At 40.6% G+C, this 72,089-nt stretch overlaps 1 non-coding gene across 1 annotated transcript; it reads right to left on the reverse strand.

Moving 5' to 3' along the window:
- Positions 1-24,234: 24,234 nt before the first annotated feature.
- On the reverse strand, positions 24,235-24,341 carry LOC148564925 (small nucleolar RNA R71). The gene has a single exon (XR_015884714.1). It is a non-coding gene; the product is annotated as a small nucleolar RNA R71 (small nucleolar RNA).
- Between the last annotated feature and the right edge of the window lie 47,748 nt (positions 24,342-72,089).

Consider the following 72,089-nt stretch of genomic DNA (forward strand, 5'->3'; position numbering starts at 1 on the left):
CTTCAAATTGCCTCAACTACAAGATGATCCAGAATCCTTTAATAGGAGAATGGTGAGAGTAGATAAGGGGTTGGATCATGTTCTAGAGGACATATGCCTCCTTGAAACTAAGTGGATAACCAATTCAAAAGGTGTCCCAAACCAACTCAAGAGGGGAGATCTCAAACCAGTTGTAAGAGGCTGGTTGGACTTCATTGGGCGTTCTATATTGCCCACTAGCAACCGCTCTGAGGTCACAGTCAAAAGAGTAGTGATGATTCATTGTATTATGCTTGGAAAAGAAGTGGAGATTCATCATCTGATTTCTTATGAGATTTACACAATTGCAAACAAAAACTCCACTGAAGCCAAACTGGCCTACCCAAGCTTAATTTCTCTGCTATGTAAAGATGCTGGGGTGAGGATGGGAGTAGATTAATTCATCCCAATCGAACACCCAATCACCAAGAAGTCAATGGAAGGACAAGTGCAAGACAACTCCATCAAAAGGAGGGCGTAGGAGTTCCTCCTAGAAATTCCTGAAATTGACTACTGGACCCGCCTAGAAGCATCTGTTACCAAGCTGTAAGAAGCTATGGAACAACTTAAGGAAGAACAGCAGAATCAAAACTGCATGCTCTGTAAACTGCTGAAGGAACGGGAGAAGCAGGGGTGTGAGCTACAGGAGCTGAAACGCCAGAAGCTCTCCCATGAAGGACCAAGCACCCCACAGATTGAGGGAGCATCCACTCCTCAAAATCAAGGTTGTTGAGTCCTAACTCTGTGATAACCTTTATTATTAAGAGTCTATTTTAAGAGTCATTTATTCTTCTACTTTTAATTTTCTGTCTTCTACTATTATGGGTCTGCGCTTATATTTATTTTTGAGTCTTATTTTTATTCCATAATCAATAAAGATTTAAAGTTTATGTCTTAAAGCTATGAATGTCCTATGAATCCATCACCTTTCTTAAATAACAAGTATTTTTAGTTGAAAAAGAAAAAGAAGTACATGAATTTTGAATTTTAAAACAGTTTAATTATTTTGATGTGGTGGCAATACTATTGTTTTCTGAATGAATGCTTGAACAGTGCATATTTTTTAAGTTGATTGTTTATGAATGTTAAAATTGTTGCCTCTTGAAAGAATGATGGGAAAAGGAGAAATGTTATCTGATGACCTGAAAAATCATAAAATTGATTCTTGAAGCAAGAAAAAATAGTGAAAAGCTTGCAGAAAAAAAAAAGAGAAAAGAAAAAGAAAGAAAAAGAAAAGCAAGCAGAAAAAGCCAATACCCCTTTAAACCAAAAGGCAAGGGTGATAAAAAGGATCCAAGGCTTTGAGCATCAGTGGATAGGAGGGCCCACAGGAATAAAATCCTGGCCTAAGCGGCTAAACCAAGCTGTCCTTAACCATGTGCTTGTGGCGTGAAGGTGTCAAGTGAAAACTTGAGATTGAGGGGTTAAAGTCGAGGTCCAAAGAAAAAAGAAGAGTGTGTTTAAGAACCCTGGACACCTCTAATTGGGAACTCTAGCAAAGCTAAGTCACAATCTGAAAAGGTTCACCCAGTTATGTGTCTGTGGCATTTATGTATCCGGTGTATCCGGTGGTAATACTGGAAAACAAAGTGCTTAGGACCACAGCCAAGACTCATAAAGTAGCTGTGTTCAAGACTCAACATACTTAACTTGGGGAATCAATAACACTATCGGGATTCTGAGTTCCTATAGATGCCAATCATTCTGAACTTCAAGGAATAAAGTGAGATGCAAAAACTGTTCAGAAGCAAAAAGCTAAAAGCCCCGCTCATCTAATTAATACTGATCTTCGTAGATGTTTTTGGAATTTATTGTATATTCTCTTCTTTTTATCCTATTTGATTTTCAGTTTCTTGGGGACAAGCAACAATTTAAGGGGTGTTGTGATGAGCGGATAATTTATATGCTTTTTGGCATTATTTTTAGTATGTTTTTAGTATATTTTAATTAGTTTTATTATATTTTTATTAGTTTTTATTTAAAATTCACTTTTCTGGACTTTACTATGAGTTTGTGTGTTTTTCTATGATTTCAGGTATTTTCTGGCTGAAATTGAGGGACCTGAGCGAAAATCTGATTCAGAGGCTGAAAAAGGACTGCAGATGCTGTTGGATTCTGACCTCCCTGCACTCAAAGTGGATTTTCTGGAGCTAAAGAATCCCAATTGGCCCGTTCTCAATTGTCTTGGAAAGTAGACATCCTGGGCTTTCCAGTAATATATAATAGTCCATACTTTGCCCGAGATTTGAGGGCCCAAACAGGTGTTCCAAATCAGCTCAAGAATTTTGGCGTTTAACACCGGAACTGGCATAAAAACTGGAGTTAAACGCCCAAACTAGCACAAAAGCTGGCGTTTAACTCCAAGAAAAGTCTCTACACATGAAAGCTTCAATGCTCAGCCCAAGCACACACCAAGTGGGCCCTGGAAGTGGATTTTTACACTAAACACCCTAGCTTACTCATTTTCTGTAACCCTAGGTCACCAGTTCACTATAAAAACTACTTTTAGTGATTCATCTTGTACCTCATGACACTTTACACGTTTCATATTGTATCCTCTATGGCATGAGTCTCTAAACCTCATTGTTGGGGGTGAGGAGCTCTGCTGTTCTTCATGAATTAATGCAATTACTACTGTTTTCCATTCTATCACGCCTGCTTCTATTCTATGATATTCATTCGCACTTCAACCTGATGAATGTGATGATCCATGACAATCATCATCATTCTCACCTATGAACGCGTGCCTAACAGCCACATCTGTTCTACATGCAATCAAGCTTGAATGTGTATCTCTTGGGTTTCTAATCTAAGATTGGAACCTTCGTGGTATAAGCTAGAATTATTGGTGGCCATTCCTGAGATCCAAAACATCTAAACCTTGTCTGTGGTATTCTGAGTAGGATCTGGGAAGGGATGACTGTGACGAGCTTTAAACTCGCGAGTGTTGGGCGTAGTGATAGACACAAAAGGATTAATGGATCCTATTCCGACATGATCAAGAACCGACAGATGATTAGCTGTGCGGTGACAGCGTATTTGGAACATTTTCACTAAGAGGATGGGAAGTAGCCATTGACAACGGTGATACCCAACATAAAGCTTGCCATGGAAGGAGCCTTGCGTGCTTGAAGAAGAAGATAGTAGGAAAGCAGAGATTCAGAAGACAAAGCATCTCCAAAGCCTCAACCAGTTCTTCATTACTGCATAACAAGTATTTATTTCATGTTCTTTTACTTTTTACAATTAAATCTGAGAATTATTGATATCCTGACTAAGAGTTACAAGATAACCATAGCTTGCTTCAAGCCGACAATCTCCGTGGGATCGACCCCTACTCACGTAAGGTATTACTTGGACGACCCAGTGCACTTGCTGGTTAGTTGTACGGAGTTGTAAAAGTGTTATTGTAATTTCGTGCACCATTGCCCAATTTGCCTTTCCAGGTTCCTCATAGATACTTCATAGTTCTTGCTGGAAACCTCCTGATTCTTCATGAGTTTTTCTATCATCATCTCCAAGTTGGAGATTCTTTGGGATTCTTGATGTGGCTATGGTTGACTGAGGGATATTTATGGTTAGTGGAAGTTGGTAGGGGTGTTTGAAGGGTTATTTTATGGGTAGTATATGGATGTGGGGTTATTGTTTTGTGGTTTTCTGTATAGGTTGTTGTTAGTGGGATGGTGGTTTTGATTGCTTGTGTTGCGAAAATTGTTGTGGTTAGAGTTCCTCTGCCATTGGTTCTGGTTTTTCTCCTATCTCAGGTTGGGATGGTTCTTCCTTGAGGGGTTCTATGTGTCTCCATGGAAGTCATTTTGGCCAGAACATGGATTGTGCATGTAGTGGACTTGTTCAGGCTATTGCTCATTGTTGCACAACTCATAGCTTTCTTCATGTTATCCCCAAACAGTTGGGGGTTGGCTGGTTGTGCTCACTGCAGCTAATTCCAGTCCATCCATCCTCTTTGACATCATCTCTATGTGTTGTTGAAGTTGCTGGTGCATTAGCTTATTCTGGGCTAAGTTGGCATCCATACCTTCAAGCTCATAGACATCTCTCTTTAGGGCTGCTTGTCTCTCTGAGGAATAGAAATACTGATTGTTGGCCACCAAGTCTATGAGATTATGTGCCTCTTGTGAAGTTTTCATCATTTGGGGTAACCCTCCTGAAGAGTAATCCAAAGCTTCTCTTGCTTTCAAAGAGAGGCCCTCATAGAAGTTTTAGAGCTTCACCCATTCACTATACATGTCTGGAGGACATCTTCTGATTAGTGCTTTATACCTCTCCCAAGCTTCATAGAATGACTCTCCTTCCAGTTGTCTGAAAGTTTGCCCATCAGTCTTGAGCTTTATGATTCTTTGAGGAGGGTAGAATTTGGCTAAAAACTTGCTAACCAAGTCATTCCAATTGGTGATGCTTTCTTTTGGGAATGTTTCCAACCATTGAGTAGCCTTGTCCTTTAGAGAGAAGGGAAACAGCAGCAGCTTGTAGATGTCTGGATGTACCCCATTGGTCTTGACAGTGTCACATATCCTTAAGAAAACAGAGAGATGTTGATTTGGGTCTTCAGCAACACTTCCTCCATATTGGCAGTTCTTCTGAACTAGAGTAATGAGCTGTGGTTTAAGCTCAAAGTTATTGGCATTCACATTTGGAGTAAGAATGCTACTCCCACAGTTTTTAGGGTCAGGGATGGTGTAAGAGGCTAGCACTCTCCTGGCAGGTTGACCATGGTTGTTGGCAACCTCCTCAGGTGGATTGTGCATGTTGTCCTTCATGACTTGATCAAGATCCTCCTTTGAATCTTCTTCTCCAATCACACCCTTCCCTCTTGCTTCTCTTCTAAGTCTTAGGAAGGTTCTTTCAGGTTCAGAATAAAAGGAAGTAGAAGCACCTCTTCTTCCCCCTGGCATATATTACACAAAACAAACAAAAAATGAGAAACGAACACTCTATTGCTAGAGTGAATGTTAGAGTTAGCAGACTGACGAACGAATTTCTGCCAGTAAAGAATTTTCACAAATAAATTCCCGTTGTAAGTATAGTTTCTAAACCAACAAAGAATCCTTTCGTACAAAATTTTGGTTGTCACAAGTAACAAAACCCAATAAAATTTATAACCGAAGTATTTAAACCTCAGGTCGTCTCTAAAGAAATTGCAGGAAGGTATGATTTATTATTGGTTATGAGAAAAAAGTGTATTTTTGGGGGTTTTTGAATTAAAGAACATGTAAATTAAATGACAAGAAAAATAAATGAATAGTTAAGAAAACTCTTGGCAAGGTATGTGAACTGGAAATCTCATCCTAATTATCCTTATCAGGTGTGATGAGAATTATTTATTGCTCCCACTTAGTAAACCCTTACTAAATAAAGGAACGTCAAGTGGACTAATCAATTTGATTCCTCAAGTCCTAGTCAACTCCTGTGGAAAGACTAGCTTTAGAGGGATCTAAATCAATCAGCAAATTCCAATTTTCAATCAACTGCTGAGTTTGATAACTCAATTGTCACCAATTACTCAACCAAAGCAAAGGAGGGAAAATCTAAATTATTTATATCATAAATAGAAGAAAGCAATCATAAATCTGAATTACCTCAAATTGTATTTAAACAGAAATTCAAATATAACATGAAGAGTTCATAAGCCAATTTTGGCAACATAAATAATTACCAAGAGAAATAGAGCAACTAAAGTAATAGAGTAAATAAAAGTAGAAGAGAAATTAAATTAAAGGAACATTGAACCTGGAATTGAGAAGAAACAATCCTAAAACTAAGAGAAATCCTAAATCCTAAAATCTAAGAGAGAGGAGAGAGCCTCTCTCTCTATAAAACTACATCTAAAACCTAAAATTTTGAATAATGAATGTTGAATGAATGAATGAATGAATCTCTCTTGATTCCCCCATTCTCCAGCCTCTATTCTGTGTTTCTGGGCTTGGATTTTGTCCAAAAAAGGGCCCAGAAATCGCTGGGGGCGACTTCTGCAATTTTCTGCACGTGGCATCCGTCACGCGTGCGCGTGGGTCACGCATGCGCGTCATTTGGAGATTTTCTTTGCCACTCGTACGCGTCAGTCCCGCGTACGCGTCGTTTGTGCTCTGCACCAGGCACGCGTCTGTGTCGTCCATGCGTGCGCATCGCTGCCATTTTCTTCAAAACTCCATTTTGTGCGTTCCTTCCATTTTTGCATGTTTCCCTTATGTCCTCTAAGCCATTCCTACCCTATGAAGCCTGAAAATACTTAACACACAGATCACGGTATCGAATGGTAATAAAGGATAATTAAAATTAATATTTTTAAGGCATAGGAAACATGTTTTCACATTTATCATAGAATAAGGAAGGAATTGTAAAACCATGCAAATCTTATGAATAAGTGGGTGAATAATTGATAAAAATACTCAATTGAGCACAAGATAAATCATAAAATAATGGTTTATCAACCTCCCCACACTTAAACAATAGCATGTCCTCATGCTAAATCCAAGAGAAAAGAGTGAAGGTAGAATGGTGGAATCTTTTGTAATGCAATCTATTCTAAATGTAAGCTACCTAAATGAATCATGCAATTCTAATTACTATCCACTTATATATAAAGCTTACATGTGGTTAAATTGATTCATATTTTCAAGGAATCATATATGCACAGCCAAGGCTAAATTATGTTAAAACACATTCACAATTGAGTTGAGTTAATCAAAAGATTTCACAAACTTGCAAGATAATCAATAATTAAATATGGATATATGGAATTGAGCTATTGAACACTCACTGGATTTGTGTATACACTCTAATCACTCAGTGTTTGGGGTTAATCACTCTATTCTTCTCTGGTCATGCTTTCTAAAACTTTGTTCTTCATCTAACCAATCAACAAATATTTAATGTACACATGCAAACATCATGAGGTCTTTTTCAAGGTTGTAATAGGGCTAAGGTAAAGGTGAGGGCATATATAAGGCTAAGTGAGCTATAAATTAAATCCTTGATTAGTCTAAGATCTCACCTAACATATACATACTCTATACAATTTTAAAATTATGCCTAGCTTCCCATGATTTTCCCGCTTTCTTGTCACATATTCATGCATCAAATTATTTTTAATTTATCCTATGTTCATTGATCTTTTTACTAAACTTATTATTGGGGTAATTTTGTCCCCTTATTTATTTATTTACTTAAAAGGTTTTTTTTTTAAAGAAAATATAACATTATCAATGCACATGGGTTCTTTCAATTATTTAAGTTTCACATGAGCATGCTCCCAAATTCTGATTAATTTATCTATTTAATCATTTCCTATCAACCCATGTTACCACAGTTCCCCACACTTAATTGTTACACAATCTCTATCTTAAGCTAACCAAAGATTCAATTTGGGATATTTGATTTGTTTTTCTGCTTAAGGCTGGTGATGTGGTTATAGAACAGAAGGGGATTTAAAAGGCTCAAGGGGGCTAACAAGGGTGACATAAAAAGGTAGGTTTATCTGGGATAAGTGAGTAAAGAACAAGTAATGGCCTCAATCATATGCAAGAATGTAAATACATTGAATATTGGACATATAGAATGAAACAAAGTAAAGTCTGCAATTATAGTGAAGAAGCAAAAAACACACAGGAATGAAAACTATGGTTATATAATGTAACCATGCAATTAAGCTCAAAATCTCACAGGCTGTGTGTTCTTTGGCTCAAAAACCATATATCAGTTCAATGTGAATCTTTGAGTAGCTCATATAAAAATAAGTGTATTCTTTGAAAAATGTTATCAATTTACTAACATATATATATATAGTAGGTGGATTGTTGTGATTCTGAAAAACTAAAAATTTCTAGTTTACTTTTTTATTTTCAATTAAACCAAATTATGATATGCTAAAAGGGTAAACTAAACTAAATAATCCATATTTTCGATATCATAACTAATAAGCTAAGAGTGCAAATTAAGCTAAATATCTAAGATATATATATACACAGCCCAAAATGCAAAATATAATAAAGTCAAAATAAACAGAAATACAGCAAAAGAAAATGTGCAAGTACTGAAAAAGGGAAATAAGATAGAATAAAATAAATATAAAAATACAGAAAAAGAAATAAAATAGGATAAAGAGTCTGAAAGTTGTTCACCAAAATAAAGTTTGCCGAAGATGGCGACCTCCCCACACTTATATAATAGCATCGTCCTCGATGCTTAATCAGGCTGGGTGTGAAGAAGTGGCATCTCCGGAACGATGCTCTGCTGGTGGCGCTATAGCGGCCTGAGGTGTTGCAGTCTGTGGGAGTGTTTGGGGATCTGCCTGCTGATGTGGCGCAGCCTGCTCAGCCTCTGCTCATGCATCCTCCTCATGCTCATCCGCCTCCTCCTTAGAAGGCTTTGATGGCGTGTCAGGCTCGGAGGGGATGTCAGCGTGGCCCGACCGGATCATCAACTTCAAATGCTCATAGCGTCGCTTGCTGCGATGCTCTAACTGTTCATATTGCCGCTGGTTGCGGCGCTCCATCTGGTCTAGCTGCTCAAAGAGGCGGTGCACTAAGTGGTAAATGGGCTGGGAGGCAGGTGGGGGTGCTGTGGCTGTGGGTGGTGCAGCAGGTGCTGAAGGAGCATCAGAGGATGTGGCTGCATCAGTGGAGGCAGTGAGAAAGGGCGGTCTATAGCCCAGAGCTATGAACTTTCTTTCATGTGGAATGATCTTCTTGCAGTCTGCGGCTGGTGGCTTCTCATCCGCAAGCTCCTAGGGTACCTCAGTTCGGCGGCCCAGCTGAGTAATCAAATAGGGGAAGGGCAGAGTGCCTTGGACGTGGACCCTGGACATGGAATACCGGATAAATCTGGGAAGGTATAGGTCCTTGCCCTCCATCATGCACCAGATAAGAGTAATCATGGCTGCTGGTACCTCAGTCTCGTGAGTGCTCGGCATCACATAATTGCTTAGGATTTGTTGCCATAGCCGAGCCTCATCATTCAGGTAATTGATCTTGATGCCTTTAGGGTGCACTGTTGACTTTCCCATAACCCATGGGACAGCAGGATCAATAGCTATAGTGCGTTTGACGGCTTCCCAATCAAAACGCATAAACCTCATATCCTCTTCAGCCTTCTAGTAACCATCTGGTTCATCTGATTTAGGCTGGAGTTGGAGGATATCTTCAATTGCCTCCTTAGTAACTAGAATCTGCTTCTGTTCCGAGGGTTACCTGAAACTGTAGGTCGATCTCAGACGAGATCTTCTGTACAGGTCAGAGATGACGTGTCCGGCTGGTGGGTGGCGGCCGGAGCTGTCGTGTCTGACTTGTTGGACTGGCTATGCTTCTGATCCTTTGTCATCGGAGGGTGGTGGTACCTGCAAGGGATTCCGATGCTTAAGTTAGCAAGCGTATTAAGCAGGTTTTTAGTAGAATCAGAGTATGAGTTATACCTGGGTGCTCCAGTGTATTTATAATGGTGAGGAGTGACCTTTCTGGAGATAAGATAGTTATCTTATCTTATCTTATCTTATCTTATCTTTGAGTGAGGTCATCTTATCTTCAAAGGAACCGCCCTCCTCTCTGTAGGCTTGGGCTGCCTTAGGATTTGGGGTGTGGTCCTCCATCTGGGCCCTTTTTGGGCTTTCCTGGTGATTTGGCCGAGCTCTCTGAGAAGAGGTCGGGTAGTCCTGACCTGAAGAGATCGGTCGACTTGTCAGTAGATCATCCCAGGTCGGACAGCTCGACCCAGGGTATGAATAATGCCCCTACCCGAGCTCGGTCTTCCTTTTGAGGTCAAGTCTTCAGTGTTAGGACTTCGATCCTTTTATGGTGAAGCCGAACTCGAGCATTTTGTAGACTTCGCTGAAGCTTTCGAATGTGAAGCGTTTTCTCCTTCGTTTTCTTCTAAAAGCATGCGCTTAGCATTCTTGTCTTGGAAATGTGCGAGGGTTTAATACCCTCATTAATTGATTTTAATGCCCCGTTTCTCTTGCCTCTTTTATTTTGAACTTTATACACAAAAACGATTTTCTCTTCTCTATAACTTCCCCCCTTTTCTCTCTGTCTTTCTGTTTTGCCTGAGACTTGCATTTTCTCTGCAATGCTTGTTTGGTGCTTGTTGGTGCTTTGCTTGAAAAGCGATTCCGGATTTTATTTGCACCATCCTCCAACTTCTTCAGAGCTTTCTCCTTTCTCTTCAGGTTGGCTCTCGTTTCTTTTACTTCTTTCGTCGTTCCTTTTATTTCTTTGGTAAAGTTTATATATTTGCTTGAGTGCATTGTTGGAAAGCTTGAACCTTTTCGTGTTTTTGCGCCTGTCTGTCATAGCGATGTATCTTTCTGGCTTTCTTTTGACCTTATGTATACTTTAGTATTTCTTCTGATGATTAGGGCTTATCTCAGGGCTTTGCATGTTTGTTGCATTGCTGTTTGATTTTGTAGTTTCTGTGGGATAATGGCTTGTTCGTTTCTGGGAAAGGTTGCGTCTTTGATGATTTTTTCCTTAATATATTTTGTTGCTTGGTAGTTCTTGTAGACTAAAACTGTAGTTGCGAGGTGGCTTTAACAATCCATTTTTCTCTTCGGAGTGTTGATTGGAAGAAAGTTTTTCTCTGTTGTAATAGCTTTGTAGAGAACGATGGTCTTCTTGGTGATCTTACTCTGATTTGCATTTTTTTCTTAGAGTCTTTTTCTAGGTTGTTTTAGTTTCTGTAGGTTTTCCTGAGTCTTTTGCTCTGTGTCACTGCCCCCAAAGGATGCCCCTGGACCTTGGTGTGTGTCTTGGGGCTTTCCTTTTACTGTTTCTATTGCTCTGGATCATGTCGCCCGAGTTGTTTTGATATCGCCCGAGCTATTTTTTGGTTAGTAATCCATTTTCCTTTCTTGTTTGTAGGATTAGTTGGCCATGTCTTCTCACAAAAATATTGTCAAGGCGTCTTTTAGGGTTCCTGAGGGGATGTCCGACTAGTTGGACTCCCTTCTGTTGCTGTGTGTTTCTCTAGCTAATTCAAAATTCTGTGTGGAGCTTAGGAGACATCATCGAATCTGTAGTAGTAGGGACCAAGAAAACAACTATGAATTGGTAGCACCTGATTCTGACGAGAGGGTCTGCTTCCCTGTTCTGACCCAGGGGGAGCGTCCCTTTTTTTATGCATACGGCTTCTTCTTTAGCCAGATGAACATCACCCTTCCCTTCACTTCTTTTGAGACCGACCTGTTATGGTCTTGTAACGTAGCTCTATCTCAGCTTCACCCGAATTCTTGGGGTTTCATTAAGATTTTTCAGTTGGTTTGTCAAGAATTTGATGTTAAACCTTCTCAAACTCTTTTTCTGTATCTCTTTGTGTTGACCAAGCCTGGGACTACCAAAAAGAAAGCTTCTTGGATTTCTTTTAGGTCCACCCAGAGACATAAAGTTTTTTTTCCATGTATGATGAGTCTTTCAGGGATTTTAAAAATTACTTTTTTAATATCCGAGCTGTTGAAGGAGCTCGTCCTTTCTTTTTGGATGAGAATGGCGAGCCCCGTTTTCCCTTAGAATGGCAGAAGAACGTAGTGGTGTCTAGGTATACTTGGGAAATGTTGGACGAGGTTGAACAGGCTTTTGTAACTGTCTTGGAGGATATTTGGGGGGAACCTCCCCATCTTGATACCAAGAAATTTTTGGAGAATCCATCCCTTGTCTGAACTGTGCTGGGTATTCATTATATTTTGCTCCTCTTTACTTTGCTTTCTTCATTTTCTAGTTGTTAATCTGCTTCTATTGTTGATTTCATTTTTCAGAGATGTTTAAAAATAATGACTCCATGAGGGCCTTCAAAAAGGCGAGGAAGGCTACTGCTGCCCAGAACATCTCGGCCAAGGTGGCTGGGGAGGGATCCTCTCATGTCCTGCCAAAGCCGTCAGTACCGAGCTCTCCTGGACCGAGGAGAATGATTCCTGCCCCTCGAGTCCATGTGCTCGATCCTCCCCAGTCTTCCGTTGCCGTTTCTTCTCTTTCGGCCGTTCCTCCTTCAAAAAGACCTCGGACCGTTGAGCCCTTCAATCTGGACGCTCCTGATTTTGATGCCATTGGGTTTGTCGACCAGCAGATTGGTCCCTATGGTGCCCTTCCTATGGATGATGTTTCTCTTCTCCGTCACTTGGATTTCATAACTCGGAGTAGCATCAAGATGGCTCATATGGGGGCAGCTCTATATCGAACTGCCCAAGATCTTCCTATCCACGCAACGAAGGCCTTTATGGAGGAGGCCAAATCAGATTTTGACCAGATTAAGGGTCTAAAGGAGGAGCTTGAGGTGAAGGTTGCGAGGTTGGAGAAGGAGTTAGAGGGTGAGAAAACTCGGGCTGTAGCTTTGGCTGCTTCTGCCAAGTTGTCTGAAGATATGCCGCCGAAGCACAAGGAGAGTTATGTCACGACTTATAGGGAGATGATGGGTCTTAGGGAGGATTTGGAGTCCACCTGAGCAAATTATGCTGAGCTCTAGGGTCACCTTGTAGGCAGTGTAAATGCTGCTTATGAGAACCTGAAGGAGCAAGTTCGAGTTCTTGCACCCGAGCTCGACCTTACTCTCTTCAGCTTGGACAACGTTGTGAAGGATGGTAAAATTGTCCCTGATGACCCTGACGATGATGATGTCGAACCTCCCCCTGTACCTGTTGCCAAAGCTTCTGTTGCGCCGACTTCTTCAACTCCTTCAACTGAGGTTGCTCATCCCGAGTCGGATTCCGTTTGTCAGGTCTTGGGGCTGACTTTTGGTGCCTCTTGAGCTTTTGTTATTGTTATAACTTGTGCCTTTCACAATATGTTCGTCTGTACTTGTCTAATACCTTTTAGGTTTTTGGGAGTGTTGGAGCCTTGTTGTCCGACCTCATTTGATTACCTTCGTATTTTCATACTTGTGGCTTGATTCTTTTAAGGTTGTGGATTTTTGGGTCCAACTGGTATTTATCTTGTATGCCTTCTTTCGGCCGACTTCTTTACTTCGACCTGAAATTATTTCTAGTAATCCTCTTTCTTGGACCTTTGTCAGGTCTCTTTTAGGGTTTACTTTTATAACTCTTTTGGTTTTGGGCCAACCTTTTTACACCGGTCCTTTCTAAGTTATTTCTAGTAATCCTCTTTCTTGGACCTTTGTCAGGTCTTTCTTAGGGATTACTTTTTATAACTTGTTTGTGGGAGGCCGACTTCATCATGTCGGTCTCTTCTAAGTTATTTCTAGCAATCCTCTTTTTGGACCTTTGTCAAGTCTCTTTAGGGATTACTTTTTATAACTTGTTTGTGGGAGGCCGACTTCATCATGTCGGTCTCTTCTAAGTTATTTCTAGTAATCCTCTTTTTGGACCTTTGTCATATCTCTTTTACGGATTACTTGTTTGTGGGAGGCCGATTTCATCATGTCGGTCTCTTCTAAGTTATTTCTAGTAATCCTCTTTTCTAGGGCTGGGCAAGCCTCTTTCCAGGGATTGACTTTTTATAACTTTGGTTATTGTGGTCGACTGGTCCGACTTCTTTATGTCGGCCTGTCTTTTAAGTTATTTTTAGTAACCCATTTTATTAAGACCTCGTCAGGTCCTTTCTATGGATCACTTTCTATAACTTCTTGCATTATTCTATTTTTGTCGCTTTTTCATCTTTGCCGATTTTGTTGAAGTTAGGTTTGATCCTTGTTTGGTCGGCCTTTTGATGAATTTGGTTTTCATCTTCTTTGGTCTTTATTGTGATTGGACAGTGAATTTGATCTTCACTTTCTGCCGATCTTGTAGCTTTATAATTGGGCGATGAATTTTTTTTTAGCGTTTTAAATTAATGTGTCTTGAGAGTTTGTAGAAAATCTAAAAATCTTTATTCAAAGGAGAATGCAGATATATACATGTGGGAGTTTTATCCCTCTAAGTCGGGCAATTTGTGGATCTTGACTTGGCACCTCATTAAAAAACCTTTTCAGGAAAAAGAGTGCGCCTTAAGATCTTTATTACCTCTAACTATAATACCTTCTTAGGTTGCAGGCGTGCCATGACCTAGGAAGCTCTCGCCCTTCGAGTTCGGACAACCTGTAGTAGCCCTTTCCAAGTACTTCTATAACTCGGTAGGGTCCTTTCTAATTTGTTGCCAGCTTTCCTTCTCCAGGTCGAGTTGTTCCGAAATCATTTTGGATTAGGATGAGGTCGTTCTCGGAAAAACCTCGCGACACTACCCTTTGGTTGTATCTTGAAGCCATTCGACGTTTTAATGCTTCTTCCCTGATCCGAGCTCTTTCTCGGATTTCTGGAAGTAAGTCGAGTTCTTCCCTTTGAAGTTGGGAGTTGGCCTCTTCAATATAGTGGAACACTCTGGCCGACCCTTCTTCGACCTCCACTGGGATCGTTGCCTCCATCCCGTAAGCTAATCTGAAAGGTGATTCCTTTGTGGTGGAGTGTGGAGTTGTCCAATATGCCCATAGGACTTGTGGGAGCTCTTCGGCCCAGGCTCCCTTTGCCTCCTGTAATCTCCGTTTTAGCCCAGCCAATATGACTTTGTTGGCAGCTTCGGCTTGTCCATTGGCCTGGGGATGTTCTACAGAAGTGAATTGGTCTTTTATGTTTAGATCAGCCACTAACTTTCTGAAACCTGCATCGGTGAACTGGGTGCCATTGTCTGTGGTGATGGAGTATGGAACCCCAAACCTTGTGACAATATTTCTATATAGGAATTTTCGACTTCTTTGAGCAATGGCGTTAGCTAGGGGTTCTGCCTTGATCCATTTTGTGAAATAGTTTACCCCCACAATGAGGAATTTGACCTGTCCTGATCCCTGAGGGAAAGGTCCGAGAAGGTCGAGTCCCCATTTTGCGAATGGCCAAGGTGAGCTTACGTTGATGAGTTCCTCTAGCAGGGCGTTGTGAAAGTTGGCATATTTCTGACATGGTGGATATGTCTTTACAAATTTTGTGGCTTCTTCTTGTAGTGTTGGCCAATAAAATCCGGCCCAGAGTATTTTTTTGGTAAGTGCCTGTGCTCCGAGATGATTGCCACAGATGCCACTGTGTACTTCTTCTAAAACATCCTTTGTGTTGGAGGTCGGCACACATTTTAACAATGGTATTGAAATCCCTCTTTTGTATAGAGTATTGTTTATGATAGTGTAGTATTGTGCCTCTCATTTTAACCTCTTTGCCTCCTTCTTATCTGTAGGAAGTGTTTTTGTTTTGAGGTAGTTAATTATGAGAGTTATCCATCCTTGATCCAGACCTGTTATGGCTAGGATTTGTTCTTTTTCCGAGATTGACAGGTTTTGCAGCATTTTCTGGATGAGGCTTCTATTGTTGCCCCCTGGTTTGGTGCTGGCTAGTTTTGAGAGTGCATCAGCTCGAGCATTCTGTTCCCGAGGTATGTGACGGACTTCATATTCCCCGAGTTGTCTGAGCTATTCCCTGGTTTTGTCCAAATACTTTTTCATGGTGGGATCCTTGGCTTGGTAGCTCCCTGATATTTATGAGGTGATTACTTATGAGTCACTGAAGATGATAAGCTTTTGAGCTCCAACCTCCTGAGCCAGCTTTAAACCAGCTAGTAGTGCCTCATATTCGGCATGATTGTTTGAAGCGGGGAACCCGAATTTCAGGGAAAGTTCGATTTGGGTTCCTGATCGCTTTTTATTATGATGCCTGCGCCACTTCCGGTTTTGTTTAAAGAACCGTCTATGTAGAGATTCCATTTTGTAGGGATTTCTAGAGTCTCCGTAAACTCTGCAATAAAATTGGTCAGATACTGTAATTTATTGGCTGTCCAAGCTTCATACTGAAGGTCGAATTCAGACAACTCGACTGTCCATTGCAAGATACTGCCTGCTAGGTCTGTTTTTTGCAAAATCCATTTTATGGGCTGGTTGGTCCGAACCCTAATGGTGTGAGCTTGGAAATATGGGCGAAGTCATCGAGATATTACTACGAGAGCATAGGCGAATTTTTCTATTTTTTGGTAGTTCAGTTCGGACCCTTGTAGTGCTTTGCTGATGAAGTATATAGGTTGTTGTCCACTGTCATCTTCTCGGACCAGTGCTGAGGCTACTGCCTGATTTCCTACTGCGAGGTACAATATAAGTGGTTCTCCTTCCCGTGGCTAAGTTAGAATAGGTGGTTGTCCCAGGAATCTTTTGAAATCTTGGAATGCTTGTTCGCACTCCGTTGTCTATTCGAACTTTTTTCCCTTCCTTAGAGTGGTGTAGAAGGGGAAAGATCTTATTGCCGATCCAGCTAGAAATCTGGACAAGGCTGCCAACCTTCCATTGAGTTGTTGTACCTCTTTGACACAAGTCGGGCTCTTTCATTGAGTTGTTGTACTTGGGTGAGGTCGGACAATAATGTCTCTTTACTTTATGTCTTTGTTAACAAGTCGTCCACATAGACCTCCATTATTTTCCCGATGTGGTATGTAAAGACCTTTTTCATTAATCTCTGATACGTAGCTCCCGCGTTTTTGAGTCCAAAAGGCATGATGATGTAGCAGTAGTTTGCTTTTGGGGTTAGGAATGAAGTTTTTTCTTGGTCGGGTGGGTACATCGGGATTTGATTGTATCCCGAGTAGGCATCCATAAACAAGAGGTATTTATATCCAGAGGAGGCATCCACCAGAGCGTCGACACTTGGGAGTGGATAGGGATCCTTCGGGCAGGCTTTGTTGAGATCAGTGTAGTCGGTGCACATCCGCCATTTCCCGTTTGATTTTTTCACCAAGACGACGTTAGCTAGCCATAGTGGGTACTTGACTTCTCTTATGAATCCTGCCTCCAGTAGAGCTTGTACCTACACTTCCACAGCTTCGAATCATTCTGGTCCGAGCTTTCTACGTCTCTGTTGCACTGGCCGAGATCCTGGGTAGACTGCTAGCTTGTGGCACATTAACTTAGGGTCTATGCTTGGCATGTCTGCAGCTTTCCATGCAAAGAGGTCGACGTTGTCTCGTAAGAACTGTACGAGTGATTCTTTTAGGCCTCCTTTTAGGATTGTACCGATATTGGTTATTTTGTCCAGAATATCTCCGATTTGGACTTTTTCTACTTCACCTTCAGGTTGTAGACGGGGTTCTTCCCGCTTCTGAACTCCTCTGAGTTTGATGGTGTGGAATTCTTCTCCTCTGCCTCTGAGGTTTAGACTTTCGTTATAACAGTGAGGCGTCGTCTTCTGGTCTGCTTTTATTGTAGCTATCCCTTCTGGAGTTGGAAACTTCATTCATAGATGTGGAGTCTATCTTGAGCATTCTTGACTGGTTTCCTTTTCCAAAGGTCGAATGTAGTGAGATGTATCCAAGTGGTTGAATTAGAGTGTCTCCCAGCCCAAACAGGCTGTTCGGATATGGTCTGAGTTCTTTTTCTTCCAGGCCAAGTTTGTCGAAGGCAGCTTTGAACAAGATATCGGCGGAGCATCCCTAGTCTACTAGTGTGCGGTGGAGATTTGCGTTTGCCAATATGATAGTGATGACCATGGGATCGTCGTGTCCTGAGATGATGCCGGATGCGTCCTCTTTGGTAAAAGTAATTGTAGGGATGTTGGGTGTTTCCTCTCTTCCCTCGACATGATATACTTCTTTAAGATATCTTTTGCGAGATTATTTGGAGATCCCTCCTCCCGCAAATCCTCCGTGTATCATGTGGACATGTCTCTCGGGCGTACGAGGTGGTCGTTCAGCCCGTCCGACATCTTCGTCCCTTCTTCTTTTTCTGGGATCGTCTGTTCGGCTCGCTAAATACCGATCTAACTTTCCTTCTCTTACCAGTTTTTCTATGATATTTTTAGATCAAAACATTCGTTGGTGGCATGTCCATAGATTCGATGATATTCACAATATTCAGCCTGATTTCCTCCTCTTTTTTTGCTTTTGAGTGGTCGAGCTGGAGGTATCTTTTTAGTATGGCATACTTCTCTGTAGACATCCACAAGGGACACCCGAAGAGGGGTGTAATTATGGTATTTTTTGATCTTTTCCCAGTGTTGATCTACCTTTTTCTTGGATTCTTCGTCTTTATCTCGGGAGGAGTAGGAGAACCCGGATTTTGAGGTCTCTCATAGTCGAGAGTTTTCCTCCATGTTGATATACTTCTCTGCTCGTTCTTGTACTTTATTCAGAGATGTGGGATGTTCTTCGATATAGAGTGGCTAAAAGGCCCTTCTCGTAAGCCATTGATGAGGCCCATGATGGCCGCTTCTGTGGGCAGATTTTGTATGTCTAGACATGCCTTGTTGAATCCTTCCATGTAGCTGCGGAGACTTTCCCGATCTCCTTGTTTGATCCTAAATAGACTTGGGGCGTGCTTGGTTTTGTCTTTCTGGATAGAAAATCTGGCTAGAAACTTCTTGGCTAGGTCGTCGAAGCTTGAGATGGACCTAGGGGGTAGATTGTCGAACCACTTAATCGCCGTTTTTGTTAAGGTAGTCGGGAAGGCTTTGCAGCAGACTACGTCTGAGGCGTCAGTGAGGTACATTCGATTTCTGAAATTACTGAGGTGATGGCTGGAATCTGCCGTGCCATCGTATAAAGTCATATCTGGGAGTTTAAAGTCTTTTGGGATTTTGGTCTTCATGATCTCCTTGGTGAACGGATCTTGGTCCTTGCGGGAGCTATCCTCATGAGTGGATTGAGTAGCTTTGGTCTTGAGATCGGCTTCGAGTTTTAGGAGTTTGTCCTCCAATTCTCGGCGTCGCCTTACTTCCCTTCGTAGGTCTTTCCCAGCTTCTCGTTGATGTTGGGCTTCTTTTTCAAGTTGCTTTAAATGGTCTTGATGCGCCTCCAGGGGTTTCGGGTTTGGTGAATTCTTATCTCCATTGGGTTGCAGGATATCTTTTTGTGTAGTGTCCGCGTTTTTGTGTGGTGTTCTGTCTTCTAGATTTGAGTCGTGGTCATTGTCATGGTCGTCCGCCATGGTGATGGGATGACTTCCAAGTTCCCCAGCAACAGCGCCAATGTTCCGAGGGTTACCTGAAACTGTAGGTCGATCTTGGACAAGATCTTCTGTACTGGTCGGAGATGAGGTGTCCGACTGGTGGGTGGCAGCCGGAGCTGTCGTGTCTGACTTGTTGGACTGGCTATGCTTCTGATCCTTTGTCACATGAGGGTGGTGGTAACTGCAAGGGACTCCGATGCTTAAGTTAGCAAGGGTATTAAGCAGGTTTTTAGTAGAATCAGAGTATGAGTTATACCTGGGTGCTCCAGTGTATTTATAATGGTAAGGAGTGACCTTTCTGGAGATAAGATAGTTATCTTATCTTATCTTATCTTATCTTTGAGTGAGGTCATCTTATCTTCAAGGGAACCGCCCTCCTCTCTGTAAGCTTGGGCTGCCTTAGGATTTAGGGCGTGGTCCTCTATTTGGGCCTTTTTTGGGCTTTTCTGGTGATTTGGTCGAGCTCTCTGAGAAGAGGTTGGGTAGTCCTGACCTGAAGAGGTCAGTCGACTTGTCAGTAGAACATCCCGGGTCAGACAGCTCGACCCAGGGTATGAACAGCTTCCCTCTGAGCTGTACTGCATCCAGGGTCGTTTTAAAGTAGTTGCAGTAAAATTCTCTGACCCAGGATGCATTAACTTCAATCAAGTTCCTTTCTAGAAAGTACCAACCTCTCTGTTTGTTTTGTTCTGTGGTATACTGTTTTTATTTGGCTGGAATTCGGAGGGTCTTTTCTAGATATAGGTTCCTTGAAGTTGCAAAGACCGGGTACTTCAATTCACAGTATCAGTTTGCAAAATTGACTGGGTCGGTTGCAGGCACTAACTGATAAGCTTTTCCTAAGGAGTAAAATTCTTCTCACGTGAGGAATCATCATGTAGTATATCCAGGATAGCCATAGAGGACTCTCCTCTTTTCCTTTTTCCCGTGATTGCTTTAGTTTTTCCTTTGCCTTTTGGGTCAGACATCCTGCAAGACAGAGGTTCCAAAAATAGTTTATTAAACTAAAGCAGGAAAACAGGTAAGCAAATTGTATTGTAGCAATATAAACATAAATGGGCAAAAGAGGTATAAAATAGCAATATAAGCATGAAGTGGGTTAGATAGATGTAGAATTTTAAACTGTATGCAGGCTGAAAGTCAAAAAATGTAAATAAGAATCACAATCCAAGATCTATGATGTGCGGAGTGCTTGTTTATCAGGAACAATAATAATCATGCCTTGAAATGGGATGAAAGTAGTTTGTTAAAAACTAAGAGAGAAGTTAGAAAGTTACTGCAGTTAAAAGTTAAAAAGTGAAGTTAAAGTTAGTGGCATGGTATTGTAGTTCCTAGTTAACAAAAATTGCACAAACTTAAAGAACCAGCAACTCACATTCAAGCAGAGAATGCAGATTAATGATTATAAATCAAATAAATAAAAGAAGGGCAAAATGAATAAAATCATCAATAATGCGATTTAACTAAGAAGGAAACCAGAATGAGTAGGAATGCTAGCCCATTCATCCATGAATCGGCTTGGTTGAAACCAATTAGTGCAGAATTCAAAAGTAGCAAACCCAATTTATGAATGAGAGTTAAGTAAAACAATTTTCAGAAAAATTGGGTAGCTTTTTGGCTATAAACCATTCAGTTCATATGACATTAAAGTGGTGCATAAAAGAGTAGCAAATAGCAAGTCACATGAATTTAGAAAAAAATGAATTCAATCTGCAGGAAGAATTGCAATTTAAATGGAAAAATATCAAATCAGCATTAAACAGTAATGAACAGTATATGAGCAGCATCAACAGCACAGCAATTTCAAAATTACGAAACAGATAAGCAGGCAGCAAGAACGGCGCAATTATCAGACCTAAATCCACTAACCACATCCTAGCTACCTAACCACCTAAAATCCACTACGAACATGCATCTTTAACTATCCTAATTAGAAAAGAATTGAAAAAATGCAAACTAACTAATTGGAATGGGAAGGGAATCGGAGTGCAGTGGAACCTGGTGTGCGCAGTGACAGAAATTGAACGAATAAGGAGGGTGGTGGTGTGGTGGCACTGGTGGGCGGCACGGTGGTGCTGGGAAGTGGCACGGCGGCGTTGGGAGTCCTGCGGTGGTGGCAGGGGGTGTATGAGGGAGGGGAAGAGAAGGGAGGAAAGGAAGGAGGGGAAGGGGGGTGGTACGGCGGCAGGGCTCATCGATGGTGGCGATGGCTAATGCCAGGGCATTTTAGCCAGTTTCACTGACCTTTTCTTTACTATTTTAGGGTAGTTTCATGCATTTTCTTAGTTAATAAGTAAGTTTTGGGTAGATAATCACTTACATCTTGATTCAAGCAAACAGTGTGAATTTTACATAATTTTATGAGAATTATGCATGAATTGAATGATAAAATGGATGATGCATGATCTCATGAGTTAGAACCTAGCTTTGATGCACTCTACTTGCTTGATTTCAGGACAAAAGAAGCAAGGAAGATGCCATGTTAATAGCCACGTTAGTCTAACTAACGTGACCATTAACATGGAACGGAGGCTAGCTTGCAACGTTAATAAGAAAAGTGAACACCAATAACGCCTTCGTAAGCTATCATAGCCCACGTTAGTATCCACGTTAACTACATTAACGTGGAAGCTAACGTGGAGGAAAAAGAAAGCCCCAACGTTAGTGGTAAAAGTGAATACCACTAACGTTCCAAAAGGTACAATTGGCCACGTTAAAAGTCACGTTAACTACATTAACGTGAACTCTAACGTGGAAGGAGCAAGGAAGAGCCAACGTTAGTGACACTCACCTTTGTCACTAACGTTGGACCAAGCCACTTTTAGCCACGTTAGTTGCCACGTTAATTACATTAACGTGGAAGCTAACGTGGAGAAAAGAAATGATGAGCCAATGTTAGTGACACTCACCTTTGTCACTAACCTTGGAGATGGCAATCACCACCACGTTAGTGGTCACGTTAATACAATTAACGTGAGGCACTAACGTGGGAAGGGGTGTTTGGAGCGTTAGTGACAAAGGTAAGTGTCACTAACACTCTCGAAGCTGAGGCATGCCCAGGTTAAGGGTCACGTTAGCTACACTAACGTGGACTCTAACGTAGGGAGGAAGGGCAACAAGCATACGTTATTGGAAAAGGTGAATGCCAATAACGTTTGCGAAGGACCAAGAGGCAACGTTAGTGGTCACGTTAGTGCCACTAACGTTGAAGTTAACATGGACCATTTTGGGTTAGGAACGTTAGTGAAAAAGGTGATCGTCACTAACGTTCTCGAACCCACATTTTCACTTAACATTAACACCACTAACGTCCTAACTAACGTCCATGCCTAACTCAACTTTTTCTGCAAGCAAAGCTAAGCTCACTGAAGATGATAACTGCTTCATCTCAAAGATCCAAAAGCCCATATCCAAGACTTGAAGAGCCAACTAGAAGATCAGAAGAGTAGTATATATATGAGTAGTTTTGAACTAGAAAGAGAGCTTTTGGCATTGGGAGAACTACTCTCTGTATAATTTTACTTTCTTTGCAACTTCTAGTTTTACTTTTAGAATGTATTTCCCATCTTTGTTTTTCATTCCCAGAGCTATGAACAACTAAACCCCTTTCATTGTGTTAGGGAGCTCTGTTGTAATTTGATGGATCAATAATAGTTTTCATTATTCTTCTTCTTTCTTTTCTCTTGATTCTACTAGAAAGCTTTCAATCTTCATCCAATTGGGTAGTTGTCTTGGAAAAGAAGCTATTCATACGTGGATCTCTTCGGAACCTTAGAAGAGGAATGAAGAGATCATGCTAGAAATGCTTTCTCATGTTGGACCAAATTGGGGTTTGGACGGATATAGTGACATATAATTCACCCAATACTTTGATTTGGAAATACATGTGGTATAATCAGTGACCATACTTCATCTCTTCTCATGAGTAATTAGACCAAGGAATTGGCTATTGATCAAGATTTGAGAGATTGAATTACCAATGAATTGGAATTCAATCACTTAAGATTGCCAAGGAGATCAATGAATGCATTGATTGAGGAAGAGATAAAAATGAACTTGATCCGGAGAATACAACATCTCCTGAGCCCAATGAACTCCCCATTTCTGATCTTACTCATTCTCTTTACTTTCTGCCATTTACTTTTATGCTCATCTTCCCCATTCCCCATTTAAGATTTTGCAATTTACTTTCCGTCATTTACATTTAGTTCTTTATTTCCAGCAATTACATTTTCTGCCATTTACTTTCCCGCCATTTAATTTCCTACAATTCTCAAATCAAATTATGCTTAGCTCAACCAGAACATTCCTCCAATTAAAGTTGCTTGACCAATCAATCCCTGTGGGATTCGACCTCACTCTATTGTGAGTTTTTACTTGACGACAATTCGGTATACTTGCCGAGGGAAATCTGTTGAGATACAAGTTTCTGTGCAGCAAGTTTATGGCGCCGTTACCGGGGATTGATTTTGTATCAACAATGATTAAATTGGTGGATAACTAGATTGAGCACTTTTTCTTTCTTTTGTTGATTTAATTTCTTTTTGAGTAATTTAATTTCAGTTTCAGTTATTTTCTTCCCTTTACCCCTTACCCGTTTGAGATATTCTCTTAATTGTCACAATTCAGTTCACTAACCCACTAACTATCTGATATATTGCATCATTCACACTAACATCATTTTTTTTACAAGAATACTCTCTATCCCCCTTTTGCTTTGTCCTTGTTGGTTGTATGACAAGTAGAAGAAGCGGGGCTTCAACTTCCTTTGATTCTGAATCTGAGAGGATCTTCCTTAGATTAAGGAGGGAAGCAAGAGGAAAGAGAGTTGTTGGTGCTGAGGAAGAGGAAGAGTATTTTGAACCAGACATGGATGAGAATATGGAGAATCATCATGAAGAAGAAGCTCACAACCATGGCAGAGAAGGTCCAGTGCATCATGCTAGGCAAGAGAGAAGAGTTCTGGGATCTTACATAAATCCAAACCCAGGAAACTGTGGAAGTACCATCCAAAAGCCAACCATACATGCCAGTAACTTTGAACTAAAGCCACAGCTCATCACCCTCGTTCAGAACAACTGTTCATTCGGAGGAAGTGTTCAAGAAGATCCCAATCAACATCTAACCACCTTCCTGAGGATATGTGATACTGTGAAGTCTAATGGTGTTCATCCTGACACCTATAGACTGCTTTTGTTTCCCTTCTCACTCAAGGACAAAGCATCTAAATAGCTGGAATCCTTCCCGAAGGAGAGTTTAACAACCTGGGAAGATGTGGTGAACAAATTCTTGGTGAGATTCTATCCTACTCAAAGGATCAACAGGTTGAGAGCTGAGGTACAAACCTTCAGGCAACAAGATGGTGAAACTCTATATGAAGCATGGGAGAGGTTTAAGGACTTGACAAGAAGGTGCCTGCCAGATATGTTCAATGAATGGGTGCAGTTACACATCTTCTATGAAGGTCTTTCTTACGTATCAAAGAAGGCAGTAGACCATTCATCTGGGGGATCTCTGAATAAGAAGAAGACCATTGAAGAAGCCATAGATGTCATTGAGACTGTAGCAGAGAATGACTACTTCTATGCCTCTGAAAGAGGCAACACTAGAGGAGTGATGGAGCTAAACAACGTGGATATATTGCTGGCTCAAAACAAGATGATCATCAAGCAGTTGGCTGACCTTACCAAGAAGATGGAGAGGAACCAAATAGCAGCAATCACCACCTCAGCAGCAGCTCAAGAAGGAGTGAATGAAGAAGCAGAGGGTGATCAGGAACAAGCCAACTACATTGGAAATTCACCTAGGCAGACCCATGATCCATACTCCAAAACTTATAATCCTGGTTGGAAGAACCACCCAAACTTTGGGGGGGGGGGGAAATCAACAAGATCAAGGCCAAGATCAGAGACGCCACAACCCCAACAACAATGCAGCTCACCAACATTCCACACAGAGATCATATCAGCACCCACCTAACAACACCTCTCAACATCCATACCAAAACCAAAATAGCCCTTTCTTATCCCTCCAATCTCAATTCACCATCATCCGAAGATAGACTCTCAAGGATCGAGAATCTACTTGAAGGCATATGTAAGGAAATTCAAGACAGTAAGGTGTTCCAAGAGGAAGTGCGATCCAACATGCAGAATCAAGATGCTGCCATCAAAAAACTTGAGACACAAATTGGCTACTTATTTCAGCAAGCTCCCGGCCATAACCTTTGCAGCAACATTGAGCCAAACCCAAGGGAGGAGTGTCAAGCTATCACCCTCAGAAGTGGAAAGGAATTGAAGGAGACCTCCAAGCAACCACAAGAGAAGGACTCAATTGGAAGGAAGGAGGAACAAGATGAAGTTCAAGTTCTCACCTCCAATTCACATAAAAAAGGAGAAGAGCTGAAGCCATATATTCCGAAAGTCCCATACCCTCAGCAATTAAGGAAGAAGGGGGATGACAGCCAATTCTCAAGATTTCTAGAAATCTTCAAGAAACTACAGATTAACATACCATTTGCTGAAGCAATAGAGCAAATGCCACTCTATGCCATGTTGTTGAAGGAATTGATGACCAAAAAGAGAAGCTGGAAGAACAACGAAACTGTGATACTAACCGAAGAATGTAGTGCCATCATTCAGCACAAACTACCCCAGAAATTAAAGGATCCTGGGAGATTCCAGATCCCTTGTATTATAGGGGAAATCACAGTAGAGAAGGCTCTATGTGACTTAGGAGCCAGCATAAATCTGATGTCCGTAGCTATGATGAGAAAAATGAGGATTGAGGAGGCCAAGCCAACAAAAATGGCCCTGCAACTGGCAGACCGATCATTCAAGTTTCCTCACAGAATAGTAGAAGACTTGTTAGTGAAGGTAGGAGACTTTATCTTCTCCGCAGACTTTGTGGTATTGGATATGAAGGAAGGAGCCAAGGCTTCTATCATCTTGGGAAGACCATTCCTAGCCACTGCTGGAGCTATCATTGATGTCCAAAAAGGTGAACTTACCCTGAGACTACACAATGAGAAGATGATATTCAATGTGTTTAAGGCCATGAGTTACCCACAAAAACTATTGGGAGAGTGTATGAGGTTGGATTCACTAGAAGATGCAGTACAAGAGACTCTTGAAGAAGAAGAACTTGAGGGTTAACAGAAGAGGAATCAGCATCAAGCAAAGAAGTTGCAACAGCAGAGGTTCATGTTCAGGGTACACTAGAAGAGAAGAATGAAAGAAAAGAAGCACCCAAACTTGAACTCAAAGCACTGCCACCCAACCTCTTGAAAGTTACCCAGTGATCATAAACTCAGCCCTCAGCCAAGAACAAGAGGAGGAACTACTCCAAGTATTACAAAAGCATAAGGATGCCATTGGATGGACCCTCGCTGACCTGAAGGGAATCAGTTCGGCCATATGCATGCATAAGATACTGTTGGAAGATGATACCAAACCATCCATTCAACCCCAAAGGAGGCTGAATCCAGTCATGAAGGAAGTGGTACAGAAAGTAGTCATGAAGTTATGGCAAGGAGGGGTGATCTATCTGATCTCAGACAGCCCATGGGTCAGCCCCCGTGCAAGTTGTCCCAAAAAAAGGAGGAATCACTGTAGTCCCCAATGAGAAGAATGAACTAATCCCTACAAGGACCGTCCCAGGATGGTGGATGTGCATAGACTACAGAAAACTCAATGAAGCTACAAGAAAAGATCATTTCCCCCTTCCTTTCATGGATCAGATGCTGGAAAGACTTGCAGGACACGTATATTACTGTTTTCTCGATGGTTATTCAGGATATAACCAAATAGTGGTTGATCCGAGAGACCAAGAGAAAACCTCATTCACTTGCACATATGGAGTGTTTGCCTACAGGTGTATGCCATTTGGGCTATGTAATGTACCTGCAACTTTCCAACGCTGCATGCTCTCCATTTTCTCAGATATGATAGAGAAATTCATTGAAGTCTTTATGGATGACTTTTCAGTATTCGGAGATTCCTTTCCTAATTGCCTAAATCACCTGGCCCTGGTATTAAAAAGATGTCAAGAGACTAATTTGGTCTTGAACTGGGAGAAATGTCATTTTATGGTGACAGGAGGAATAGTTCTTGGCCATAAGGTTTCTAACCAAGGCATTGAGGTAGACAGAGCTAAGGTGGAACTCATTGAAAAATTACCCCCACCAAGTGATGTCAAGGCAATTAGGAGCTTTTTATGGCATGCTGGCTTTTACAGAAGGTTTATTAAAGATTTTTCAAAGATAGCCAAGCCCTTAATCAATCTCCTTGTATCTGATACACCATTTATCTTTGATGAAAAGTGCATGCTAGCATTCGAAAACTTGAAAAAGAGGTTGTCCTCTGCCCCTATCATTTCCCCACCTGATTGGAACTTTCCATTTGAACTGATGTGCGATGCATCTGATTTCGTAGTTGGGGCAGTGTTAGGATAGAGGAAAGATAACTTCGTCCATGTGATATACTATGCCAGCAAAGTCCTCAATGACACTCAAAGAAACTATACCACTATTGAAAAGGAGTTTCTGGCAATAGTTTTTGCATTTGACAAGTTTAGATCACACCTCATTGGTGCCAAAGTGATTGTTTCCACAGATCACACAGCACTTAAATATTTGTTTGCCAAGTAATAATCAAAACCAAGACTAATAAGATGGATCTTGTTGTTGCAGGAATTCAATATTGAAATTAGAGACAAGAAAGGAGTGGAGAACAAGGTAGCAGATCACCTATCCAGAATCCCTCATGATAAAGGAGGAACACATGATACAAGTGTAAATGAGTTCTTCCCAGATGAGCAGTTGATGACGGTCCACAGAGCACCCTAGTTTGCAGATATTGCCAATTTCAAGGCAAATGGGGCTTTACCTCCAGAAATCAACAAACATCAAAAAAGAAAGCTCATCAATGATGCAAAGTATTTTGTTTGGGATGAACCATATCTCTTCAAGAAGTGTTCAGATGGAATCCTGAGAAGATGTGTTGCGAAAGAAGAAGGACGAGAGGTCTTGTGGAACTGCCACGGCTCGTGCTATGGAGGCCATTTTGGAGGGGACAGAACTGCAGCCAAGGTGTTACAAAGCGGATTCTTTTGGCCCACCCTTTTCAAGGATGCCAAAGAACTAGTAAAGAACCGCAATGAATGCCAAAGAGCTGGAAACTTACCCAAAAGAAATGAGATGCCATAGAGTTTCATCTTAGAACTGGAACTGTTTGATGTGTGGGGAATCGATTTCATGGGACCATTCCTAACCTCACATTCAAACAAGTATATCTTGGTAGCAGTGGATTACGTTTCCAAGTGGGTGGAGGCTGTTGCAACCCCAACAAATGATAGCAAGGTGGTCATGAACTTCCTTAGAAAGAATGTCTTCAGCCGGTTTGGAGTCCCACGAGCGCTCATCAGTGATGGAGGGAGCCATTTTTGTAACAGACCACTAGAAGCTCTTCTCCTAAGATATGGGGTAAAACACAAGGTTGCCATGTCTTACCACCCCCAGACAAGCGGGCAAACCGAGATATCTAACAGAGAGTTGAAAAGGATTCTGGAGAAGACTGTAGGAGCATCAAGAAAGGAATGGTCGAAAAAGCTAGATGATGCTCTTTGGGCATATAGAACGGCATTCAAAACACCGATCGGGATGTCCCTATATCAACTGGTGTATGGAAAAGCCTGTCATTTACCACTAGAACTGGAACACAAAGCCCTCTGGGCTCTCAAGCTACTAAATTTTGACAGCATTGCTGCTGGTGGAAAAAGGGTCTTGTAGCTGCAAGAAATGGAGGACTTTAGATCTCAAGCCTATGAAAATGCCAAGATCTATAAAGAAAAGGCGAAGAGAAGACACGACCTCAATCTGACACCCAGGAGCTTCAAAAAGGACAGCAAGTACTCCTCTATAACTCCAAATCGAGACTTTTCCCAGGGAAACTCAAATCAAGATGGTCAGGACCCTTTCTCATCACAAAGGTCTCGCCATATGGACACATAGAAATCATGGAGGAAAGTTCAAAGAGGACTTTCACTGTGAACGGACAAAGGCTCAAGCACTATATGGGCAACATGGGGGAAAACCCCAAAATGAAGTTTCATCTCAAATAATGGAGGAATTGTCGAGCTAGCGATGCTAAAAGAGCGCTTCGTTGGGAGGCAACCCATCCTAAGGTAGTTTCCTTTTCATGATCATTTCAATAAAAGTTACAAGTAGTTTCCCCTGTATTGTGAGGAGCTAAGTTTGGTGTTGCACACCAAAACAATCCAAGAGTGAATGTGTAATTCTAAGTTTGGTGTTCCACCAAAGATTTTAGTTAGAACCACACTACACTTCTTCAATGGCATGTTGCTAGCCCCAACCAATCAGGGAAATCACTTAACATCAGTTTAGTTTCTAGTTCATAGCCGTTTTGTTAATAACTGCAAATGAGGTTCTTTGCATATATTCAATATGTGTATTAGGCAAGGAACTAAGTTTGGTGTTCATACACCAAGTTAAGTTCAGAATTTCACAAGCATACATGCATGCTAACTATTTTTCAAGTGCTTTGGGAACAAGCAACTTTCAACAACTCTGCAGGAATTCAATCAATCTTCTAGAAAATAGTGCACCATCATCCAAGGAGGCGAAGAAGGATGCAGAAGCTATGGATGATGACAACAAAGGGATAGCTAGAAGTCACCACCAAAAGGTTGTATTGTTACTTGATTCCATATGAGTGCTCAAATTGGAAGTCTGAATGTACCCTTGATTAATAGTTACTCTTCAGATTAAGTCACTAGAATTTAATGTTTGTTTTCTTTGCTTTCGTCACATGTGTGCTAGTCCTAGTTACCTACTGCATTTTCACCTTGCTCACTTGTATGCTTGTCCTTTAAGTCAAATAAAAAGAGATGTCATGAAAGACCAGAGTGAGGTTTAATTTGTGGAGTAAGTTCTTAAGTTTGTGGTGTAGTAATTACTTAGCTAAGTTGGTTCACCAACAAGGTAGGAAGGCAACTATCTGTCCTGAATCATATACTTGAAACAAAACCCATGAGACTAGCTAAATAACAAGATCCTAATAAGAAAAAGGGAAAAAAATGAAAGTTGAGAAATAAAGAAAAAGAGTAAAAAATAAGGCTAGGCACCAAGGGTTGAATCTTGAGGCATGTGTCTGTGGTGCTCCTGTGTAAAGGATATGCTTGGATGAATAAGCTCTCAGGGGTGCCTTATCACTTGGTAACTTGGGTTAACTAACCCGGGATTATCAGCGGAAAGTCCACTATCAAGAGTAACCTTTGCGACAGAACACTTAGTAACCCAAAGAGGTGCTGGACACCAAGGTCTCAAGTAAGAAAATAACAAACCATGTGCCTGTGGTGTGTATGTATGGGGGAAAGAGACTTGAGGGAGTAAGTCCTTAGGGGTGTCTTAACACCCAGCACCTTGGACCAACTGGTTCGGGAGTGCTGGCTGAAAGCTTATCTTAAAGAGTCTCCCCCTCACAAAGCACCTAGTCTAAGAACACAATTAAACCTTGAAAAGACAAAGGGATCAATGAATAAAAGTCTCAAAGGGTACAATCAAGTGAGTACTCCAGGGCATGATAAAGGTCTGAAAGCCAGTGAAGGAATGAACCTAAGTTGCTATGCATGAAACCCCATAAAACCAAGGACATGACTTCCACAATAATGACTCATTTCTCTTGTCATTTCATTCATCATTCTCATGTTTCAGTACTTGCTTAGGGACAAGCAAGCTTTAAGTTTGGTGTTGTGATGCTAGGGTATTTTGGCCAGTTTCACTGACCTTTTCTTTACTGTTTTAGGGTAGTTTCATGCATTTTCTTAGTTAATAAGCAAATTTTGGGTAGATAATCACTTACATCTTGATTCAAGCAAACATTGTGAATTTTACATGATTTTATGAGAATTATGTATGAATTGAATGATAAAATGGATGATGCATGATTGGTGCACGAATTGTAAATCACACTTTTCACAACTCGTACCACTAACCAGCAAGTGCACTGGGTCGTCCAAGTAATACCTTACGTGAGTAAGGGTCGAATCCCACGGAGATTGTTGGTTTGAAGCAATCTATGGTTATCTTGCAATTCTTAGTCAGGATATCAATTATAATTATCAGTTTGGAATGCAAAGAATAAAAGAGCATGAAATAAATACTTGTTATGCAGTAATGGAGAATATGTTGGAGTTTTGGAGATGCTTTATCTTCTGAATCTCTGCTTTTCCCCTATCTTCTTCATTGCACACGCAAGGTTCCTCCTATGGCAAGCTGTGTGTTGGTGGATCACCGTTGTCAATGGCTACCATCCGTCCTCTCAGTGAAAATAATCCAGGTGCGCTGTCACTGCACGGCTAATCATCTGTCGGTTCTCGATTATACTGGAATAGGATTTGCTATCCTTTTGCGTTTGTCACTACGCCCAGCACTCCCGAGTTTGAAGCTCGTCACATTCATCCAATCCTAGAATCCTACTCGGAATACCATAGACAAGGTTTAGACTTTCCGGATTCTCAAGGATGCTGCCAATGGATTCTAGCTTATACCACGAAGATTCTGATTAAGGAATCTAAGAGATCCTCATTCAATCTAATGTAGAACAGAGGTGGTTGTCAGGCACACGTTCATGGGTTGAGAATGGTGATGAGTGTCACGGATCATCACCTGCGTCATAATGAAGCGCGAATGAAAATCTTAGATAGGAACAAGCGTAATTGAATAGAAAACAGAAATACTTGCATTAATTCATCGAGACACAGCAGAGCTCCTCACCCCCAACAATGGAGTTTAGAGACTCATGCCGTCAAAGAGTACAAAGTTCAGATCTAAAATGTCATGAGATACAAAATAAATCTCTAAAAGTTGTTTAAATACTAAACTAGTAGCCTAGGTTTACAGAAAATGAGTAAACTATGATAGATAGTGCAGAAATTCACTTCTGGGACCCACTTGGTGTGTGCTGGGGCTGAGACTTAAGCCTCTCACGTGCGTGAGCTGTTTTGGGCGTTCAACGCTAGGTTGTAACCTGTTTCTGGCGTTGAACTCCAACTTGTAACCTGTTTCTGGCGCTGGACGCCAGACTGCAACATAGAACTGGCGTTGAACGCCAGTTTACGTCATCTTTCCTTGAGCAAAGAATGGACTATTATATATTGCTGGAAAGCCCTGGATGTCTACTTTCCAACGCAATTGGAAGCGCGCCAATTGGACTCCTGTAGCTCCAGAAATTCCATTCCGAGTGCAAAGAGGTCAGAATCCAACAGTATCAGCAGTCCTTTTTCAGCCTGAATCAGATTTTTGCTCAGCTCCCTCAATTTCAGCCAGAAAATACCTGAAATTATAGAAAAACACACAAACTCATAGTAAAGTCCAGAAATATGAATTTTTCCTAGAACAAATGAAAATAAACTAAAAACTAACCAAATCATACTAAAAACTATATGAAATTAACCCCAAAAAGCGTATAAAATATCCGCTCATCACAACACCAAACTTAAACTGTTGCTTGTCCCCAAGCAACTAGACAAATAAAATAGAATACAAATAAATCACGAAGCAATAATATCTCAGAGTTTTTGAGAGAAACTCAGATTCTAATTCGATGAGCGGGACTAGTAGCTTTTTGTTTCCGAACAGTTTTGGCATCTCACTTTATCCATTGAAGCTCAGAATGATTGGCATCTCTAGGAACATAGAATTCAGATAGTGTTATTGATTTTCCTAGTTCAGTATGTTGATTCTTTAACACAGCTACTTTATGAGTCTTGGCCGTGGCCCTAAGCACTTTGTTTTCCAGTATTACCACCGGATACATAAATGCCACAGACACATAATTGGGTGAACCTTTTCAGATTGTGACTCAGCTTTGCTAAAGTCCCCAATTAGAGGTGTCCAGGGTTCTTAAGCACACTCTTCTTTTTGCTTTGGATCTTGACTTTAACCGCTCAATCTCAAGTTTTCACTTGACACCTTCACGCCACAAGCACATGGTTAGGGATAGCTTGGTTTAGCCGCTTAGACCAGGATTTGATTCCCTTAGGCCCTCCTATCCACTGATGCTCAAAGCCTTGGATTCTTTTTATTACCCTTGCCTTTTGGTTTTAAGGGCTATTGGCTTTTTCTGCTTGCTTTTTCTTTTTCTTTTTTTTTTCTGCAAACTTTTGTATTCACTGCTTTTTCTTGCTACAAGAATCATTTTTATGATTTTTCAGATTATCAATAACATGTCTCATGTTCATCATTCTTTCAAGAGCCAACATATTTAACATTCAAAAACATCAAATTCCAAAGACATATGCTCTGTTCAGGCATTCATTCAGAAGGCAGAAAGCATTGCCACCACATGTAATTAATTAGAATTTCTTTTATTAAAAACTCGAAAAATATTGCCTCCTTATTCTAAAGAAAGTCTTCTATTTTATTCATGTTTAATGATGATGAGAAAAATAAATTATAGCTTAATTGGGGATAAATTAACTACTAATTACTACTATAACTTCTAAGGTAAAACTCAAATAAGAACAATTATCACAGAGTTAAGGCTAAGATTAGAACTCAACAACCTTGAGTTTGGGATGTGGATGTTCCTCTAGTCTGTGGGGTGCTTGGTCCTTCAAGAGATAACTTCTGACGCTTCAGTTCCTTTAAGTCACGCCCTTGTTCTTCTTGTTCCCTGAGCAATTTGCAGAGCATGCTGTTTTGATTTTGCTGTTCTTCTTTTATTTGGTCCATAGTTTCTTGCAACTTAGTAACAGATGCTTCAAGCTGTTCCCAATATTCAAATTGAGGGATTTCTGGTAGAAATTCTTGCGCCCTCCTCTTGATGGGGTCATCCTGCATTTGTTGTTTTTCCATTGTGATTTAGTGATTGGTTGCTCCACTGAGATATACTCTGTTATTCCCATCCTTACTCCAGCATCTTTGCAGAGCATAGAGATTAGGCTTGGATAAGCCAACCTGGCATCTTTGGAGTTTTTGTTTGCAAGTATGTAAAATTCAGATGGAATCAGTTGATGAACTTCCACTTCTTTTCCCAACATAATGCAATGGATCATCACTGCTCTTTTAACGGTGACTTCAGAACGGTTGCTAGTGGGCAATATAGAACGCCCAATGAAATCCAGCCATCCTTTGGTGACTGGTTTGAGATCTTCTCTCTTGAGTTGATTTGGGACACCCTTACTGTTGGTGGTTCACCTGGCTCCAGGGATGCATATATCCTCTAGAATTTTATCCAGGCCCTTGTTTCTTCTCATTATTCTCCTATTGAAGGAGTCTGGGTCATCTTTCAGCTGAGGTAGCTTAAAAATCTCCCTGATTTTGTCAAGGTAGATGTGAACAATCTTTCCTCTGACCAAGGTCCGATAGTCATAGAGGGCAGTTCCAGATATTCTCTGCCTGTCTGTTTGCCACAGATTAGTGTAGAACTCCTGAACCATATTCCTTCCCACTTTTGTTTCAGGATTAGCTAGGATTTCCCAGTTCTTGTTTCGAATTTGCTCTTGGATCTCCGGATATTCATCTTCTTTCAGATCGAACTTGACTTCTGGGATCACTGATCTTAGACCCATTATTTTGTAGTAATGGTCTGAATGTTCTTTGGTTAAGAACTTCCCTTGATTCCAAAGTGGTTTTGGAATACTCTCTTTCTTGCCTCTTGGAGTGGGTTATTTTCCTTTAGGAGCCATGATCTTAGTGGGTATGGTTTAGTGATCACGGATAAACACACCAAACTTAGAGGTTTGCTTGTCCTCAAGCAAAAGAAAAGAAAGGAGAGGGATAGAAGGAGAGCTAGTGTCGAATGGTGGATGAGAGGGGGAGGCCGAAAGTGGATTTAAAAGGGAGGGGGGGTGGGTTTTCGAAAATTTTTAAAAAAAGATAAGATAGAAGATATGATTTATAAAAAAATAAGTATGATATGAAAAGATGTAATTTAAAATTTAAAAGATATGAAAGATATTTGAAAAAAAAAGATAAATTTGGATTCTTGAAAAAGATAATGTGGAGAGTTGAAAAAGATATTGATGAGTTGAAAAGATTTTAGAAGGAAAAGAGATGGATTTGTTTTGGAAAATTTGAAACAGAGTTGGATTGGATTGAAAAAGAATTTGTGTTTATGGGTTAAGATATATTTGATATTTTTAAAGTAGGGTTTTTAGAAATTAGGGTTTTTAGTAATTAGGGTTTGTAACATGTTTATTCAAGAAATCATGAATTGAAATATGAAAATTAAAATTAAAATGAAAAATGTGAAGAAAAAACGAATTTACCTCCTCCCCACCATCCTGGCGTTAAACGCCCAAATGCTGCATGTTTTGGGCGTTTAACGCCCAAATGCTGCTTCTCCTGGGCGTTCAACGCCCAGTTGTTGCTTCTTTCTGGCGTTGAACGCCAGGAACTCCTTTGTCACTGGGCATTTTTCTGAACGCCCAGGATGCTATAAATCTGGCGTTAAACGCCCAGAAGGAGCTTCTTTCTGGTGTTTAACGCCCAGATGGCTATCCTTACTGGCGTTTTCTTGCCAGTGAGCTCTTTTTCTCTGTTTTGTGTGCTGAATCCTTCTGTAACCCTGTGAACTTATGCAATTGACTCTTTACCTTATTAACAATGAACTTTATATAAACAAATAAAATCAAGAATAGGGCAAAATGATAGAGAAAGTGTTGCCAATGGCTGGGTTGCCTCCCAGCAAGTACTTCTTTATTGTCTTTAGCTGTACCTTGCTGAGCTTTTTAATCTAGCCTCAGCCTTGAGCACTCTTGCTCAATATTACCTTCAAGATAGTGCTTGATTCTCTGTCCATTAACAATGAACTTCCTATCAGAATCAATGTCTTGAAGCTCCACATAACCGTATGGTGATACACTTGTAATCACATATGGTCCCCTCCACCGGGATTTCAGTTTCCCGGGGAATAGCCCGAGCATAGAGTTAAACAACAGAACCTTTTGTCCTGGTTCAAAGATTCTAGATGACAACTTTCTGTCATGCCACCTTTTTTATTTCTCTTTATAAAGCTTGGCATTTTCGAAAGCAGTGAATCTGAATTCCCCTAGCTCATTCAGCTGGAGCAATCTTTTTTCTCCAGCTAACTTGACATCAAAGTTTAGGAATCTGGTTGCCCAGTAGGCCTTATGTTCTAGTTCCACGGGCAGGTGACAAGCCTTATCATACACAAGTTGGTACGGAGAGGTCCCTATAGGAGTCTTGAATGCTGTTTTGTAAGCCCACAGAGCATCATCCAAGCTTCGTGCCTAATCCATTCTACGGGTACTTAAAGTCCATTCCAGGATTCTTTTTAGTTCTCTGTTAGAAACTTCAGCTTGCCCATTTGTTTGTGGATGATATGGAGTCGCCACCTTGTGGCGAATCCCATACCAGACCATGGCAGAGTAAAGCTGTTTGTTGCAGAAGTGAGTGCCCCCGTCACTGATTAGTACCCTAAGGACACCAAACCTGCTGAAGATATGCTTCTGGAGGAATTTCAGCACTATTTTAGTATCATTGGTGGGTGTGGCAATGGCCTCTACCCATTTTGATACATAGTCAACTGCCACCAGAATATAAGTGTTTGAGTATGATGGTGGGAAAGGCCCCATGAAATCAATACCCCATACATCAAACAACTCAATCTCCAAGATTCCTTATTGAGGCATGGCGTAACTGTGAGGCAAATTACCAGCTCTCTGGCAACTGTCACAGCTACGTACAAACTCTCGAGAATCTCTGTATAGTGTAGGCCAGTAGAAACCACATTGGAGGACCTTGGTGGCTGTTCGCTCACCTCCGAAATGACCTCCATATTGTGACCCATGGCAATGCCATAAGATTCTTTGTGCTTCTTCTTTAGGCACACACCTACGAATTATGCCGTCTGCACATCTCTTAAAGAGATAGGGTTCATCCCACAAGTAGTACTTTGCATCGGTAATTAATTTTTTCTTTTGTTGCCTACTGTACTCTTTGGGTATGAACCTTGCAGCTTTATAGTTTGCAATATCTGCAAACTATGGTGTTTCCTGAATGGCGAACAATTGCTCATCCAGAAAGGTTTCAGAGATCTCAATAGTGGGGGAGGACGCCCCTTCCACTGGTTCTATCCGGGACAGATGATCAGCCACTTGGTTCTCTGTCCCTTTTCTGTCTCTTATTTCTATATCAAACTCTTGCAGAAGCAACACCCATCTTATGAGCCTGGGTTTTAAATCCTGCTTTGTGAGTAGATATTTAAGAGCAGCATGGTCAGTGTACACAATCACTTTTGATCCTACTAAGTATGATCTAAACTTGCCAATGGCATAGACCACTGCAAGTAATTCCTTTTCTGTGGTTGTGTAATTTTTCTGGGCATCATTTAAAACACGACAAGCATAATAAATGACATGCAGAAGCTTGTCATGCCTCTGCCCCAGTACTGCACCAATGGCGTGATCACTGGCATCACACATTACTTCGAATGGTAATGTCCAGTCAGGTGCAGAGATAACTGGTGCTGTGACCAGCTTGGCTTTCAGAGTCTCAAACGCATGCAGACACTCTGTGTCAAACACAAATGGCGTGTCAGCAGCTAGCAGATTGCTCAGAGGTTTTGCGATTTTTGAGAAATCCTTTATAAACCTCCTGTAGAATCCTGCATGCCCCAGAAAGCTTCTGATTGCCTTAACATTAGCAGGTGGTGGTAATTTTTCAATTACTTTCTACTTAGCTTGATCCACCTCTATTCCTTTGTTTGAAATTTTATGCCCAAGGACAATCCCTTCAGTCACCATAAAGTGACATTTTTCCCAGTTTAAAACCAGGTTGGTCTCTTGGCATCTTTTCAGAACCAGTGTTAGGTGATCAAGACAGGAGCTGAATGAGTCTCCATATACTGAGAAGTCATCCATGAAGACTTCCAGAAATTTTTCCACCATATCAGAGAAAATAGAGAGCATGCATCTCTGAAAGGTTGCAGGCGCATTACACAGCCCAAAAGGCATCCTTCTGTAAGCAAATACTCCAAATGGACATGTGAATGCTGTTTTCTCTTGATCCTGGGGATCTACTACAATTTGGTTGTAGCCTGAATAGCCATCCAAAAAGCAGTAATAATCATGACCTGCTAGTCTTTCTAGCATCTGGTCTATGAATGGTAAAGGAAAATGATCCTTTCTAGTGGCTGTATTGAGCCTTCTGTAGTCAATACACATGCGCCACCCTGTAACTGTTCTTGTAGGAACTAGTTCATTTTTTTCATTATGAACCACTGTCATGCCCCCCTTTTTGGGGACAACTTGAACAGGGCTCACCCAGGGGCTATTAGAAATAGGATAAATAATCCCATCCTCCAGTAATTTGGTGACCTCTTTCTGCACCAATTCCTTCATGGCTGGATTTAGCCGCCTCTGTGGTTGAACCACTGGCTTAGCATTGTCCTCCAATAAGATCTTGTGCATGCATCTAGCTGTGCTTATGCCCTTAAGGTCACCTATGGACCACCCAAGAGCTGTCTTGTGTGTCCTTAGCACCTGAATTAGTGCTTCCTCTTCCTGTGGATTTAAAGCAGAGCTTATGATCACTGGAAAAGTGTCACCTTCTCCCAGAAATGCATATTTCAGAGATGGTGGTAATGGTTTGAGCTCGGGTTTAGGAGGTTTTTCCTCTTCCTGAGGAAGTTTCAGAGGCTCTTTCAATTCCTCTGAATCCTCTATATCAGGTGGAACATCTTTAAAGATGTATTCCAGCTCTGATTCGAGACTCTCAGCCATGTTGATCTCCTCTACCAGAGAGTCAATAAGATCAACTTTCATGCATTCTTTTGGTGTGTCTGGATGCTGCATGGCATTGATAGCATTCAACTTAAACTCATCCTCATTGACTCTCAGGGTTATTTCTCCCTGTTGGACATCAATGAGAGTTCATCCAGTTGCTAGGAAGGGTCTTCCTAGAATGAGAGTGCCACTCTTGTGCTCCTCCATTTCCAACACTAAAAAGTCAGTGGGAAAGGCGAATGGCCCAACCCTGACAATCATGTCCTCAATCACGCCTGATGGGTATTTAATGGAGCCATCAGCAAGTTGGAGACATATCTGGGTCGATTTAACTTTTTCAGTTAAACCAAGCTTTCTGATGGTGGATGCAGGTATTAGGTTGATGCTTGCCCCAAGATCGCATAGAGCTGTTGATGAGCGGATATTCTATACGCTTTTTGGGGAAAATTTCATATAGTTTAGAGTATGTTTTAGTTAGTTTTTAGTCTATTTCTAGTAGTTTTTAGGAAAAATTCATATTTCTGGACTTTACTATGAGTTGTGTGTTTTTCTGTAATTTCAGGTATTTTTCTGGCTGAAATTGAAGGAGCTGAGCAAAAATCTGATTCAGGCTGAAAAAGGACTACTAATGCTGTTGGATTCTGACCTCCCTGCACTCAAATTAGATTTTCTGGAGCTACAGAACTCGAAATGGCATTCTTCCAATTGCATTGGAAAGTAGACATCCAGGGCTTTCCAGAAATATATAATAGTCCATACTTTGCTCAAGGATAGACGACGTAAACTGGCGTTCAACGCCAATTCTCTGCCCAATTCTGGCGTCCAGCGCCAGAAAAGGATAAAAAACTGGAGTTGAACGCCCAAACTGGCATAAAAACTGGCGTTCAACTCCACAAATGGCCTCTGCACGTGACTCATTCAAATCTCAGCCCCAGCACACACCAAGTGGGCCCCAGAAGTGGACCTCTGCATCATCCATCATAGTCCACTCATATTTTGTAACCCTAGGCTACTAGTTTAGTATTTAAACAACTTTTAGAGACTTATTTTGTATCTCATGACATTTCAGATCTAGACTTTGTATTCTCTGACGGCATGAGTCTCTAAACCCCATTGTTGGGGGTGAGGAGCTCTGCTGTGTCTCGATGAATTAATGCAAGTATTTCTGTTTTCCATTCAAACACGCTTGTTCCTATCTAAGATGTTCATTCGCGCTTAACTGTGATGAAGGTGATGATCAGTGACATTCATCACCTTTCTCAACCATGAACGTGTGTCTGACAACCACCTCCGTTCTATATCCGATTGAATGAGTATCTCTGAGATCTCTTAATCAGAATCTCCGTGGTATAAGCTAGAACTGATGGCAGCATTCATGAGAATCTGGAAAGTCTAAACCTTGTCTGTGGTATTCCGAGTAGGATTCAAGGATTGAATGACTGTGACGAGCTTCAGACTCTTGAAGGTTGGGCGTTAGTGACAGACGCAAAAGGATAGTAAATCCTATTCCAACCGGATCGAGAACCAACCGGTGATTAGCCGTGCTGTGACAGAGCGCGTGAGCGTAGTTTTCACTGGGAGGACGGAAGGTAGCCATTGACAACGGTGATCCACCAACACACAGCTTGCCATAGGGGGACGTGCATGCGTGAACAAGAAGACAGAGGAAAGCAGAGATTCAGAAGACAAAGCATCTCCAAAACTCCAACATATTCTCCATTACTGCACAACAAGTAATTTTTAATTTATGCTCTACTGGTTACTCACAATTCAATTGATAAACATAATTGACTTCCTGACTAAGATTTACAAGATAACCATAGATTGCTTCAAACCAACAATCTCCGTGGGATTCGACCCTTACTCACGTAATGTATTACTTGGACGACCCAATGCACTTGCTGGTTAGTGGTACGAGTTGTGAAAAGTGTGATTCACAATTCGTGCACCAAGTTTTTGGCGCCGTTGCCTGGGATTGTTCGTGTTTGAACAACTGACGGATTATTTTGTTGCTTAGATTAGGAAGAATCTTTCTTTTTTTTGGTTTAGAGTCTTTTATTATTTATCCCTTGTTAAAATACTTTAAACTTATAGCTCAGTTATTTAGAACGTGGTGTTTATGTTCATGATAATTGGCTATCATATTTTTTAAAAAACCTTTTTCAAAAATAATTTTTCTATTAAATCCTGTGCCAAACTTTAAGTTTGGTGTTTTCAAAAATAATCTTTCTTAAAATTTTTGAAGGTCCCATAACTCATTTGGCTAGAGCGTTAATCTATGTTCTTGGTAATTGGGTTAGAATCTTTTATACTCTTTTCAAAACCTTCTTTTTCAAAAATATTTTTTTTCTATTAAATCTTGTGCCAAACTTTAAGTTTGGTGTTTTCTTGTTGATTTCCCTTTGATTTTCGAAAATTTTGGTTTGGTTTTCTAAAAATTTTAAGTTTGGTGTTCTTCCTTCATGTTCTTGTGTTCTTGTGAGTCTTCAAAGTGTTCTTGAGTTTCCTTGTGTCTTGATCTTAAAATTTTTAAGTTTGGTGTTCCTTGGTGTTTTCCCTCCAAAATTTTCAAAAACAAGGAGCATTTGATCTAAAAATTTTAAATCTTGTACTGTCTTATTGTTTTTCTCTCTCCTCACTAAATTCAAAAATATCTTTTCAAAATATCTCTTCTAACTTCCTAACTTCTTATCTTTTCAAAATTTGTTTCAACTAACTAACTAACTTTTTGTTTGTTTCTTATCTTTTTCAAAACTACCTAACTAACTCTCTCTCTCTAATTTTCGAAAATATCTTCCCTCTTTTTCAAAAATTTCCTTTTTTTTAACTAATTATTTTTAACTTTTTTTACGAAAAAAAAAATTTATTTCAAAATTCAAATTCTTTTTAGTTATTTTATTTTATTTAAGTATTTACTTCTTATAAAATAAAATAAATAAAAAGATAAATCAGTCCAAGTTATATCCATATATCCATCATGGACATAAGTGGAGATGGACAGTCCAGGAGGACTTTGGGGTCATATTCTAACCCCTCTACTGCTTCGTATGGGAGTAGCATATGCATACCCTCCATTGGAGTTAGTAGCTTTGAGTTGAATCATCAGCTCATTATCATGGTGCAGCAAAGTTGCCAGTATTCCGGTCTTCCACAGGAAGAACCTACAGAGTTTCTGGCACAATTTTTACAAATTGCTGACACAGTACATGATAAGGAAATAGATCAGGATGTCTACAGACTATTACTGTTTCCATTTGCTGTAAAAGATCAAGCTAAGAGGTGGTTAAATAACCAACCTAAGGCCAGCATAAGAACATGGAAACAGCTGACAGAAAAATTCCTGAATCAATATTTCCCTCCAAAAAGGATGACACAGCTAAGGCTGGACATCCAAGGCTTTAAACAAGGAGATAATGAATCTCTTTATGATGCCTGGGAGAGATACAGAGAGATGCTACAAAAATGCCCCTCTGAAATGTTTTCAGAGTGGGTTCAGTTAGACATCTTCTACTATGGGCTTGCAGAAGGAGCTCAGATGTCTTTAGATTACTCAGCCGGTGGATCTATCCATATGAGAAAGACAATTGAAGAAGCTCAAGAGCTCATTGATACAGTTGCCAGGAATCAGCATCTGTATCTAAGCAGCAACCCTTCCATGAATGAAGAGGTTAAAACAGTAACTGCTGAATTCAGTACTGTAAAACAAGCTGCTGAATTCAATCAGCAATTAGATTTTCTAACAAAGCAGCTAGCTGAATTCAAAGACAGGTTACAGGAGACAAGGATAGCTAATATACATATGGAAGAACAGTTTAAGCAAACAAAGCAGCAGCTATCAAAGCAAATAGCAGAAGAATGCCAAGCAGGTCAATTAAGAAGTGGGAAAACATTAAATACCCCACCTCAAGGCATCAAAAATTCAAGAAATGAGCAACCCACCAAAGATTCCCCTGAGGACAGTAAGAGCCCAGGAAAAAATAATTCTGGCACTAAAATGCCAGAAAATGGGTGGAAGGCTGGCGCTGAACGCCCAGACCATGCCTGAAACTGGCGTTCAGCGCCAGAAACAAGGCAGGATTGGCGTTCAACACCAGAAATGGGCAAGAATCTGGCGTTGAACGCCCAAATGGGGCAGAATCCTGCGCTGAACGCCCAACAGGGGCACATTTCTGGCGTTCAGGCGCCAGAAACAGACAGTGAGCTGGCGTCTAACGTCACTCCAGCTTCTGACTCTGGCATTCAATTGCCAGTGAGGGATCAGACACACACAAGTGCTGACAACAACCCCTCTAAAAAGGCTTCTTTAACCACTAAGGTTGAGGAATATAAAGCCAAGATACCTTATCCTCAAAAACTCCGGAAAGAGGAGCAGGATAAGCAATTTGCTCGCTTTGCAGATTATCTAAGGACTCTTGAAATAAAGATTCCATTTGCAGAGGCACTTGAGCAAATACCTTCTTATGCCAAGTTCATGAAAGAGATCTTGAGTCATAAAAAGGAGTGGAGAGAAACAGAAAGAGTTCTCCTCACTGAAGAATGCAGTGCAGTCATTCTGAAAAGCTTTCCTGAAAAGCTTAAAGACCCTGGGAGTTTTCTGATACCATGCATATTAGAAGGTGATTGCACCAAGACAGCTTTATGCGATCTTGGGGCAAGCATCAACCTAATACCTGCATCCACTATCAGGAAGCTTGGCTTAACTGAAGAAGTTAAACCAACCCGGATATGTCTCCAACTTGCTGATGGTTCCACTAAATACCCATCAGGCGTGATTGAGGACATGATTGTTAGAGTTGGGCCATTCGCCTTTCCCACTGACTTTGTTGTGCTGGAAATGGAGGAGCACAAGAGTGCCACTCTCATTCTAGGAAGACCCTTCCTAGCAACTCGACGATCCCTCATTGACGTCCAACAGGGGGAAATAACCCTGAGAGTCAACGATGACGAGTTCAAGTTGAACGCTGTCAAAGCCATGCAGCATCCAGACACATCAACAGACTGCATGAAAGTTGACCTTATTGACTCTTTGGTAGAAGAGATCAACATGGCTGAGAGTCTCGAATCAGAGTTGGAAGACATCTTTAAAGATGTTCAGCCTGATTTGGAGGATTCAGGGGACATGAAAGAGCCTCTGAACTTTCTTCTGAAAGAGGAAAAACCTCCTAAACCAGAGCTCAAGCCACTGCCACCATCCTTGAAATATGCATTTCTAGGAGAAGGTGACACCTTTCCAGTGATCATAAGCTCTGCTTTAAATTCACAGGAAGAGGAAGCACTTATTCAAGTGCTAAGGACACACAAGACAGCTCTTGGATGGTCCATAGGTGACCTTAAGGGCATAAGCCCAGCTAGATGCATGCACAAAATCCTACTGGAGGATAATGCCAAACCAGTGGTTCAACCACAGAGGCGGCTAAATCCAGCCATGAAGGAAGTGGTGCAGAAAGAGGTCACCAAATTACTAGAGGCTGGGATTATTTATCCCATTTCTGATAGCCCCTGGGTGAGCCCTGTTCAAGTCATCCCAAAAAAGGGAGGCATGACAGTGATTCATAATGAAAAAAATGAACTGGTTCCTACAAGAACAGTTACAGGGTGGCGCATGTGTATTGACTACAGAAGGCTCAATACAGCCACCAGAAAGGATCATTTTCCTTTACCATTCATAGACCAGATGCTAGAGAGACTAGCAGGTCATGATTATTACTGCTTTTTGGATGGCTACTCAGGCTATAACCAGATTGCAGTAGATCCCCAGGATCAAGAGAAAACAGCATTCACATGTCCATCCGGAGTGTTTGCTTATAGAAGGATGCCCTTTGGGCTATGCAATGCACCTGCAACCTTCCAGAGATGCATGCTCTCTATTTTCTCTGATATGGTGGAAAAATTTCTGGAAGTCTTCATGGATGACTTCTCAGTATATGGAGACTCATTCAGCTCCTGTCTTGATCACCTGAAACTTGTTCTGAAAAGATGCCAAGAAACCAACCTAGTTTTAAACTGGGAAAAGTGTCACTTCATGGTGACTGAAGGAATTGTTCTTGGGCATAAAATCTCAAACAAGGGAATAGAGGTGGATCAAGCAAAAATAGAGGTAATTGAAAAATTACCACCACCTGCCAATGTTAAGGCAATCAGAAGCTTTCTGGGGCATGCAGGATTCTATAGGAGGTTTATAAAGGATTTTTCAAAAATCGCAAAACCTCTAAGCAATCTGCTAGCTGCTGACATGCCATTTGTGTTTGACACAGCATGCCTGCAGGCGTTTGAAACGTTGAAAGCTAAGCTGGTCACAGCACCAGTCATTTCTGCACCAGACTGGACATTGCCATTTGAGTTAATGTGTGATGCCAGTGATCATGCCATTGGTGCAGTATTGGGACAGAGGCATGACAAGCTTCTACATGTCATTTATTATGCCAGTCGCGTTCTAAATGATGCCCAGAAAAATTACACAACCACAGAAAAAGAACTACTTGCAGTGGTCTACGCCATTGACAAGTTCAGATCATACTTAGTAAGATCAAAAGTGATTGTGTATACTGACCATGCTGCTCTTAAATATCTACTCACAAAGCAGGATTCAAAACCCAGGCTCATCAGATGGGTATTGCTTCTGCAAGAGTTTGATATAGAAATAAGAGACAGAAAAGGGACAGAGAACCAAGTGGCTGATCATCTGTCCCGGATAGAGCCAGTGGAAGGGACGTTCCTCCCCTTTCTTGAGATCTCTGAGACGTTCCCTGATGAGCATCTATTTGCCATTCAGGAAGCTCCATGGTTTGCCGATATTGCAAACTATAAAGCTGCAAGGTTCATACCCAAGGAGTACAATAGAATACAAAAGAAGAAATTAGTTACTGATGCGAAGTACTACTTGTGGGATGAACCCTATCTCTTTAAGAGATGTGCAGACGGAATTATCCGTAGGTGTGTCCCCAGAGAGGAAGCACAGAGAATCCTATGGCATTGCCACGGATCTCAATATGGAGGCCATTTCGGAGGTGAGCGAACAGCCACCAAGGTCCTCCAATGTGGCTTCTATTGGCCCACACTCTATAAAGATTCCCAAGAGTTTGTACGTAATTGTGACAGTTGCCAAAGAGCTGGTAACCTGCCTCATGGTTACGCCATGCCTCAACAAGGGATCTTGGAAATAGAGTTGTTTGATGTATGGGGAATTGACTTCATGGGACCTTTCCCACCATCATACTCAAACACTTATATTCTGGTGGCAGTCGACTATGTATCAAAATGGGTTGAGGCTATCGCCACACCCTCCAATGATACTAAAACAGTGCTGAAATTCCTCCAGAAACATATCTTTAGCAGGTTTGGTGTCCCTAGAGTGTTAATCAGCGATGGGGGCACTCACTTCTGCAATAAACAGCTTTACTCTGCCATGGTTCGGTATGGAATTTGCCACAAAGTGGCCACTCCATATCATCCACAAACCAACGGGCAAGCTGAAGTCTCTAACAGAGAATTAAAGAGAATCCTAGAACGGACAGTAAATACCCGTAGAAAGGATTGGGCAAGGAGCTTGGATGATGCTCTGTGGGCTTACAGAACAGCATTCAAGACCCCTATAGGGACCTCTCCATACCAACTCGTGTATGGTAAGGCATGCCACTTGCCCGTGGAACTGGAACATAAGGCCTACTGGGCAACCAGATTCCTAAACTTAGATGCCAAATTAGCAGGAGAAAAACGATTGCTCCAGCTAAATGAGCTAGAGGAATTCAGATTCACAGCTTTCGAAAATGCCAAGCTTTATAAAGAAAAATCAAAAAAATGGCATGACAGAAAGCTGTCATCTAGAATCTTTGAACCAGGACAAAAAGTCCTATTGTTTAACTCTAGACTCAGGCTATTCCCCGGGAAACTGAAATCCCGGTGGAGGGGACCATACGTGATTACAAGTGTGTCACCATATGGTTATGTGGAGCTTCAAGATATTGATTCTGATAAGAAGTTCATTATCAATGGACAGAGAATCAAGCATTATCTTGAAGGCAACACTGAGCAAGAATGCTCAAGGCTGAAGCTAGATTAAAAGCTCAGCAAGGTCCAGCTAAAGACAATAAAGAAGCGCTTGCTGGGAGGCAACCCAGCCATGGGGCAACAATCCTCTAAGCATTTTGCCCTATTTCTATCTTTATTTTTTATATAGAGTTCATTGACAACAAGGTAAATAATCATTTACAGAAGACCTCGGCACACAAAACAGAGTAAAAGAGCTCAATGGCAAGAAAACGCCAGTAAAGGGGCATTTTGGGCGTTCAGCGCCCAAAATGGGCATCCACTGGGCGCTGAACGCCAGGAATGGCAGCAACTGGGCGCTGAACGCCCAGGAGATCAGCATTTGGGCGCTGAACGCACAAAACAGGCAGTGTTTGGGCGTTCAAACGCCAGGAGGACAGGGAGGAGCCAAATCCAGTAATCCCACACGTATTTCCATTCTAATTTATAATTTTATGATTCAATACATGATTTTATTTACATAAACATGTCAAGAACCCTGATTTCTAAAAATCCTACCCTCAAAATATCAAATGTATCTTAATTCATAAGCACATACCCTCTTTGCAAAATCAATCCAACTCTTTTCAAATCTTTTCCAAAAACATATCTATCTTTTTCACTCTAAAATCTTTTCAATATCTTTTTCATATTATCTTTTTCAAAAACCCAGATTTATCTTTTTCAAAAATCTATCCTATCTTTTCAAAATCAAACTATATCTTCTATCTTATCTTTTTCACTCTAAAATCTTTTCAATATCTTTTTCATATTATCTTTTTCAAAAACCCCGATTTATCTTTTTCAAAAATCTATCCTATCTTTTCAAAATCAAACTATATCTTCTATCTTATCTTTTTCAACTCAATCTTTTTATCTTATCTCTTCCAATTTTTCGAAAATCCACCCCCCCACCCCTTTAAATTGGGTTCGGCCTCCCCCCTCCTCCATCAACAAGTGCACCTCAATCTCCTTCTATCCCTCTCCTTTCTTTTCTTTTGCTTGAGGACAAGCAAACCTCTAAGTTTGGTGTGTTTATCCGAGATCACTACTAAGATTATGGCTCTCAAAGGGAAACAATACACTCCAAGAGGCAAGAAAGAGAGCGTTCCAAAACCACTTTGGAATCAAGGGAAGTTCTTATCTAAAGAACATTCAGACCATTATCTTAAAGTAATGGGTCTGAGATCAGTGATCCCGGAAGTTAGATTCGATCTGAAAGAAGACGAATATCCGGAGATCCAGGAGCAAATTCGAATCAGGAACTGGGAAGTCCTAGCTAATCCTGAAACGAAAGTAGGAAGGAACATGGTCCAGGAGTTTTATGCTAATATATGGCAGACTGACAAGCAAAGACTATCTGGAACTGCCTGCTACGAGTTTCGGACCATGGTCAGGGGAAAAATTGTTCATACCACCCCTGACAAGATCAGAGAGATACTAAAGCTACCTCAGCTAAAGGATGATCCAGACTCCTTCAACAGGAGGATGATGAGAGCAGACATTGGCCTGGATAAGATTCTAGAGGACATCTGTATCCCTGGAGCCAGGTGGACCACTAACACAAAGGGCGTCCCAAATCAACTCAAGAGGGAGGATCTCAAACCAGTTGCCAGAGGATGGCTGGACTTCATTGGGCGTTCTCTGTTGCCCACCAGCAACCGTTCTGAAGTCACAGTTAAAAGAGCAGTGATGATTCATTGCATCATGATGGGAAAGGAGGTGGAGGTTCATCAGCTGATTTCAACAGAGCTCTATAAGATCGCTAACAAAAATTCAAGAGAGGCCAGGTTGGCTTATCCAAGTGTGATTTCTCTGCTCTGCAAGGACGCTAGAGTCAAGATGGGAATAACTGAATATATCCTAATTGAAAAGTCAATCACCAAAGCATCAATGGAGAGACAACAAGCACAGGAGGATCATATCAAGAAGAGAGCACAGGAATTCCTCCCAGAGATTCCTCAAGCAGAATATTGGGAACATCTTGAGACGTCTGTCACCAAGATACAGGAAGCTATGGAGCAAATAATAAAACAACAGAAGGAACACAGTCAAATGCTGACCCATATGCTTAAAGAACAAGAGGAGCAGGGACGTGACTTAAAGGAACTGAAGCGCCAAAAATCTTCTGTGATACCAAGCCTCCCAAGGATCAGAAGAACCCCCATACCCCCAGAATAAAGGTTGTTAATTTCCAATTTCTGCCTTAACTCTGTGACAGTGTCCTTATAAAAGTACCTTAGAAGTCATATAGTAGTAATTAGTATCTATTTTGATTTTATCTCCAATTAAGCTATAGTTTATTTTTCTCATCATCATTAAACATGAATAAAATAGTAGATCTTTTGAATAAGAAGCAATAAAATTTCGAGTTTAAATAAAACAAATTCTAATTGGTTAAATGTGGTGGCAATGCTTTCTGTCTTCTGAATGAATGCTTGAACAGTGCATATGTCTTTTGAACTTGTTGTTTAAGACTGTTAAATATGTTGGCTCTTGAAAGAATAATGAACATGAGACATGTTATTGATAATCTGAAAAATCATAAAAATGATTCTTGAAGCAAGAAAAAGCAGCAAAGAACAAAGCTTGCAAAAAAAAAAAAAGCAAGAAAGAAAAAGCCAATAACCCTTAAAACCAAAAGGCAAGGGCAATTAAAAAGGATCCCAAGGCTTTGAGCATCAGTGGATAGGAGGGCCTAAAGGACTGAAATACTGGTCTAAGCAGCTAAACCAAGCTGTCCCTAACCATGTGCTTGTGGCGTGCAGGTGTCAAGTGAAAACTTGAGACTGAGCGGTTAAAGTCAAGGTCCAAAGCAAAAAGAAGAGTGTGCTTAAGAACTCTGGACACCTCTAATTGGGGACTTTAGCAAAGCTGAGTCACAATCTGAAAAGGTTCACCCAGTTATGTGTCTGTGGCATTTATGTATCCAGTAGTAATACTGGAAAACAAAGTGCTTAGGGCCACGGCCAAGACTCATAAAGAAGCTGTGTTCAAGAATCATCACACTGAACTAAGAGAATCAATAACACTATCTGAATTCTGAGTTCCTATAGATGCCAATCACTCTGAGCTTCAATGGATAAAGTGAGATGCCAAAACTGTTCAGAAGCAAAAAGCTACTAGTCCCGCTCATCTAATTAGAATCTGAGCTTCACTCAAAAACTCTGAGATATTATTGCTTCTCAACCTATTAGTCTTCTATTTTATTTGTCTAGTTGCTTGAGGACAAGCAACAGTTTAAGTTTGGTGTTGTGATGAGCGGATATTCTATACGCTTTTTGGGGATAATTTCATATAGTTTAGAGTATGTTTTAGTTAGTTTTTAGTCTATTTCTAGTAGTTTTTAGGAAAAATTCATATTTCTGGACTTTACTATGAGTTGTGTGTTTTTCTGTAATTTCAGGTATTTTTCTAGCTGAAATTGAAGGAGCTGAGCAAAAATCTGATTCAGGCTGAAAAAGGACTGCTAATGCTGTTGGATTCTGACCTCCCTGCACTCAAATTGGATTTTCTGGAGCTACAGAACTCGAAATGGAATGCTTCCAATTGCATTGGAAAGTAGACATCCAGGGCTTTCCAGCAATATATAATAGTCCATACTTTGCACAAGGATAGACGATGTAAACTGGCGTTCAACGCCAGTTCTCTGCCCAATTCTGGCGTCCAGCGCCAGAAAAGGATCAAAAACTGGAGTTGAACGCCCAAACAGGCATAAAAACTGGCGTTAAACTCCACAAATGGCCTCTGCACGTGACTCACTCAAATCTCAGCCCCAGCACACACCAAGTGGCCCCCAGAAGTGGACCTCTGCATCATCCATCATAGTCCACTCATATTTTGTAACCCTAGGCTACTAGTTTAGTATTTAAACAACTTTTAGAGACTTATTTTGTATCTCATGACATTTCAGATCTAGACTTTGTATTCTCTGATGGCATGAGTCTCTAAACCCCATTGTTGGGGGTGAGGAGCTCTGCTGTGTCTCGATGAATTAATGCAAGTATTTCTGTTTTCCATTCAAACACGCTTGTTCCTATCTAAGATGTTCATTCGCGCTTAACTGTGATGAAGGTGATGATCAGTGACATTCATCACCTTCCTCAACCATGAACGTGTGCCTGACAACCACCTCCGTTCTATATCTGATTGAATGAGTATCTCTGAGATCTCTTAATCAGAATCTCCGTGGTATAAGCTAGAACTGATGGCAGCATTCATGAGAATCCGGAAAGTCTAAACCTTGTCTGTGGTATTCCGAGTAGGATTCAAGGATTGAATGACTGTGACGAGCTTCGGACTCTTGAAGGCTGGGCGTTAGTGACAGACGCAAAAGGATAGTAAATCCTATTCCAACCGGATCGAGAACCAACCGGTGATTAGCCGTGCTGTGACAGAGCGCGTGAGCGTAGTTTTCACTGGGAGGACGGAAGGTAGCCATTGACAACGGTGATCCACCAACACACAGCTTGCCATAGTGGGACGTGCGTGTGTGAACAAGAAGACAGAGGAAAGCAGAGATTCAGAAGACAAAGCATCTCCAAAACTCCAACATATTCTCCATTACTGCACAACAAGTAATTTTTAATTTATGCTCTACTGGTTACTCACAATTCAATTGATAAACATAATTGACTTCCTGACTAAGATTTACAAGATAACCATAGATTGCTTCAAACCAACAATCTCCGTGGGATTCGACCCTTACTCACGTAAGGTATTACTTGGACGACCCAGTGCACTTGCTGGTTAGTGGTACGAGTTGTGAAAAGTGTGATTCACAATTCGTGCACCAGCTGTCCTGGTGCAATTACCCTCTAATGTGCATGGTATCAGAAAGCTTTCGAGATCTTTAAGCTTCTCTGGAAAGCTTTTCAAGATAATTGCACTGCATTCTTCAGTGAGGAGAACTCTTTTAGTTTCTCTCTGATGACAAGTCATCCTAGCCTATTTTAACTAGTCTTTTTCTTTTGTTTTCATTAGAATTATGCACTTTCTTGAGCTACAAGCAAGCTAATTGAGTAGATTTTCATGTTTCCCTTGATTGAACCAACCATATATGAATTCATGCCATTTCATGAGGTTTTATGCTATATTTGTTGCATATTATGAAAGAATGAATATCTCATGATTTTGAGCATAGCTTTGATGAGTTTGGTTGATTAATGATAGGTGAAGAAAGCTTGGAGAAAGGTTGAAGCAAGAAGGAATGGCTAGGAGTGAAGAGAGGACAATGGAATAAGTGAAATTGAACCAGGAAGCAAGAAGCTAGACCTAAAGTTAGCATCAAACTTTTGCACAAACTTTTGGTTGAAAAGTTAGCCCCAACGTTAGCCCCCTAACTTGGAGGCTAACGTTGGAACTTGAAAATTCTCCCCTGGGCTCCAAAAGTTTGCGCCAACGTTAGCCCCCTAACTTTGAGGCTAACGTTGGCACATGAATTTCTCCCCTGGGCACCAAAAGTTTGCGCCAACGTTAGCCCCCTAACTTTGAGGCTAACGTTGGCACATGAATTCCTCCCTGGCCATCCAACGTTTGCGCCAACGTTAGCCCCCTAACTTGGAGGCTAACGTTGGCATATGAAATTTCAATGGGGAAGGAGCAAAAGTTTGCGCCAACGTTAGCCCCCTAACTTGGTGGCTAACGTTGGCGCCACAAGCACACTAGGCAAGGCCAACGTTAGGGTCAAAGTTAGACCCCTAACGTTGGCACCAACGTTCATACCAGCAAGTTTTGTGGGCTGCTATGAAAAGTTGGAGCCAAAGTTAGACCCCTAACTTTAGCTCCAACTTTTGGTCCAACTCTTGCTAACCTCAAACCCGGTTCAATTGGTTCACTTTGGTTCTTCTCCAAACTTCAAGAGCAATCAACCAAGGCCTCTTTCAACCCAATTCCACCAAGAGCAAAGGCCCAACTCAAGGCTTGAAGATCATTGGAAGAAAGTGTATAAATAGGATAGAATTCAAGTTCTTCAGAGAGCTTTCTTTTGGAATTTTCATAATAGTTTTCGGAGAGCTTTGGATATTGAGTGATCTTTAATTTCTTAGTTTCGGGGAAGGAGAATTCATTTCTCTTCCTCTTAGTTTTATTGCTTTCAATTTCAATTACACTTGTCTTGGATCTTGGGTTGGAGATTTGAAGAAATTCTGTTTCAATCTCATCCTTGGATCTCTCTGTTTATTTACTGAATTTGAATTTCTGTTTCCATTACTTGCTTCTCATCTACTTTCCTTGCAATTTACAATTCCCTTGCAATTGTTCTTGTTGGATCTAGGAAGGCATTGAGATCTAGACTTGGTTTTCTAGTCTCTGGGTCCTGAGATCTGAATTCCCAATTTACATTTTGTTTCTTGCTTTTAATGTTCATTTACTTTACTGCTTCATATCCGATTCAATTCCAAATACCTTTTACTCTTCTGCTTGATGCAATTTTACTTTTCCTTGTTTAAATTCTGCAAATCCAATCCCCAATTCCCTTTACAATTCCAGCCGTTTACATTTCTTGCTCTTTAAGATTCCGCAATTTACATTTCTTGCATTCTAAGTTTTTGCTATTTAATTTCTTGTTCTTTAAGATTCAGCACTTTAATTCTCTGTTCTCTTTACTTCCATGCAATTTAATTTCTGCAAATCACAAATCACCCAACCAAAACTTGAATCGCTTGACTAAATCAACCACTAAACTAAAATTGCTCAATCCTTCAATCCCTATGGGATCGACCTCACTCCCGTGAGTTATTATTACTTGATGCGACCCGGTGCACTTGCCGGTTAGATTTGTGTGTTTTGGGAGAAATTTATTTTTCACCAAAATACTCATCAAGTTTTTGGCGCCGTTGCCGGGGATTGATTAGATTGACAATGATTAAGTGAGGTGGTAATCTAGATCAAGCACTTTTTCTTTAATTTTGATTAACCCACTAACTGTTTGATTTTTTGCTTAAACTAACTAACACTTCAATCTGGCAGTAAATTAAAGTGTCACTGGTTTTGTGCATTCCTCATGCTCTGCTTGTATGTCAGGTACAAGAAGAACCATACCCAATTTTCATGAACAAGACGAAAGAACTCTCAGGAGGTTAAGAAGAGCTGAAAGAGGGAAAAATATTGTTGGAGAAGAGGAATCAGACGAAGAATTCCAAGAGATGGAGGAACATTTAACCAATCCACCAAGTGGAGAAGACAACAACAATGGCAACCCACCCCAGAGGAGAGTTTTGGCTTCCTATACCTTTGCAAATCCTAGACATTGTGGGAGCAGCATCTTGGCTCCAAATGTCAATGCCAACAATTTTGAACTCAAGCCACAACTCATCACTTTGGTTCAGAACAATTGCGCTTTTGGTGGAGGACCACTTGAGGACCCACACCAACATTTATCCACTTTCTTGAGGATATGCAACACTGTCAAAACTAATGGAGTGCCCCCTGACAGTTACAAACTGATGCTATTCCCATTTTCTCTCAGGGACAAGGCCACTCAATGGTTGGAATCGTTTCCAAGGGACAGCATTAACAACTGGGATGATTTGGTAACTAAGTTTCTTGCCAAATTTTATCCACCTCAGAGGATTATAAGGTTAAAGGCTGAGGTACAAACATTTACACAAATGGAGGCCGAACCCATCTATGAGGCATGGGAGAGGTACAAGGCTCTGATCAGGAAATGTCCCCCTGCCATGTTTAATGAGTGGGAGAAGCTTCAAAACTTCTATGAAGGCTTAACACTGAAATCCCAGGAAGCTTTGGATCATTCAGCTGGAGGTTCCTTGCAACTCATGAAAACTGCAGAAGAAGCTCAAGAACTCATTGATATGGTGTCCAACAATCAATATTTCTTTGCTCATCAAAGAGGCCGCCAACCATCACAAAGGAGGGGAGTAATGGAGCTAGAAGGAGTGGATTCAATCCTGGCTCAAAACAAGATGATGCAGCAGTAAATTCAACAACAATTTGAGCAAATGGCCAAGAGGATTGATAGTCTCCAAGTTGCAGCAGTTAACACCAGCCAACCATCAACCACATGGGGACAGAGTGAAGAAACTCAAGAAGAACAACAACAAGAGCAAGTACAGTATATGCACAACCAAGGACCAAATGAAGTGTATGGTGATACATACAATCCATCCTGGAAAAACCACCCAAACCTCAGATGGGGAGATAACCATACCCAAAACCAACAACCATGGCAGAGGAACTCAAACCAACACAACCCAAGAAGCAACCAAAACCACAACCAGCAGCAAACTAACCAAAACCCCTACAGAAAACCTCAAAACAACTACCCCAACCTCAACCAATACCAATCTAATAACCAACCCACCAACCAAAATGCCTACCATCCACCACCCACATCTCATAACTCACCTCAAGTATCACCTAAAGCCCAAAGAATCACTCACTTGGAGGCCATGATAGACAAAATGTTGAAACACCAAGAAATGGTAACCAAGAATCAGGAAGGCTCCCTGAAGAGCCTAGAGAGACAGATGGGGCAACTCTCCAAGCAAGTATCTGTTGAGAGACCTTCAAACTCACTGCCCAGTGACACAATTCCAAATCCCAAGGAGGAATGCAAGGCAATACAATTAAGGAGTGGGAGAACATTGATAAGCAACAATGACACTACAAGGAAGCAAGCAGAGAACATCAAAGAACCAACGGAGGATGAGAATCAAACAAAGGCAGATGAGGCTAAGGAGCAAGTTGTGATGCCAAACAAAGGTACTGAGAAACTTAAAGAGAAGGACAACCAGCCACATAGCTCAAAGGAAGTAGCTCAGGGGCAGCAGCAAATAGGAAAGAGCATCACACCTCCACTGCCATATCCCCAGAGGTTCAACAAAGAGGTTAAAGACCAGCATTTTCACAAATTCCTTGAGATTTTTAAGAAGCTGGAAATCAATATTCCCTTGGCTGAAGCACTTGAGCAAATGCCTCTATATTCCAAATTTCTGAAGGATCTTATCAACAAGAAAAGAAGTTGGCTTGAAAGGGAAACCATATTACTCACCGAGGAATGCAGTGCTATGATTCAACGGGGTATTCCACCAAAACTTAAAGATCCGGGAAGTTTTGTAGTCTCATGCACTATTGGCAAGATAATTCTCAACAAGGCTCTCTGTGACCTGGGTGCCAGCATCAATTTAATGCCTCTCTCAATGATGAGAAAACTTGCCATAGAAGAACTTAAACCCACCAAGATGTCACTAGTCATGGCTGACAGATCAATCAAGACACCCAATGGAATTATGGAGAATCTGTTGGTGAAGGTTGGGGAGTTTATTTTTCCAGCAGACTTTGTAATTTTGGACACTGAAGAAGAAGGAAACGACTCAATCATTCTGGGAAGGCCATTTCTACACACAGCAAGGGCCATCATTGATGTAGAAAAAGGAGAAATGACCTTCAGGGTCCATAATGAACAAATGATCATAAATGTGTTCAAATCAATACAAAACGCTCCTGAGCAAGAGAATTACGTAAGAATGGATATGATAGACAGTTTGGTGGAAGAAACATTGGAAGAAAATTTTCAAGAACAAGAAGGAAATCAAGGGGCAACAGAGGAACAAGTGGCTGAGACCTTCACTGAGCAAGATGAAAGACAAGATAAGAAGGAAGATGTACGAAAACAAGAACTGAAGCCTTTACCCACCCATCTCAAATATGCATTCCTTGGCACATCGGAGAGCTTCCCAGTAATCATTAATTCATCCCTGACAAAGAAGGAAGAAGGAGAACTTCTTGACGTACTCAAAGCTCATAAAGATGCTTTAGGATGGACCATTGATGACCTGAAGGGAATCAGCCCTGCAGTATGTATGCATAAAATCCTCTTGGAAGATAATTCCAAACCAGTGGTTCAACCGCAAAGAAGGCTAAATCCTACAATGAAGGAAGTTGTCCAAAAGGAAGTAATAAAGTTGTGGAATGCAGGGATAATCTTCCCAATATCTGACAGCCCATGGGTAAGCCCGGTTCAAGTTGTACCAAAGAAGGGAGGAATGACGGTCATCACTAATGAGAAGAATGAGTTGATCCCTACCAGAACAGTGACTGGGTGGAGGATGTGCATAGACTATAGAAGATTGAATGATGCCACCAGGAAGGATCATTTCCCTCTCCCATTCATTGATCAGATGCTGGAAAGGTTAGCCGGCCATGCCTATTACTGCTTTTTGGACGGATATTCTGGGTATAATCAAATCGTGGTTGACCCCAAGGACCAAGAGAAAACTGCCTTTACATGTCCATTTGGAGTTTTTGCATATCGGAGGATGCCTTTTGGGCTCTGCAACGCCCCTGCCACATTTCAAAGGTGTATGCTCTCCATTTTCTCTGATATGGTCGAAAAATTTTTAGAAGTCTTCATGGATGACTTCTCTGTTTTTGGTGATAATTTCAATGCTTGCCTAAACCATTTAACTCTTGTCTTGAAACGGTGCCAAGAAACTAACTTGGTTTTAAACTGGGAGAAATGCCATTTCATGGTACCCGAAGGGATTGTTCTTGGCCATAAAGTTTCAAGAAAAGGGATAGAGGTTGATAAGGCAAAGGTTGAGATCATAGAAAAACTCCCTCCACCAATTAATGTGAAATCTGTTAGAAGTTTCTTGGGGCATGTCGGATTTTACAGAAGGTTTATCAAGGACTTTTCAAAAATAGCCAAACCTTTAAGTAATCTGTTAATGCTTGATAACCCTTTTGTTTTTGATGAAAACTGCCAGCATGCCTTTGAAATTTTAAAAAATAGACTCACAACAGCACCAATCATCACACCTCCAGATTGGGAATTACCTTTTGAACTCATGTGTGATGCAAGTGACATTGCAATTGGTGCTGTACTTGGGCAAAAGAAGGGAAATTTGCATCATGTCATATATTATGCAAGTAAATTGTTGAATGAGGCCCAAAGAAATTACACCACAACAGAAAAAGAGTTGCTAGCTGTAGTCTATGCATTTGATAAGTTTAGATCATATCTGATAGGATCCAAAGTTATGGTTTACACTGATCATGCTGCACTTAAGTATTTGATGTCAAAGCAGGATGCTAAACGAAGACTCATCAGGTGGATACTGCTCCTACAAGAATTTGACATTGAGATAAGAGATAGGAAGGGCACTGAAAATCAGGTCGCTGATCATCTGTCAAGGCTACCACATGAAACAAGTCAAAAAGCATCCCAGCCCATAAATGAAAGCTTCCCAGATGAGCACCTTCTGCAGATCCAACAAGTACCTTGGTTTGCTGACATAGCAAATTACAAAGTGGGAAGGAAGATACCGCAAGAATTCTCTAAGCAACAAGTGAAGAAGTTGATCAACGAAGCAAGGAAATTTTCATAGGATGAACCCTTCTTATTCAAGAGATGCTCTGATGGAGTGATCAGAAGGTGTATTCCTGAAAGTGAAGTGAGAGACATCTTGTGGCATTGTCATGGTTCAGCTTATGGTGGACACTTTGGCCCAGAAAAAACAGCCGCAAAAATACTGCAGAGTGGCTTCTATTGGCCAACTATCTTCAAGGATGCCAGAGAATATGTACACCAATGTAATGAATGCCAGAAAGCACGAGGATTAACAAGACGGAATGAGATGCCTCAAAACTTTATCTTAGAATTAGAATTGTTCGATCTATGGGGAATTGATTTCATGGGGCCTTTTCCTCCTTCCTATTCTTTTAGATACATCCTGGTAGCAGTGGAGTATGTCTCAAAGTGGGTGGAAGCCATAGCCACAACCACCTGTGATGCACAGATCGTCCTCCAATTCCTTAAAAAGCACATCTTCACTAGGTATGGAGTGCCCAAGGGTCTTATTAGTGATGGTGGTAGTCACTTTTGCAACAAACAAATGGAGAAACTCCTTCACAAATATGGAGTAATTCACAAAGTAGCCACACCTTACCATCCTCAGACTAACGGCCAAGCTGAACTTGCAAATAGAGAATTAAAGAAGATCCTAGAGAAAACAGTGGGAATCACAAGAAAAGATTGGGCTAGAAAGCTAGAGGATGCATTGTGGGCATATAGGATAGCTTTTAAAACTCCTATTGGCAAGTCACCCTTTCAGTTATTGTATGGCAAATCCTGCCACCTCCCTGTAGAGCTTGAACACAGAGCTTTTTGGGCCACTAAACTCCTCAACCTTGATCCCCAAGCTGCAGGAGAAAAAAGGTTGTTACAACTAAATGAGTTGGATGAATTTAGACTAGAAGCTTATGAAAGTGCGAAGATATACAAGGAGAGAGCTAAGAAGTGGCATGACAAGAAGATCACAAAGAAGGAATTCAAGCCAGGACAGCAAGTGCTCCTGTATAATTCGAGGCTTAAAATTTTTCCTGGCAAACTGAAGTCTAAATGGACTGGCCCATACTTGGTGACAAAGGTTTTTCCCTATGGGAATATTGAACTGCTAGATGAGGCAACAAAGAATCAATTCACAACAAATGGTCACAGAGCAAAGCTGTATTTGGGAGAACAATTGGATAAGGAAAAAGAGGTTCAACACCTACAGCCCTCTTAAAAAGAATTGAAAGATGTCAAGCTAGTGACAATAAAAGAGCGCTTGTTGGGAGGCAACCCAACCGGAGGTAGTTTACTTTTTATAACTTTTTCAATAAGAGCATTGGATAACTGCTATGTATTGCAAGAAGCTAAGTTTGGTGTTGCACACCAAAAACAATCGAAGGGAGAATGCAAGATGCTAAGTTTGGTGTTCCACCAAAACTTCATTCTAACTTCCTGCACATTGCTAGTTCCAAGCAATCAAACAGATTATTCAACAACTTAACTATTTTTGTTTAGTCCCAATATCATAACCTTTAGCAAGGACACAAAAGTTTGCCCAGAGTTAACCTGTTGAATCAAAAGAAGTAGCAAGGAATTAAGTGGAAGTTAACCACCAATTGAAGGTACCATGCATAAAGACTCAAAAAGGGGCACAACAGAAAGAAGAACAAAAGAAATGCAAACCAATAGGTTGTATTTATACTTAACCTTTACTGTTGAGAAATATTTTTGATTGATGTCTTGATAAAGTGTTCATTTAGTTCAAACAGATTCAAACTTCTCTTAGAATAAGTAAACTAGTCTATGTGTATGCTTGTGTGTTTACTTTCACTTGACAAGAAGCATGTGTTGTCCCCTACATCTTTTAATTCAATAAAAGAACAGTTTGAATGCGAAGCAAGATAGTCTCTGTTAGATAGAAGTAGAATAAAAGTAAGTGGTGGTATGTGTGTGATTGTATAATAGCTCACTTTTAGTGAATAAAGAGCCAGGATATCTCCTTCTAAGTAAAGAGTGGCTTACTGTCTATGAATCTCAATTGAATTAAATTCCTTGGTTAGAAAGAAAAACAAAAAGAAGGAAAGAAAAAAGGGATAGCCAAAAAAATGGCAGAACAAAAGAAAAACAAAAAGAAACAAAGCTAGACACCAATAGCTTGAACCTTAGAATATATGCCTGTGGTGTCTTTGTATTAGGATCTGCTTGGATTATTAAGCTCTTTGGAGTGCATCAACACTTGGTGACTTGGGTTAACTAACCCGGGATCATCAGCTGAAAGTCCACTATCAAGAGCAACTTAACTACAAGGCATTTAGTAACCCAAAGAGGTGCTGGGCATCAATGTTTTAAGAAGGAATGTGAGCCAAGTGTCTATGGTGAATAATGTGTCAAGTATAAAGAAAAGAAAATGAACTTGCTACACATGACACTCAAATAAAGCTTATGAACAAAGTAATAGCCAAGGATGAAGGAATAATGAGACGTCATAGCAGTATGTCACTTGAAGCTTGAAGGAGACTTTCTAGGCCTAGGAGTCAATAAGAAGTGAGTATTTGCATATCCACACAAAACCCCATGAACTATCAATAATACTCTGCTAGCATGAACATCCTCTTCCATTTCATTCTTTCTTCTCAATAAATCTTTTCTTGCTTGGGGACAGGCAAGCTTTAAGTTTGGTGTTGTGATGACAAGTCATCCTAGCCTATTTTAACTAGTCTTTTTCTTTTGTTTTCATTAGAATTATGCACTTTCTTGAGCTACAAGCAAGCTAATTGAGTAGATTTTCATGTTTCCCTTGATTGAACCAACCATATATGAATTCATGCCATTTCATGAGGTTTTATGCTATATTTGTTGCATATTATGAAAGAATGAATATCTCATGATTTTGAGCATAGCTTTGATGAGTTTGGTTGATTAATGATAGGTGAAGAAAGCTTGGAGAAAGGTTGAAGCAAGAAGGAATGGCTAGGAGTGAAGAGAGGACAACGGAATAAGTGAAATTGAACCAGGAAGCAAGAAGCTGGACCTAAAGTTAGCATCAAACTTTTGCACAAACTTTTGGTTGAAAAGTTAGCCCCAACGTTAGCCCCCTAACTTGGAGGCTAACGTTGGAACTTGAAAATTCTCCCCTGGGCTCCAAAAGTTTGCGCCAACGTTTGCCCCTTAACTTTGAGGCTAACGTTGGCACATGAATTTCTCCCCTGGGCACCAAAAGTTTGCGCCAACGTTAGCCCCCTAACTTTGAGGCTAACGTTGGCACATGAATTCCTCCCTGGCCATCCAACGTTTGCGCCAACGTTAGCCCCCTAACTTGGAGGCTAACGTTGGCACATGAAATTTCAATGGGGAAGAAGCAAAAGTTTGCGCCAACGTTAGCCCCCTAACTTGGTGGCTAACGTTGGCGCCACAAGCACACTAGGCAAGGCCAACGTTAGGGTCAAAGTTAGACCCCTAACGTTGGCACCAACGTTCATACCAGCAAGTTTTGTGGGCTGCTATGAAAAGTTGGAGCCAAAGTTAGACCCCTAACTTTAGCTCCAACTTTTGGTCCAACTCTTGCTAACCTCAAACCCGGTTCAATTGGTTCACTTTGGTTCTTCTCCAAACTTCAAGAGCAATCAACCAAGGCCTCTTTCAACCCAATTCCACCAAGAGCAAAGGCCCAACTCAAGGCTTGAAGATCATTGGAAGAAAGTGTATAAATAGGATAGAATTCAAGTTCTTCAGAGAGCTTTCTTTTGGAATTTTCATAATAGTTTTCGGAGAGCTTTGGATATTGAGTGATCTTTAATTTCTTAGTTTCGGGGAAGGAGAATTCACTTCTCTTCCTCTTAGTTTTATTGCTTTCAATTTCAATTACACTTGTCTTGGATCTTGGGTTGGAGATTTGAAGAAATTCTGTTTCAATCTCATCCTTGGATCTCTCTGTTTATTTACTGAATTTGAATTTCTGTTTCCATTACTTGCTTCTCATCTACTTTCCTTGCAATTTACAATTCCCTTGAAATTGTTCTTGTTGGATCTAGGAAGGCATTGAGATCTAGACTTGGTTTTCTAGTCTCTGGGTCCTGAGATCTGAATTCCCAATTTACATTTTGTTTCTTGCTTTTAATGTTCATTTACTTTACTGCTTCATATCTGATTCAATTCCAAATACCTTTTACTCTTCTGCTTGATGCAATTTTACTTTTCCTTGTTTAAATTCTGCAAATCCAATCCCCAATTCCCTTTACAATTCCAGCCGTTTTCATTTCTTGCACTTTAAGATTCCGCAATTTACATTTCTTGCATTCTAAGTTTCTGCTATTTAATTTCTTGTTCTTTAAGATTCAGCACTTTAATTCTCTGTTCTCTTTACTTCCATGCAATTTAATTTCTGCAAATCACAAATCACCCAACCAAAACTTGAATCGCTTGACTAAATCAACCACTAAACTAAAATTGCTCAATCCTTCAATCCCTGTGGGATCGACCTCACTCCCGTGAGTTATTATTACTTGATGCGACCCGGTGCACTTGCCGGTTAGATTTGTGTGTTTTGGGAGAAATTTATTTTTCACCAAAATACTCATCACTCTCCAATCCTTCTTATGACTCAAGATCTCTTTCATGAACTTAGCATAAGAAGGTATTTGCTCAAGTGCCTCTGCAAACGGAATCTTTATTTCAAGAGCCTTGAGATAATCTGCAAAGCAAGCAAATTGCTTATCCTGCTCCTCTTGGCAGAGTTTTTGAGGATAAGGTATCTTGGCTTTATATTCCTCAACCTTAGTTGCTGCAGGTTTATTTCCTACAGATGTGGTTGGAGAAGCCTTTTTAGAGGGGTTGTTATCAGCACTTGTGTATGTCTGATCCCTCACTGGCAATTGAATGCCAGGGTTAGAAGCTGGAGTAACGTTGGACGCCAACTCCTCACCTGTTCATGGCGTCTGAACGCCAGAACTGTGCTTCTTTTGGGCGTTCAACGCCAACTCCTTGCTTGTTTCTGTCGTTGAACGCCAGGACTGAGCATGGTTTGGGCGTTCAACGCCAGCTTTCCACCCAATTTCTGGTGTTTGATTGCCAGAATTATTTCTCTCCGGGCTCTTACTGTCCTCAGATGAATTTTAGGTAGTTTGCTCATTTCTTGGCTTCCTGCTACCTTGAGGTGGGGCATATAATGTTTTTCCACTTCTCAATTGAACTGCTTGGCACTCTTTTGTTATTTGTTTTGACAGCTGCTGCTTTGATTGCTTTAATTGTACTTCCATATTTATATTAGTCATTCTTGTCTCTTGTAGTCTCTCTTTGAATTCGGCTAACTCTTTTGTTAGAAAATCCAATTGCTGATTGAATTCATGGAAGGGTCACAGCTTAGGTACATATGCTGATTTCTGGCAACTGTATCAATGAGCTCTTGAGCTTCTTCAATTGTCTTTCTCATGTGGATAGATCCACCAGCTGAGTAATCTAGAGAATTTTGAGCCCTTTCTGTAAGCCCATAATAGAAGATGTCTAGCTGAACCCACTCTGAAAACATTTCAGAGGGGCACTTTCTTAGCATCTCTCTGTATCTCTCCCATGCATCATAAAGAGATTCATTATCTCCTTGTTTAAAGCCTTGGATGTCCAGCCTTAGCTGTGTCATCCTTTTTAGAGGGAAATATTGATTCAGGAATTTTTCTGACAGCTGTTTCCATGTCCTTATGCTAGCCTTAGGTTGGTTATTTAACCACCTCTTAGCTTGGTCTTTTACAGCAAATGGAAATAGTAATAGTCTATAGACATCCTGATCTACTTCCTTATCATGGACTGTGTCAGTAATTTGTAAAAACTGTGCCAGAAACTCTGTAGGTTCTTCCTGTGGAAGACTGGAATACTGGCAACTTTGCTACACCATGATAATGAGTTGAGGATTCAACTCAAAGCTACTGATTCCAATGGAGGGTATACTGATGCTACTCCCATATGAAGCAGTAGTGGGGTTAGCATATGACCCCAGAGTCCTTCTGGACTGTTCATTTCCACTTAGATCCATGATGGAGAAAGGGAGATGATGTAAAATAGAGACAAAATATATTTTTATTTATTTATTTATTTATTTTGAAAATAAAATAAATTAAAATAAAATAAATAAAAATGGGTGAAGATTTTCGAAAAAATGAAGAGAGAGAAGGAAAAAAAATGGTTAGGAAGTTTTGAAAAAGATATGATTGAAAGGATTTGATTGGAAAAGATATGATTTGAAAAAGATATGATTTTTAAATTTGATGACTAATTTAATGCTAATTTTTCGAAAATTATGAGTGGAATGAAGAAAAGATATTTTTTTTATTTTTGAATTTTATGATGAAAGAGAAAAACACACAAAAGACACACAACTTAAAATTTTTAGATCTAATGCTCCTTGTTTTCGAAAATTTTGGAGGGAAAACACCAAGGAACACCAAACTTAAAAATTTTAAGATCAAAACACAAGGAAGACTCAAGAACACTTTGAAGAATCACAAGAACAACAAGAACATGAAGGTAGAACACCAAACTTAAAATTTTTTTTTTGAAAACTAGAATAAAATTTTCGAAAACCAAAGAAAAATCAACAAGAAAACACCAAACTTAAAGTTTGGCACAAGATTTAATAGAAAAATTATTTTTGAAAAAGAAGATTTTGAAAAGAATATACCCAATTACCAAGAACATAGACCAACGCTCTAACCAATTGGGCAGTAAATGTAACACTTGTTTTGAAGAAGTATTTTTAATAACTAAGGATGAAAGAAATTTTTGAAAACTAATGTTTTAAAAAGGCACAATAAAAACATGCAATTGACACCAAACTTAAAATATGAAACTAAACTCAAATAGAAAAACTCAATTATCAGTTTATAAAATTTTTGAAAAATTTAAAAAGAGAAAATAAGGATTGTAAAAGAAAAATTTTTCCTAATCTAAGCAACAAAATAAACCGTCAGTTGTCCAAACTCGAACAATCCCTGGCAACGGCGCCAAAAACTTGGTGCACGAATTGTAAATCACACTTTTCACAACTCGTACCACTAACCAGCAAGTGCACTGGGTCGTCCAAGTAATACCTTACGTGAGTAAGGGTCGAATCCCACGGAGATTGTTGGTTTGAAGCAATCTATGGTTATCTTGTAATTCTTAGTCAGGTATCAATTATAATTATCAGTTTGGATTGCAAAGAATAAAAGAGCATGAAATAAATACTTGTTATGCAGTAATGGAGAATATGTTGGAGTTTTGGAGATGCTTTATCTTCTGAATCTCTGCTTTCCCCCTGTCTTCTTCTTCGCGCATGCAAGGTTCCTCCTATGGCAAGCTGTGTGTTGGTGGATCACCGTTGTCAATGGCTACCATCCGTCCTCTCAGTGAAAATAATCCAGGTGCGCTGTCACTGCACGGCTAATCATCTGTCGGTTCTTGGTGCACGAAATTGTGATGTCCAGGCTCGAACAATCCCTGGTAATGGCTCCAAAGCTTGGTGCTTTGATCTTAATTCATAATTGTCACAACTTCGATACAACTAAACAGCAAGTGCACTGGGTCGTCCAAGTAATACCTTACGTGAGTAAGGGTCGAATCCCACGGAGATTGTTGGTATGAAGCAAGCTATGGTCACCTTGTAAATCTCAGTTAGGCAGATATAAATGGATAATGGTGTTTTCGAATATTATATAATAAAATAGGGATAGAGATACTTATGTAAATCATTGGTAGGAATTTCAGATAAGCGAATGGAGATGCTTTTCGTTCCTCTGAACCTTTGCTTTCCTGCTATCTTCATCCAATCAGTCTTACTCCTTTCCATGGCTGGCTTTATGTGATACATCACCACTGTCAATGGCTACTTTCGGTCATCTCACGGGAAAATGATCCAATGCCCTGTCACGGCACGGCTAATCGTCTGGAGGCATCACCCTTGTCAATGGCTTCATCTTATCCTCTCAGTGAATAATATGCTCACGCACCCTGTCACGGCACGGCTATTCATCTGTCGGTTCTCGATCATGCTGGAATAGGATTTACTATCCTTTTGCGTCTGTCACTAACGCCCTGCAATCGCGAGTTCGGAGCTCGTCACAGTCATTCAATCATTGAATCCTACTCGGAATACCACAGACAAGGTTTAGACTTTCCGGATTCTCTTGAATGCCGCCATCATTCTAGCTTACGCCACGAAGATTCTGGTTAGGAGATCTAAGAGATACTCATTCTAGCTTAATTCATGTAGAACAGAAGTGTTTGTCAGGCACGCGTTCATAAGGGAGAAGGATGATGAGCGTCACACATAATCATCACCTTCATCACGTTCTTGGGTGCGAATGGATATCTTAGAAGAGAAATAAGAAGAATTGAATAGAAAACGGTAGTACTTTGCATTAATCTTTGAGGAACAGCAGAGCTCCACACCTTAATCTATGGAATGTAGAAACTCTACCGTTGAAAATACATAAGTGAAAGGTCCAGGCATGGCTGAGATGGCCAGCCCCCTAAACGAGATCAATAGTCTCTAAGATGAACAATGGAATAAAACTGAGACCAAAGATGGTCCAAAAGACTAGTAAAAGGTCCTATTTATAATAAACTAGCTACTAGGGTTTACATGAGTAAGTAATTGATGCATAAATCCACTTCCGGGGCCCACTTGGTGTATGTTTGGGCTGAGCTGAAGTGTAGCACGTGCAGAGGCCATTTGTGGAGTTGAACGCCAGTTTCTGTGCCATTTTGGGCGTTCAACTCTGGTTTTGGATCCTTTTCTGGCGCTGGACGCCAGATTTGGGTAGAAAGCTGGCGTTGAACGCCAATTTACGTCATCAATTCTTGGCCAGAGTATGGACTATTATATATTGCTGGAAAGCCCTGGATGTCTACTTTCCAACGCAATTGGAAGCGCGCCATTTCGAGTTCTGTAGCTCCAGAAAATCCACTTTGAGTGCAGGGAGGTCAGAATCCAACAGCATCAGCAGTCCTTTTTCAACCTCTGAATCTGATTTCTGCTCAAGTCCCTCAATTTCAGCCAGAAAATACCTGAAATCACAGAAAAACACACAAACTCATAGTAAAGTCCAGAAATGTGAATATAACACAAAATCTATTAAAAACATCCCTAAAAGTAACTAGATCCTACTAAAAACATACTAAAAACAATGTCAAAAAGCGTATAAATTATCCGCTCATCACAACACCAAACTTAAATTGTTGCTTGTCCCCAAGCAACTGAAAATCAAAATAGGATAAAAAGAATAGAATATACTATAAATTCCAAACTATCAATGAAACAGAGCTTCAATCATATGAGCGGGACTTATAGCTTTTTGCCTCTTGAATAGTTTTGGCATCTCACTTTATCCATTGAGGTTCAGAATGATTGGCATCTATAGGAACTCAGAGTTCAGATAGTGTTATTGATTCTCCTAGTTCAGTATGATGATTCTTGAACACAGCTATTTTATGAGTCTTGGCCGTGGCCCTAAGCACTTTGTTTTCCAGTATTACCACCGGATACATAAATGCCACAGACACATAATTGGGTGAACCTTTTCAGATTGTGACTCAGCTTTGCTAAAGTCCCCAATTAGAGATGTCCAGGGTTCTTAAGCACACTCATTTTTTTTGCTTTTGTCCTTGACTTTAACCACTCAGTCTCAAGTTTTCACTTGACACCTACACACCACAAGCACATGGTTAGGGACAACTTGGTTTAGCCGCTTAGACCAGGATTTTATTCCTTTAGGCCCTCCTATCCACTGATGCTCAAAGCCTTGGGATCCTTTTTATTTGCCCTTGCCTTTTGGTTTTAAGGGTTATTGGCTTTTTGCTCTTGCCTCTTGGTTTTAAGAGCTTTTGGCTTTTTCTGCTTGCATTTTCTTTTTCTTTCTATATTTTTTTTTCGCCTATTTTTTTCTATTTCTTTTCTGCAAGCTTTGTTCTTTGCTGCTTTTTCTTGCTTCAAGAATCATTTTTATGATTTTTCAGATTATCAAATAACATGTCTCCTAGTCATCATTCTTTCAAGAGCCAACATATTTAACATTCTTAAACAACAACTTCAAAAGACATATGCACTGTTCAAGCATACATTCAGAAAACAAGAAGCATTGTCACCACATCAATATAATTAAACTAAGTTCAAGGATAAATTCAAAACTCATGTACTTCTTGTTCTTTTGATGTAAAACATTTTTTTTAAGAGAGGTGATGGATTCATAGGACATTTATAACTTTAAGACATAGTTACTACTACTAATGATCATGTAATGAAGACACAAACATAGATAAGCACATAACATAGAAAATGAAAAACAGAGAAAGTAAGAACAAGGAATGAGTCCACCTTAGTGATGTCCTTGAGCTCTTCTATGTCTCTTCCTTGTCTTTGCTGCTCCTCCTTCATTGCTTTTAGATCTTCTCTGATTTCATGAAGGATGATGGAGTGCTCTTGATGTTCCACCCTTAGTTGCTTCCAATAATTGTGTGGAAGAAAATGTATCCCCTGAGGTATCTCAGGGATCTCTTGATTTGCAGTCAAATGTTCTACCACTGAGCTATAGACCTTTGATGGAAGCTTTTGTCTTCCCTTTCCTCTTTCTAGAGGCTTCTCTGGCCTTAGGTGCCATCAATGGTTATGGAAAAAAAACAAAAAAGCTATGCTTTTTACCACACCAAACTTAGAATGTTGCTCGCCCTCGAGCAAAAGAAGAAAGAATAGAAGAAGAAGAGGATATGGAGGAGATGGATGGCTGTGTGTATTCGGCCATATGGGTGGGATTGGGTGGGGAAGAGATGTTGAATTTTTGAAGGTAAGTAGGTGTATGGGTGTGAGTGGTAAATGGAAGACAGAAGGGATGAGTGTTTATTGGGAATAGAGGATGATTGAGAAGAGAGAAGAGAGTGAATGAAGGTAGGTGGGGATCCTGTGGGGTCCACAGATCTTGAGGTGTCAAGGCATTTACATCCCTGCACCAATTTAGGCATGCAAAATGCCCTTGCACACAACTCTGGGCGTTCAGCGCCAGGTTGGTGCCCATTTTAGGCGTTCAACGCCCCTTTGCTGCCATTTCTGGCGTTGAACGCCAGAACCATGCTTGTTCTGGGCATTCAGCGCCAGGATGCTCCCATTCTGGGCTTTCAGCGCCATAACTATGCTCTGTTCTGGCGTTTGAACGCCAGACAGATGCTCCTCCAGGGTGTGATTTTTCTTCTGCTGTTTTTTGATTCCGTTTTTGATTTTTTTGTTTATTTTGTGACTCCACATGATCATGAACCTAAGAAAACATGAAAAACAATAAAAATAAGAATTAGATAAACATTGGGTTGCCTCCCAACAAGCGCTTCTTTAATGTCAATAGCCTGACAGTGGGCTCTCATGGAGCCTCACAGATGTGCAGAGCTTTGTTGAGACTCTCCAACACCAAACTTAGAGTTTGGATATGGGAGTTCAACACCAAACTTAGATTTTGGTTGTGGCCTCCCAACACCAAACTTAGAGTTTGACTGTGGGGGCTCTTGTTGACTCTGCTTGGAGAGAAGCTTTTTCTGCTTCCTCTCCATGGTTGCAGAGGGAGATCCTTGAGTTTTGAATACAAGGGAGTTCTCAATCCATTGAAGGACTATTTCACCTCTGTCAACATCAATCACAGCTCTTGCTGTGGCCAGGAAAGGTCTTCCTAGGATGATGGATTCATCCTCTTCCTTTCCAGTATCCAGGACTATGAAATCAGTAGGTATGTAAAGGCCCTCAACCTTTACTAATACATCTTCTACTTGTCCATAAGCCTGTCTTCTTGAGCTGTCTGCCATCTCTAATGAGATTTTAGCAGCTTGCACCCCATAGATTCCCAGTTTCTCTATTACAGAGAGGGGCATGAGGTTTATTCCTGAACCAAGGTCACACAGAGCCTTAAAGATCATGGTGCCTATGGTACAGGGTATTATGAACTTTCTAGGATCCTGTCTCTTCTGAGGCAATGTCAGTTGATCCAGATCACTTAGTTCATTGATGAACAAGGGAGGTTCAACTTCCCAAGCATCAATGCCAAACAATTTGGCATTCAGCTTCATGATTGCACCAAGAAACTTGGCAGTTTGCTCTTCAGTGACATCCTCATTCTCTTCAGAAGAGGAATACTCATCAGAGCTCATGAAGGGCATAAGGAGGTTCAATGTAATCTCTATGGTCTCTAGATGAGCCTCAGAGTCCTTTGGTTCCTCAGAGGGAAGCTCCTTATTGATCACTGGACGTCCCAGGAGGTCTTCCTCCTTGGGATTCACGTCCTCTCCTCTCCTTACAGGTTCGGCCATGGCGCTTATGTCAATGGCCTTGCACTCTCCTTTTGGGTTCTCTTCTGTATTGCTTGGGAGAGTACTAGGAGGGATATCAGTGATCCTTTTACTCAGCTGGCCCACTTGTGCTTCCAGATTTCTAATGGAAGACCTTGTTTCATTCATGAAACTTACAGTGGCCTTAGATAGATCAGAGACTAGATTTGCTAAATTAGAAGCATTTTGTTCAGAGTTCTCTGTCTGTTGCTGAGTGGATGATGAAAAAGGCTTGCTATTGCTAAACCTGTTTCTTCCACCATTATTAAAGCCTTGTTGAGGCTTTTGATCCTTCCATGAGAAATTTGGATGATTTCTCCATGTTGAGTTATAGGTGTTTCCATAAGGTTCACCTAAGTAATTTACCTCTGCTATTGCAGGGTTCTCAGGATCATAAGCTTCTTCTTCAGAAGAAGCCTCTTGAGTACTATTGGATGCAGCTTGCATTCCATGCAGACTCTGAGAGATCATATTGACTTGCTGAGTCAATATTTTATTCTGAGCCAATATGGCATTCAGAGTATCAACCTCAAGAACTCCCTTCTTCATAGGCGTCCCATTGCTCACAGGATTCCTTTCAGAAGTGTACATGAACTGGTTATTAGCAACCATGTCAATGAGTTCTTGAGCTTCTGCAGGCGTTTTCTTTAGGTGAATGGATCCACCTGCAGAAGTATCCAATGACATCTTAGATAACTCAGACAGACCATCATAGAATATATCCAGGATGGTCCATTCTGAAAGCATGTCAGAAGGACACTTTTTGGTCAACTGTTTGTATCTTTCCCAAGCTTCATAGAGAGATTCACCTTCTTTTTGCCTGAAGGTTTGAACATCAGCTCTAAGCTTGCTCAGCTTTTGAGGAGGAAAGTACTTGGCTAAGAAAGCCGTGACCAGCTTATCCCAAGAGTTCAGGCTGTCTTTAGGTTGAGAATCCAACCATAATCTAGCTCTGTCTCTTACAGCAAAAGGGAAAAGCATGAGCCTGTAGACTTCAGGATCTATTCCATTAGTCTTAACAGTATCGCATATCTGCAAGAATTCAGTTAAGAACTGAAAAGGATCTTCAGATGGAAGTCCATGAAACTTGCAGTTCTGCTGCATCAGAGAAACTAATTGAGGTTTCAGCTCAAAGTTGTTTGCTCCAATGGCAGGAATCGAGATGCTTCTTCCATGAAAATTGGAATTAGGTGCAGTAAAGTCACCAAGCATCTTCCTTACATTATTATTATTTTCGGCTGCCATCTCCTCTGCCTGTTCGAAAATTTCTGAAAGGTTATCTCTGGATTGTTGTATTTTAGCTTCTCTTAATTTTCTCTTCAGAGTTCTTTCAGGTTCTGGATCTGCTTCCACAAGAATGTTCTTATCCTTGCTCCTGCTCATATGACAAGGAAGAATGGACAGAAAAATAATAATAATAATAGAGATCCTTTATACCACAGTATAGGGATCCCTTTGTGAGTGGAAGAAAAGAGGGGGAGACAAAGCACGTGATGTAAAAGAAGAAATGCAACTGTACTGATGGAAGAGATGTGAGATGAGATGTTAGGATATGAATGAATAAATAGAATAGGATGGGGGAGGTATAATTTTCGAAAATTATTTTGAAAAGGAGTTAGTGATTTTTGAAAATTGGTTTTTGAAAATTTGTTAGTATTTTTCGAAAATTTTTTTGAAATAAAAATAAAAATAAAAATAATTAGTTAATTAAAAAGAAATTTTTGAAAAAGGGGGAGATATTTTCGAAAATTAGAGAGAGAGA

The sequence above is a fragment of the Arachis ipaensis genome, chromosome B5 (assembly GCF_059453495.1).
Source record: "Arachis ipaensis isolate K30076 ecotype BB chromosome B5, ASM5945349v1, whole genome shotgun sequence".
Lineage (NCBI taxonomy): Eukaryota > Viridiplantae > Streptophyta > Magnoliopsida > Fabales > Fabaceae > Arachis > Arachis ipaensis.